Raw genomic sequence first — 61,447 nt, forward strand, 5'->3', positions numbered from 1 at the left:
GAGGAGGGCTTTTTCCCCCAGTGAAGGATCTGATTGTTGGTCTCCTCCCGCCTGGTGTCCAGGGAGCACGCCGGCGGCAGCGGCTCAGGATCAATACACTCAATCGCGGCTGAGAGGGGCAGCGTCAGTCACGCTGTGCCAGACTATTAGAACCAAGTAGGCAGACAGTGAATAACTCCATGCTTCTCTGGGCCCACCTCACACCACAGGGGGGGAAGGGATGAACTTGCCGGCTGGCTGGCTGGAATGTGTGTGTGCCTGTGGATAAGTGTGTGCAGTTGTCACACCTGCTTCCAGTGTAGTTAAAAGAATAGGTCTACCTTTTTTGGAAAATATGCTTCTACGCTTTCTTGGCTAGAGTTAGGGCCCTTGTTTGGTCGGTACGTTCGGACTTTTCAGTTTGATCCGAACCAAAGTTACAGGAGTGAAACCATCCGGACCAAAGAGCCCAAGCTTGTTTCCAAGGTGTTCTCGATCAAATCGAACCATGGTTGATTTGGTACTGTGAAAACCTTTTTTAGATTTTTTCGGACATTCTGACCAATTGCAGGAAGTTCTTTACAGGCCAGGGTCCCGTTATAAGAGTAGCGCAGCGCCTTCGGGGAATATCTCAAAGGGTTCCACAGCAGTAGAATGCTTCATGCAGCTGTCCGACTGGGCAAGTAAAAAATGTATATAAAATAGTTATTAGGGATAAAATAACCTTTTTAACTTCCTAACACTGGCTCAAAGCAGCATTAGTAAAACTACTAATGCCCCCCAAAAATGTTTAATCAAAGCAAATATTTAAATAGCACATCCATTCAGACTCAGATACGAGTGTTTGAAATGATTTATGGAGAACTTATTTGGAAAGCTTTCAGAGGCCCAGATATACGAACGCACGGTTATTGTGCTCGCATAATTATGAACATGTGAAGGGGTTTTAAAATACAACAATTTCCTTTTAAGGACACGGACATCTTGTAAACAGAACAGAAGCTTGAACTAAAAGGGACATAAGGACTTTAAATAAACACTTCCTGGTGTTTTTATTCATATGTGGAGTGAGGATTACTGAATACAAATCTTTACTTTTTGAACCACTATGTGAAGAAACCTATTTTGTCAAAATAGGGCTGCACCCCGTCCTTGTATGACAAAAGCAAACATGCCGGCGCCTCGCCATTTTCACTGACTTTGAAAATAAACAGCGCAAATAACCGTTCCTTTTTACCGTATCCTTCACCTTTTCACAATACTCCCTCGAGATGCTCAAGTCCCGACACTTCAAAATGTTACATTGAAAATCTTTCTTTTTTTCTTCTTCTTCCTCTCAGACAAAAAGGAACGACAAATCACTGTGAGCGTCGGTGCTCTGACGCGATGTCAGGAAACCGTGTACGCACATCTTCATCTCACCTCTCGGAGAAAAAAAACCTTGTGCGCGGAGCAGAGGAGCCCCTCCTCCCCCTGTGGACGACATGATCCTCCGCGGTGGGTGAAACACTCGTTAGGGGGCCGTAAGAAAGGAAGGAGAGGGGAGGACGGTGCTTCTCAGACAGCTGTGTCCCTGACAGACAATGGATGGCCCGGGTCCATCTGGATGCAGCAGCCCTGGACCAACATGATGTATACATCTTCACTAGCCAATGGGCGCCATCAATCCCCGCTTCACCATGGCGACCGGCGGCGGCAGTTAGCCGAGGACCAAAGCCTCTACCTCTCTTTATCTACCAGGCATGTAAATAAATACATCATACGGATATCAACAGATAACAGGTTCCGAAAGGATCACATTTTCACAAATTGAAAAACACAGTAATACAAGGATGTATGTTTCTTTAAAGAAAATTGCGATATGGATTCCAGATCAGATCAGAAAAATCATGCAAAATGGCCCGATACAAATCTGACTTTAAAGTCTTCCCTATTCATTTTTACAAGGGCCATTAACAGACTTCAGACAAAGAAGAGAAGTGAACATATAGGTATGTTAAAGGAGTAGAAATGCCAGCAGTCTAGACAATTTCAAACCACTTAATAAAGACATTTTTGTGAAACCAACTGATAGTAGCCACCCATAATATTTGTTCTGACTCTCACATATATTCGCACGGTGTTTTTTCATCCTTTTAGCAGACGCCGCTTTTGAGTCGAGTGTTTGCAGCATTCCTCTCTAATCTCCATGTTTAAAAAAAATAAAATAAAAGGCAACCTTGTCAGCCTGAGCAGTGGAGATGCGAAGAGGAATTGGAGCAACGGCCTTGCTACAGGACCATTCTGAATATGTTAACAGCGCCGCTTCCCTTGAACTGTCACAACTTGAAAATCCACCGTGTTAAGAGCTTCACATGCAGGCAGCCGGGAATATCTGCCGTGTCCATAGACTTGGCCGCAGAGGCCCCTTAAAAAGCACTTGTTGTAATACACGACCAATTTCCCCGCAGCGAGTGCAGGGGAGTATTAACATCTCCTCAGCCTGGTTCGGTTTTAATGTGATGGAGATGTTATTAGAGCCATCACAGGCCCAAATGAATGGCCGGTGGAAGCGCCACAGCGGGAGAGACGGGGGGAGGGGGGGGGGGACGCATCGACCTTCGCCTTACCAAGGACAAGGACACTTGCGCTCGTAAAAAGGGGTGGTCCAATTGTTCACACCAGCCATGGCTGCACCGAGCCTTGGAGTCAGGCTTACATGTTCATATTACACTCACTTAACCAGCTCGTATGGCACTGAATCCCTTTGATTTGTGAGCTCGAGATGCCACCGACATATTTTCCGGCATTTCCTTCTTGTATGAATACATCAATGAAGGGGCATATTCAATGTGAAAACCGCATCTATAAATAGTCAATCATAAGAGGGGACATCTGCTAAATAGAATACATATCTGATCATTGATAACATTGTAAATTACCAACGCCTATGAAATCAAATCATTTAGTTATATGTGTTCAGAAATGGTAATTAATGTGTGAAATCCATTGTGATTTACTTCACACTTCTACTTGTGTCATAAAAAAAGACTTTTAATATCTCCGCAATCCATTTGATTAATTTTCGCCGTCCTGCATTTGTTAGGCTCCACGTGACGAGAGGTGCGCCCGTCTTTGAACAGTTCCCCCCTGCCTCCCTGCTCCTTTGAAGTATAATTATTTCACTTTAATTAGAAGCGAATCATGCTTAGTAAACACAAAAACACGGGTCTCTTCAGATTAATAGGCCGGGGTAATGCGCGAGGCACGAGGAGTTGCTCTGAATGGGCTTTGGCTGCTCTCCAATTCAGGCATGATTCTCATTGTGCTGCGGCTCCCAGCCTTGACGAACTGACCAGTGATGAGTGGCAGCAGGGGGGGGGGGGGGGGGGGGGGATGAAGATACGGGTCCGTGTCCGACACCGAATTCTATTGTTCCAACACAAAACATGTTGTTCTTTGTTGTCCGGTATTAATAATACATTGGCCACAATCTGTAAGTCAAACACAGCAGAATTAGGCATGAGGCGCCTTTTGTTCAAAACCCAAACTTGAGTAACTTTTCTGTCATTCAAAATTCTTGATTAAAGATACATGATAAGGAATGATTAACCTTTTTTTGTGTGCAGCCTTTTTCTTGCGTTGCACATTCAAATTAGGATGCAGTTAAGGCCTTCAGTGCAATCGACTATGACTTCTGGTGACTAGTTGTTCTCTCGAAAACCGATGTTGAATACACTTACTGTAAGTCGCTTTGGATAAAAGCGTCTGCTAAATGACTGTAATGTAATGTAATGTAATCGGGTGCAATTCCTCAAAATACTTACCAAGAGGAGAAAAGCGTTGCAGGCTTTGCAGTTCAAGTCATCTGAGTAACACATTTAGCCGTACAGTTGGCTGAATCCAAACAGTGGATTATTTCATATCAAACGATCTTTAGATGAATTACGATTGCACAAAACCCAACAAGCATTCCTTAACACATTCAATTATACTATCAAACTGAAAAGATAAAATGCTCTAATATTTACTTGCCAGTTTCAGCTGCTCGGCCTAAAGAGTGTGTGGTGGGGGGGGGGGGGGGGGGGGGGTGTCGCTCTCCCAGCAACTAATTACTTAAGCAGTTGTCAAAGGTTTGAAGCTCGCTCTTGAATTCCAATGAACACCGTCCATGGACAGCGGTGGTTTTGCATATATTATGAATATTTCAGCTTCCCCCAGTAACCTTGGTGTCGTTTGGCAGATAGGGGCTGGCAGAGAGCCATTTAAAAGCTTCTCTGTTGCAGAAGGGAGGAGACAGGGTATTAAGCTTTATCTATACTTGACATTTCCAAGCATTTGTAATTAATTCATATAGAAAATCTTTCCCCTTCTTTCTTTCTAAATGACTGGCTCCAACCGGTCCAAAAGGTAACCGCTATTGTTCCCGTGAAAGGACACCGGACACGAACCAAAGCGGTGAAACTCACGTACGAAAATACACACCGAAAAAAATTCAAGGTAAGAGCTCACGCGCAGCCAGGCCCTGAATACAACCACAGAGGTTCGGGTGTGAGTAAAGATGCATGTGTAAATGTTAATAAGTGTGAAAGCGCAGCCAGATGGATCAAACTATAGTCCGTCTGCGTGTCACAACTCCTGGCAGGGAGCCAAAAACACGTGCACATAAGGAAAAAACACCAGAAGTTTAATATAATAAGTGTTTAAGTGAAGTACAGTACAGTACTCTCTACATTTGAAAAACTCTATATACACCCACGATAAATATATGCACATTGTGTGTTTTTGTTCTGTCCTTCCTTCCCTGCTTCACTGACAAAGATGAATATATTTCTATACTTATTTCTGTTTGGGTTGGTGAACACAAAAGGCGTGCATCAAATTCTTGAACGCGTGTCAGACCTTCAGATTTGCCTGAACAAATTGGCTTTGCAAAGAATATTTGCGCCGTCCACCAGAAACCGCTTTCATCAACCTTAAGATGATAATAGCAGGCATCTGGAAAAGCACGTCTTTAACGTTCCACGATAACTTCTTTATGAAATGCAGAATGAGTTCAATATTTGGATGAATATGGTTCTTTGGTTACTTGCAGAGAGAACGCCCTTGCACACATACCTTGTTTGGTTGGTTGGTTCAGACTTTCTAGTTTGATCCGGACCAAAATTACAGGTGTGAAACCACTTACGTTTGTAACTTTCGTACGTGACTTAAGTTTTGTAACAAACATACTTATTTTAACCCAAACCTAACCCGGTATTTGTTTGAATTCACAACGTTACCCACCTGTTGTCGGTAATCCAGGAGAAATACGTTACCCTCTTTTACGTTAACGTACTTTTTAAGAGACAAATATTGGGACGTTTATCAGACTTCCCACACCTCCCTCTGGAGACACTTCTTTTAACAACTTCAGAGGAATAGAGGTGCAGGTCTTCCATTTTGTCCTCATAATTTTATTCTATCAGCTGTCAGTCATCCGTAAAATACCAGTTGTTTCATCGTTTCTGGGCTGTACTTGTTCTTCCAGATTAATTTTCCCATCTTCCCATTTCAGATATCTTGACTGCTTGGACTACATTGCAAAAAGAGAGAATCTGTGATTAATTCTCTATCAAAATGCTCTCGCTTTGGTGATAAATACCGTATCCTCAGTTGTCCCTGATGGAGGGTTATCTTTTCAGTAGCTCTGATAGAAGCTCAGCCTCTTTCCTGGAGGTGATGTCAATCCACTGAGAGGACCACGCAAGGCTTCAATCTGCGGCTGTGCCTCATCTAAAGCCCAACCCATCCACACACCATTGTGTCCATTTTCTAAAAGAGTGAGGGAGTTAGAGCAGCATGGGGGTAGCGAGTGCATTTGTTTGTATGTGTGTGTGTGTGTGTGTGGAGAGAGTGTGCCTGTCCAGGAGGTTGCCAACTGGCATTAGGGGAATGTGAATCAGTGTAGGGACCACCACGGTGGTATCCAGTGGTGTTGTGAGTGTGCCCCCCCACCCCTGTGTTCTCTTTCACAACCCCCCCCCCCCCTACCCAATCCTTGTCCCTTGTTTCTGCCTCCAGCTTTAGCACTTCCTAGTTTTGTTCTGCCTGAGCGCAGCCCTGCTCTCTCTCCAATTTAGTGAGTGGCAGGGAAGATGCAGTCTGACACCATACTGATTCAGTGAAGTGTGTGTGTGTGTGTGTGTGTGTGTTTGGGGATGTGTGAGCCATTATGTGTGGGTTAATGGTAGAGGGAACAAACTGCAAAGCGTGAGAGAGAGAAATAAAATGAAGATGTAAATAAGGTGTATGCGTGTGAGGGAGAATAGGGCGCATTAGCAGCTGAACAATATCTTGATTTCCCCTCTGTAGTCTTATTAAAATGATCGGCGACTGTCGCTACATAACCTGCGTGTGTCTCTCCTAATTAATAACCCATTCATGCAAGAGAAAAGAAGACAAAAAGGGCCTTTAAAAAAAAAAGGATCAAATCATATCTTTTATCTACTGCGATGCCATATCTCTAAATCCTTTCTTTTCATAGTGAAGACTTGTGTTTGCACAAGGGCTGCTTCCATGTGAAGCCTGTATGAGTAGAAAGCTATAGCGCTCTATAAGAAGGCCAGCTCCCAGTCTTCAGGGTGCCATCCTGTGGCAACATCAGAAGAAATGTCAAAGATTTTGAAGGCTTGGTTAAATACAACTGGATTTCTTTGCCTTAAACCTTCAATGACATTTTTGGCTGTCGGAAAGGTCAGCGTGCAGCTCCTGTGAAATGCTAGCTCTTTTGGGGTGAACTTCAATACAGGATAATAAATCCCTCTCTCTATTTTTTTCCCTCCATACTTCCAGCCCTGGCCTTGCCACAATAGCCCGTCAACAAGTAGAATATACATGGCTTGATGGATATTTTTGATGGATAAGTTAATTTACAGGTGAATTCTCCCAAGGATTTCAGCATTAACATTTCACCCCAATTTACAGTTTGGTATCCTCTTAATAATCATGTTAAAGAATGTGTCAGAATTGACTGGAGGCTCGGGGGAGGATCCTTTTTGTATGCACTTTGGATGAAAATCATACCGAGGCTAATGTATGTGAAAAGATGGTATGCCAGTGAAAACTTCAAAATATGGTCCTTTGATGAAAAAAAAAAAATGTTTACGAAACCACATGTCATGGGCTTCCTCAGCAGATTAGTTGCTCAGTTGTCATGGTGGATGGTTATGCAATACAACCACCCGGTCAGGCAGTAACTTTTTACTACAATTTCAAAAATTCAGTAATTACAATAAGTAATGTCTTTTGCTGGAGGTGAGCAGTGGCGAGTACGGTCTCTAGTGACGTTATTAAAGCTGTCTTATTGTGCTGTGCCATCTCAACTGGCTGACTTAACGTGAGCAAACTGACTTAACGTTAGCAAACTGGCTAAACGTTAGCAAACTGGTTTAACGGCACAAGCCGGTGTTAATTGTAGCGAGCTGGTTGAACGCTAGCAAGCTGATTAAACATTAGAAAGCCCGCCCTCCTGTAATTAAAGTTGCCTTTTTCACAGAATACATTTCAACATGTCACAGAATGAAAAGCACAAGTGCAAATAAAGGCCTCTTGAATAAGTCAGGCCCCTTGTTTTGTGCCTACTAGCTTACTGTCATGCTGTGTTGGCTTACTGGAACACTTGAGTAGGCTAAAAAAGTCAGCATTCATGTTCTTTGTAACACCTGTGTTTTTTTCCTACAGTGGCTGCTGTCAAAAAGACCTATTATGTTGTGTCTTCTGAGCAGACTTGCTAACGATAGCAAGCTAACTTACCAGGTTTGATTAGCAGACTTAGCTAATTATTGGAGGGCGCACGCAGCTTTACTGTGTCTTAATAGCTGTGTGCTAATCACCAGGACTAAGCTAGCTAGAAATTCGTCATTACGTTTACAATAAATTTGTATTTTTCAAGTAACTTGCCCCACACTGCTGTTACATGGCCAGAATTCCATTAGTAATGTGATAACATCTAGACCAGCGGTTCCCAAACTTTTTAGGCCACGCACCCCCTTCTACATCCCGACCGGGTTCACGCACCCCCAATCGCCCACACCTTAAAAAAAAAGCAACAGAGCCTATTTATAGCCGCATAAAAATCCGACCAATAAGAGAACAGTTTGCTCGCGCGTGGCGTTTGTTTCCAAGATTTAGTCCGCTGTTAAATGTTGCAGTGTGAACACAAACCGAACAAAGGGGCAACTGCAACATTGTATCATATTAATCCCTGAATCGGAACAAAGCAAATGAACTACAGGTGTGAAAACGCCCTGAAACACTGCAACAAAGTTTCAATAAATTTCAGTTACACAAGGTGTCACTTTTAAAGAGCAATAAGGATGGCGAGCACACGTCTTCGGCGATTATGTGAGGTAGCCCCTTTCTTGCTATTCTGTAACTGACCAGATACGAAGCCCGTAGTGCGTTTTTTGTAGACCCCAACACATGAATGAGACTGCAGTTGTTTTTGGCTGTTTTGTAACTCCTCCAATTTCGATATAAAAAATGTAAGGGGCTTTTGACTTGCACTGGCATGCTTGGAGTTCAGGTGGCGACGTAAATAAGAGGGCTTCAGACAGCTGTTAGCCAGAACCTCACTGCACACCACGCACTGTGGCTTTGGGCAATCTGCATTGCCAATCCAAGTGAAGCCCAGACCCAGATCATTTTCATCATATTTCCTCTTTTTGTGTTGAGCACATTAACAAGAAAACTAGTCCGTCTGGGGGAAAAAAAGTCTACCGTATTGGAGTAACGCCAGTACAAGAGGAAATCTAACTTATTCACCTTCCACTTCTGCGTGAATAAACACATTATTGGTGAAAGAGCAGCATTGTGGTGCTTTCCGCAAAGATGTAATTAAAATATTGATCATACAGCCAGGCATTGGTTTACAGTCACTTTTCATTAGTTGCAGTTGTTTTCACTGCTGTGACTGCAGTTCCTGAGTCACTTACACTGAAAAAGAACATTACCCCAGTATTGTAAACGACAACCTGCTCTCACAGAAATGACCACAACCTGTTAGCAGCCCATTAAGTGGTGGTTGCACGTCATTTGTTAAAATTACAAGTCAGCAACACAAAAGCAATGCCAATGGAATGTCAATTAGGGTCCTTTGTCGTGGTAGACAAAATTAAATGCATCCACGTGAATCTCCAATGGCCAGAGTTAGTACAGCAGTATCAACAGTGAGAAAGACTACTCACAGTGGGGCAGGATGGGTCAAACAAATACAGGACTTTCAACCAAGTATACCAGTGTCCGAGTCTGGTGTTCAGTCCCTAAATGCAATTAAATTACTATGAAATTAAGTTCTTGATGTAAACCTCACTGATTAGTTTTGTTACCTAAACTAAAGTATACATATTTATTTTAAGCCCATCCATGAAGTTTTTCTTAAACATAACTGCTACCCCGTTATTTGTTGCCTAAACATAATTTTACGTACCTAATTTAAGTCCAACCATGATGTTTTTCCGAAACCCAATGGAGTGGCTTTGTCGCCTAAACCAATTGTACATTTTGTCGCCTATTGACCTAACGTTCGCTTTGTTGCCTGTACCGTTAAATTGATTCCATGGTGCCGTCGAGTAACTTTAACGGAATTCGTGCCACCACGTAAAGCGCTGTCGTGGTCATTTCACATATTTCTGTGAGATCGCGTTGGTAAACAGTCAGCACAGGGCAAACCAGAAGCAGGGTATTACATTGAAACATAATGATGTTACAGTGCTTGAGGATGTCGCATTTGTTGTGCAGTTCACAAGACGTAAATGTGCCACAGATACAAGTAATCAAGCTACAACTTCAGTCATATTTTGTAGCTCAACTGTCCGGCTGTAATTCTACCCCTGGCTTTACCAGAGGATGTTGCACTCCACCATCCACAGTGATGCACAATTACTCCTTCAATATGATGCCACACAAAGACGATTTGGAGAGATGGAGAATCTGATGAAAGGCATTGAACAGGAATTAAATCATGTTTTCCACACCATAGGTTTAGAAAATGGTGCTTGAGACACTGGAGAGCCCAGCGGTGGATTCCAATCTGTGGGCTGAAATTGGAAATGAACAGCGGCGCCGTCTCCATTCTGACAGCCTCGTGTCAATAAAAGTCAGTTTCCCTCCATTGCTTCTCATCGCTGACCACAAAGGGACTTTTGTCAGCTACAGTCAGAGCGCCGGACGGCTAATATTGTGCTAACGTGCAGCAAATGGTGATTGCATTTACGGCCCTCGTACGATTTTAACGATTAATCCGAACACACAATTTAGACAGCAAGCGGCACAAAGAGGAAAACAATGTCTTTAAAACCTCCACCTGTGCCCGTTACTGCCATATTATACAGCAGTGAATTGGTCGTTCTCTGCAGTCAGAGTGAACAGCACTCACCAGCTCCCTGCACTAGGGGAGATCATATAACGTGATTTATGGTTCTGGAGTGAATTATGGAAACACTGACCTTCCCTTTACATCCCATCAAACAGATAACTGGCCAGTAAGTTGCTGTTATGATAGGAGGAGGGAGACGAACACTGTCATGCCTGTTTACATGTTCTGATGTAGGCGAACGGCAAATAGGTACAAGATTCATATCAGACGCTTCCTTTGATATATGAATAAAAGTCAAAAATGTGGCTGTGGTGAAACTCTGTTTTACTTTTATCATGAGCAAACATTTGCAGCAACGCCGCCAGCTCCGGCCTTGGTCTTACAAAATGCCATTAAAGGTGGTATATCACTTTTTTTTTTTTCCAACAGAATGTCATGACAATACCATCTCTGCGATTTTATTTTTTATTTTGAAAAAAGAAGAAAAAAAAACCTTCATGTCCCCCACCTTTGTTTGCACTTCCCATTTGCATATCAAAGAAATCCCATCGGGACCTGCTTTGCATATTTACATCTGATTAGTAACTTTAAATGAACATGTCAAAAATGGTCGAGTTTTCTTTTTTGAATGTGCGAGGACTACCTAGCTTGTATAATTAGTGCCAGCACATGTAACATAGCCAGAAAACAAAACAAGCTGATTTCAAACAACCTTTTATATTGCCTTTCATTAGGCGTACTCAAATATTCCTGTCTCACCTTGGACCTCAAAGCTTGCTAAATGATAACTCCCTTCGAATGATAAAGACAAAAATATGTACTGTATGTTTGTGGTAATATTTCTTTGCAATGACATTAGGTCTTGTAAATCCTATCAGTTCGCTTCTGATGGGAATATTTTTAGATGTACGGAGGAAGAGTTTGAAAAGAGAACGCTCGGGTTCAAGGTCAGTTAGTTCTGTGACAAAAACAATCTGTCTGCTTACCGTCATATAGTTCAAAGTCACAATAGGGTAAAGTGATATTCTGTCTTCCTACCTGACAGCAGAGTATGTCTCAATGCTGACATGTTATTTTCTCTCATTCTAGAGACCAAGAAGTGAGATCTGAAACCAAATTTAAACATTTTATTTTGCCTGTGTTTTGTCACATGCGGGTGGGATAGGAGGGACAGACTCAAGGGCCCGTGCGTTCTTATTTCCACCAAGTTGACATGTTTGACGCCTTGCATGTGTGTGTGTGTGTGTGTGTGTTGCGGCGTGTCGAGAAAATTTAAACCAAACTTTTTCCGTGCTGAAACTTCTGGAAGGATGAGCTCTCCTGCAGGCCACAGCGTGCACACAGGGAGCCTTTTAAAAAAATGAACTAACTATGTGATTATTAATTGGATTCTATTTTGATTCAGTATTCCACGCTGCATATCGTCACGGGTCCTCGGTGGGATTGTGTCTGCGTAGTGGTGTGTTGGGAGGGGGGGGGGGGGGGCAGCAGTCAGTGCCGTTCGGAGCACGGCTTGCTACCCCGCACATCGGCATACCAATGAGTGGGGTTAAGAAGGCACGGCTCCTCGCGGAGACACCGTTCCTTCGGCAGACCCCGATCCGCCGAGTCTCCACGGACCTATTTCCAAAAGCTGCTCCTAATGTGGGCCTGTGTCAATCACCCCCACAGACAGCCCCCCCTCCCCTCTCCTGTCCATATGAAATAGTCATACATTAGGAACCAGGGGAGAGCACCTCTCTGTCTAGGAGTCCTCATGTATTCTAATGCAATTCAAAAGCTATGGGTAGTTAAAGTGAGAGTTTCTGGTCGTTGCGCCCGCTCGCTGGAAGCGCTTCCGTCTCTTTTCGGCTTTCAAAGAGTCAAATTTTTCCCGACATGTGAGCATTTCGGCTGTCTTTTGTCTCCGTTTGTTTGTTTATGAAGAGTCCTACTGTGCCGGGGAAGGAGAGGATTTAACAGAGGAAGCGCCCGTTCTGTCAGCGAGTGGACGGGGGCTCGATATCGGATGTCGCCGTGACATGTTTTACGTGACAACATCATTTGACAGCTCTGACACTCCATAGACAAACACCTTCAAAAGAGTCGACAGTATACCCGCTCCAAAAATATAGGGATGCCTTTCTGCTGCCAAATGTACACCAAGTTGATGGGCTAACGTTTTTTAAATTTGTTTTATTAAACAGAGTTAGGGCTTGGGGTGTGTTTCAAACATCGGGGTTACATTTTGCAGATACGCCTTCAACACACGACTTAATGAGGCTTGACTGACGAGCACAATCTTGGTTGTAGTTGATAAAAAACGTAAAAGGTGTTGGAAAGGAATGGATACAATTACTTTTCCTGTTTTTCATCCTTATCGAGTGTTACAATTTTGTTGTTTGGCAAATTTAAAAGTTGATGCAGGCATTTTTTGTCTTATAGTTGTTATGCAAAAAAAATACAAGCTGAGAACTAACATTACAACAATGACAATTGATCACAATTTGATTGACGGGGCTACTTAAGCAAACAACCCGACAACTGCCACAACATTATTGATTCAAAAACTTTTTTTTTAATCGTGATTCGTGGGCAGTAATCTGTGACGTCACCTTTTTCTGAGCCCCGTCCGTTTAAAATCGTTGAGCAGGCAAACAAAACAATGCATCAAACCTTACCAAAGCTGTTCTAATTTTGGCAAAAAAAACTGAGTTCATGTGGGATTCCATCACTTATAGAAGAAGTTGATTGAAAAATAAAAAGAATTCGGGACCTTCAAACGAGTTGTACCAATTCATCAAGTGGAGGGTCCATTGGATTTTTTAGTAAAGCTATTGTGTGAAACTTCCCACACTCCCCACATCAAACCATTTTCGTACAGTAGTTAATATCTAAAAACGTTTATTGCAGCCTGGAATCTTACCGGTCCTCAACTAACACATTATCCCACAGGCAGGAGTCGGACTGCGGAGCCACGGAGGCAGCCGCCGCTAAGTTCCCCCCGCGACCGAGGATCCAATCTCCTCTGGGGTCAGAGTACATCGGGCTTTCCGCGGCCCGGTCCAATAGCACCATGCTTGGCTGAGTGCAGCCCACGCTGGGCCGGAGGTATAGTGGCAAGTCCACGGGACGTGAGGTAGGATGAGTAAACCACAGGGATCTGAGTGGATTTACTCTCCTGCCAGCATCCTTTTCGGTTGGTAGTGGACCTATTGTGCTGCCTCAATACATTAGAAGCAACGCAGACACAAAGAGGGACTCGGGGAGGGACAGCAAATAAAGGCAGGCAGAGGATGGAGCTTCGAGATGTCGCGTAACAAGGACACTTTTATTCATTCATTTATTTATTGAAAATGGTCTCTCCATCATTTCGCTATAAAATTAACCCCGGGTAGAAAAAAAAGAGCTGAAGGCCATCAGCCTACAAAATGATAAGTTAAGATATAATTTTTGGTTCATGTTTACTGAATACAACTCGTCTCTGCAGTTAATTTGAAAATAATTTGATAACTCAATTAATTGTGAAGAAGTCTGCAAATATAGAGAATGTGGGTTTCTTTTAAATAGATGAATTCAAGATAAATATTAAAGGCTTATACGATGAAGGACATCACTCTGCTCACGTCTAAAACTTAATAGGTGTGTTCACGTTAATTGTTCCGACCTGAAATGAAGTGCTTAAACAATGAAGTAAAGCATCGCATTAGCGCTAGGAGATCTACTGTAGCTACAAATCACTTTGCAAAGTTGTTGCTTTGTGATGCCAAAACCTTAAATACCCACAGAGTGAGAGGAGCTGTGCAGCAGCAGCAGTAATGAACAATTTAAGTCGTTGTTTGTGCCTGTGTGGTATTATTTATAGAGGAGCGTCTGACTTACTCTACCTGTTATCTTGACCTTTATCGTCTCATTCAGAGTTACGCAATTCCTGTTCAATTCAGTGAGTTAGCTGCGACGCGGAGACGTGGTGTCCTTCCTCTGTGACATAAAAGAGTAGAGTAAGACTCTGTTTGTACTCAATGAACCAGTTAAAGTTGGGATACAACGCACTGCTGTCAGTAGATCTAAAGATATGATCTCTTGTATTGTAGCCATTAACAAAGTGACCTGCATGAAAACATCGCTGGTTTGTAAGTTAAAATAAGGCACTGTACAAAAATGATTAGGGGGTCAGAAAAAAGTAAAACTTACGTGCGCACTATTCTTTGTTTGTCATAATATATAATGTGTGAGTATTGTGAAAGTCACCATCTCATTACCATATCCTTAGTGTCCCGTTTAAACCATGCCTCTTCCAAATGTCAACTTTTCATTCGCTTAAAAAACAGCGTTTTCCGCCTCATGACAATGCAAAGAAGCAGTTACGGAGCCGGGAAATAAGCATAATATTTATTTTTTAAACTTTTGAAAAACGTCTTGGATTAAAGTTATGAATTTATCAATTTTCTTGTAATATTACTCCCTTCCTCTGGCACCGTCATTTTTTTTAGATTGTCCAAAAGGTCTTTAAATGCGTTATCATGCCACATGTTCTCACTATGCAGCACAACATTACAATATTATGAATTATATGTATTTATATATCTTACGGTGCACATTTAAAGCATTGCAGCATATCATTCTGAGATATTAGTTTTGAGGGTGATGATATTCTTTCTCCTTTTAAAATCAAACAAAGGGTCCATTAAAGTGCTGTAATAAAGCCAGAGAGGGCCTTGATTTGGTCTTCCCAACCAAAAATCTTTTGCCTTCAGTCCCTATTGCTACTTTAAAGTAAACTCTTTGCAATCGTGCACATTTTCCAGAAATCCAATTCATACACTGGGACCTTGAATCCCACTGGAGTCCTTTCTAAGCTGTACAGTTACTATACTGTTTAGCATGAAGCCCAATGGAGGAATTTATCATTACTGTGCGAAGACTGATGGTATGTGTGCTTTTAAAATTAATGATGGAAGCACTCTGACTTTTAGTCCGTCTAAAATTTTCATTAAATTTCATTATTCAGCTGTCTCTGTGGCCCTGAATTAATAAACTCCAGGTATCACACCATGAATTCATATTACGTTTGAGACGGATAGAGCCAGGTGTGCGGCCCTTTTTTTTTTTCCTTTACAATATCCTAAAAACATACAATTAAAAGTATATATTCGAAGCACCTTCTTCCATGCGGAACTTTGGTTATTGCCTTGATAGATTGTGAGGACGAGTAAAGGCTGCCGCCTTGTAAGAGAGCTTCTTATAAACACACACACACATGCAGGTGCTATATTTACAGATGCTCAAATCAATGGTTCTAACATATATCACTCAATTGGCTGGGAAAACATCTCTATTCACTGACACTGACAAATGAAGAGCACACGGTAAAGATTTTCCTTCAGCGGCTGAAAGCCTGTAATTTCTTGGCGGCTACCAGCAAGCACTTATTTTCTTTTTTACCTGACTTTATTGTATATTTTCCCCGAGTACGCAGATGAGGTAGATGGAGGCGAGTAGAAAGAAAAGGTTATGGTTGAAGCGCCTTAAACTAACACAGCTTAGGCAGGAGTCAGACAAATTAATTCAAGATTTAACTTGTGCCAAATTGTTTCTGGCAGACACCTTGGGCCACTTTGTGAAGAAAAAGACTTGCTGTTTACCGCGTCTTCTTTTTTTATACATAAGACATCCGTATCATTACAAGGTTTTTTCCGCAGTTTCTTTTCATTTCGTAGCGCATTGTGCATAAAAAGCTGCCAGAATTCTAAAAGCATTGCACGGACAAAGTCTGTATATCTTGTCTGCGCGATCACGATTCCCCACACGCAAAAAGCAGATTCTGAATAGCGGATTCCTGCTGTGTGTAGGGTTCATGTTTGTTTACCCTAAGTGAGACGGCACGGAGGTTAAAGCTACCTTTAGGCTTAATAAAGAGCTAAAGCTGGAAGGTGGCGTGAACAGCTGTTAATAGCGCGGCCCTGACGGGTTTTTTTCTTCTACAAACTCATCAAAATGGTATTTTGAAAGCGGCAGCGCATCACTCTTCCTCTGAACCGTTCACCTTAAACTCAGAGCAGAGTAGGATGTGAAGTGTGCAGCGTAACAATGCAGAAGATAAGAAAGAATGTTGTGAACCATATGCTTCTGAGAGAGAAGGTTCTGTTTCTGTGAGGAGGAGGAAGAGGAGGAGGGATGGAAAACCAGGTTCAGCTTGGGTCTGGGCCGTCACTGCTCAGGCCTGGTGAGAGGTAAACTCAGGTAAGAAAAGACCTTTCTCTCCTGTGTCTCCTTGACTTCTTCCATCTCTTTTGTTTTAATAAAGGAAATAATATATTACTGGTGTTTACAAAGAAATAATCCGCATACTGGCTACTGGCTTTTGGTTGTACTTCCATCTGAAGTTGAGTATGAACCAGAGAACCAATGCCAGGTAGCAAATCAGTTACGTTAGCCTACAAGGGCTACGGACACGTAGATCGCTACGCTACCATCTGTAGCGGACTTGTCCGCACGGTCACAACAATTTGGTTGTACACTGTTATAGAGCTGACACATATATTAACTGATGATGACATTTACATCACACGGACCCTCGCGTACACGGAAAGTATAAATTTGTCTTTAGAGAGAAATTAGTTTACCGAATCTCTGTCGCTCTTCTTCTCAGCTCGAGGCTAGCGGTGCGAGGCTACAAGATGTCGCCCGCTAGCACCCGGCTAAACGCTCGATGGTCAAGTTGCATCGTGAGTCATGCAGGCACCAGGTTTCGACAAGGAAGAAGAAAGTGTGGAATAAAAAAAGAGCTCAGCATCGATATTCTTTTTCATACCGTCTATCATGAGTCTAACAATGTCACCGGAGTGCAATTATGAAATAGCGGAGAGCTCTTTTAATTTTAACTTTAACTTTGTCTAACTTTAGGCACAGTCCATCCCACCCCCAATGAATGTTGCGGCAGTTGAAATATAAAAGGATATGTTCAGAGCTGCCAGGAAGATAATGAGTCAATTGTTCATTGTGTTCTTTTTCAATAAAGAAAAGCCTGAAAATGAACCACTGGATTTTATGTGCCACAATAAGTGTTAAATTGGCTACTTCCTCTAATCTGGGAACTAAAGAAATAAATATCAAAATGCTCTTGATGAGGCCCATGTATGTTACAGAGGAGACAAATGGGACTAATTGTGATATAACCTTAAATTGGGGGCATGAAAGTGTCTAAATAATGGCAGCTAATTTGCCTCGTATTGTGCTTTCTTGATGGGCTTCAATTGAATGAGTCAGGATCCTTTCTGGCGTAATGTGAAAGCTGGGGCACTGGTTCACACCATAGACATCCAAGGTCGAGCTACTCCAAATGAAGGGGTGACAGGGGGAGTGGAGAGATTTAAAGTAAGGCAGCTGAGTCAATGGACGGCCGGGGTGCCGATTTGGCACCGTATTCATGTAACCTTGAATTACTGTTTCGTTTTTTTCTGCATTGAGAGCTTTTTCTACGAGCCCGTCTCAAAAATATATCCTTTTTTTTGTCACCCGCATTAATGGCACAATCAGTCAGAGAGAAAAAAATTGCAGTCACGAATTATTCATTGTAATCCTCCATTTGAGGACCCTAATGCCTCTAATTGGGCTTTTATGATTTACAAACTGTGTCTTCCTCTGTCTCTCTCTTTTTTTTTTTCCCTCTGGCGTTTGTTTTTCTTCCTTCCCGCCATGCTGCGGAGTGACATTGAGCCTCTCCCTGTCGGGGTGCTCTCTTGTCTCACTCCAGTGCACATTTTCGCTGTCCCCTCTCCTCCTCCCCTAGACAATGAGCTTTTGACTGAATACATTATCTGAGCTGTTGTTCTGTTTGTTGTTGTTTTAGCATCCAAGAAAAGAGATGAATTATTAATGATGACAGACAAAAAAAGAAAGGGGAGAATCAAAAAAACAAGTATTTTTAGGACTGCTGCTGCGGCTCCATCAAGAGGCTCGCATATGAGAGTGTGAAATGTAGCACTTAATAATACCGCTCATGACTTACAGCGACCATTTGTTGTATGGATCAGGTACCAATAAAATACTTACTGGTTCCTACTGGCACTAAATAAAGAAAATGTTAAAAATAATGTTTTCAATACTCAAGGAAACAAAACAGAAGTTTGGGGAAAATGGTCAACACTTCAAATAAGTGCCTTGTTCTTACTGTGTAATTATAACCTGCACACCTTGTTCTTACTGTGTAATAACAGCCTGCACATCTTTTTATTAAATTGTGTAATTACAGCCAGCACACTTTGATCTTAATGTGTAATTATAGAAAGCACACCTTGTTTTTACTGTGTAATTACAGCCAACACACATCATTCTTATTGTGTAATTACAGGCAGTAAACCTTGTTCTGACTGTGTAATTAATAATACATTTTATTTGCTTCAAATTGCTTCAAGTTTGTTAATCAGAGAAACTACAGTGTGTATTTTGAGTTGTATATTGTGAGCGGACATAAAAGCTGAGCAGGGTTCTCTCGTACTTTTTGTCAGATGTACTCCAAATATTTTTACTGGGGAAACTTTTTTGAATAACTGCAATTCATTGTACTTGATTCATTACTCTAAGGAACAGCACCTACACTCAATCCAACGTACAGGAGCTGGTCGGCTAAATCGCCTGTGCAGTATAATTTGTAGTCCCCTTTAAGTACAATTCTGACCTACTATTCCCCGCTGTTGATTGGCCCCGTCCTACTTTGGGGAACGTAACCCATTCCACTGTGCCTACATTTGAGTACCTGTAGGAACCGGTAAGTATGTTATTGGTACTTGATTGATACCATGAATTACACTGTGAATCACAGGCTGTTTTGTCGTGTGTTACCACAGTAAATTCGAGTTTAGTTGGACCAAGTAGGGGAGAAATTGGGGTGCAGTGCAGCCCCACATCGCTCTTAAAATAAAGCTTGATTGTATCATAAAAAACGTAATCTGCAATAACTTTAATAATCCTGGTCCCGGGTTTATATCTCAATACCCCCAATCAAGGTGGATGCATTTCTCAGGCCCAGTTTAGCGTCACTGATCTGAAGCAGGGATTACTGTGCCCCCTCTTGGTGATGAATCAGCACTGCACCGTCATCCAAAGCTTCATTACAAGCAAAGTTCTCTCGGCGAGATTAAGGCCGCGATCACGAGAGTGATTAGAAGTCAGAGATATATCCGCGAGGGTGGGAGGGATCAGACGGAGAGACAAATGCATTGTTTTGCATTAAAGTGCTCGTTTCTTTCGTTGTATAGCATCAGAGGGCAGAGGGGGGCGTTTGTTTTGATCAAAGCGACGCCCCCTCCCACCCCCCACGGTGACAAATTAACCGCGGCGATTGTGTCAGTTTGTCACCGCGTTGAATCGGGAGACGTCGACCATTCATCACCCCACCCCACACTCCCTTCTCTCAGGATCCGGCCGATAAGGGATGAATGAAGAAAAATGACACCGAGACGAGGCTCGTCCACTATCTATCAGCAGAGCGACCGGGGGGGCCCGTCCGCTCCGCCGTTCAAAAACCATCAAACGCCGCCTCTGCTTCTGTTCCCCCCGCGCGCTCGCGTCGCGTCATGAATCAAACCGACTTGACTTTGTGCGTTGTGTCAACAAATAAACCAACGTTTCGCCGTGTCCTTTAAAGCGTACAAGCAGCTGATTTAACAGGCTTCAGCTGCAGTAGAGAGCCTTGAAACCTGATTGATTTAAACTCAGTTCTGGACGTCCATTTCTTTTCCCCCCACGTTTGTATTTATAGCGCCTCTTTAAGCCCTTCTTCCCTCAACCAGGGGAAGGAGGAGAGAAAAAGAAAAAAAAAAGGGCCTGCCTGTTTGGAGTTTACAGGATCAAAGAAGAGGTAAATATCATTTCCATAACATTTGAACCAGTTAACCAGCAGCACAATGCAGATAAACACTACTGTAAGCGCCTGACAGCGCCAATGAGGCCGGAACTCTGTGATTTGCCGCTCCGGCAAAGAAGAGGGAGGCGAGCGCGAACATGGATGAGGTGAGGGGGGGGGGGGGGCAACTGTGCTCTCCCTGCATCACTTTCCAAGCAGCCCCCTCCCTCCCTCGAGCGGTGGTGGTTTTTTAGGCAACCGTTGCCTCACTTTCGGGTTGGAGGGAGGGGAGGGGAGGGCCCGATGGATGCCGTCCCCAAGGTGAATGGAAAAGAATAGCTGCACCACACTGCCCGGGGGGTGGGGTGGGGGGGTGGGGGGGGTGAGCTGCACCGCTTTGGGTGATTCATCTATTGATTCTTTCTCTACACCGAGCACGGAGGTGCACATGTGAACACACATATATTAGCCGGCCTCGCAGTGCACATGTGCGCCCCCGACGCGCAGCATGCAGACGCGGTGAAGCCCGCCCCGCGGCCTGCTCTCTCGCTGTGTTTTTTTTTGTTGTAATAATCGCATTCCCGACTTCCACCAGCTCGCGGGCAATCTCCCTGCTCCAGATGCACGTGATGGACGGCTAAACTAGAGATGAATGAGGAGATGAAGGAATAAATAAATGATGAAATGCATATTAGCGCCGTTTGTGTGGGACAGCTATTGTGTTATTGATTGTTTTTTTTCAGTGCAAACTAACAGTAAGCGGGCCAATCACGTTGTTATTCTTGTGCTGTACAACACGCGTGGGATTTTTTAATTTTTCCTCATGGATGACGAGAGGAAGAAGAACTTTTATGTTTGTCTGAGATGGGCCTTTGCAAAAAACTTCACCCTCTGAACTTCTCTACGAGCCCGTCAGTTTAGAGCTTTTGTTAAAAGTCGTATTTACCCAGAATTCATTAGGAATGAGTCCTACTTAAGATCGTCAGCAGCCAGACGGCTTCGTGCAACAGATGAGTTCAGAGCGGAGCCGTAGATCCTGGTTCCTTTCCTCTTCTGTTGAAATCAAGTTGCAGCCACAGTGGTGACCTAATGACCTCGACTGTTTGCAGTGAGATGATAAAAAAAAAATAAAAAAAATATCATGCTCACAAAATAATACATTTCAAACGCTTGCATCATTTTCTTTTCACATATGGTACTTCATTTAGAAACACCTTGTTGCCCCAAAAACTATTACAATTGATTATCAACCCAACAACTAATTTACCTTTTTTTGTTTTTAAATTTTAGTATTTATGTTTTTTAAGAAATGTGATGAATTGGGTACAAAGCTGTGAAATTATACTTTTTTTAAATATATATAACAAACAATACTGTTTTATTGTTATCATTTATGATTTATCTACTTATTCATGTTATTTCTATGTTGTAATCTCTTTATATTATTGTATATTTCATTTTATTTCGAGGTCAGAGGTGTGGGCGGTGTAAAGTGATTATACGAGGACATACAAAATACTTTATGTTCATAAATACATACATCTACACACGACGGGAGCTTGAAAGGAACACGATCCCCGTTTTAACGGCGTGTGATGTGGCGTTCAAAGCCGCGGCCTCCTCATCTGCTGCTCTGAACCAGGAAGTGTCCTCCAGGAATTTCTCTCTCCTGAGACAATAAGTGTCTTTTTTTGTGCGGACGTCTGTTTTTCCCCCACTTCAAAGAAAAGGTTCATAGCTGATAACATCTTCGCGGCGCGCGGCAGATCGTAAACGCACACGACAGGAGTAGCATTTCATGTTGCGCCGCATTAAGGCATCCGGCTTTCCTTTTTGTCTGCATGATGGTGAACATCGCCGCTCGGGGTTGAAATTCAACCTTTCACTGCTAAAATAGCATAATGCCAGAGTTGTCACTTACAGTGGATATCATTGCTTTGGGCAGGAAAAAGAGCTCCTCTCCGCCATGTGTTTCTTTTTCCACAGACTTAAAAAAAAAAAAAACGTTAGACATGGCTCTCTCCCTTTGGGGCGGTAATGGCATTCTCCATGACAACGGCAGTGTGACACGGCTGTGCCCTTGAGGGCCAGGCGCCCCCTCTGGGGGGGGGGGGGGGGGGGGGGCGCCGCGGAAACACGACAGGGTCAACGGTCACCTCCCATCATCCACCAGCAACCCGTCCTCTTCCTCTCTCTCCTCAGGTGGAGCGAGGAATGTTAAGAGAGAGAGAGTCTTGAAGCAAGCCCACTCAGTCCAGGCCTGGCAAACGTGGAGCTTTAGCCACGGGCGGTTCTGGCGAGGTCTCTACCTCGCACAGCTCCTTGCCGCTCCTCCAAGGCCAGGGCCGGATCGATACGTAGAGCAGTGCGGATTCTTTTTGGCACCCGAGTATAGCGGTGCAGTGTTGCCCCGGGGTGCGGGTCCGTTGGAGACGCGGCAGTGCGCATGCGGGCAGAGTGGACTGAGTTTATTCAGGAAGGCGTCGAGATGCTCGCCGTTAAACTGATGCTTCCAACATCAGTTGCTGTTGTCGGGTATGCAGGAAACTCACGTGGCCGCGTTCAACATTTATTTTTATTCTGGGGAAAATTGAAATGGACGCGACATGACAGCCTTCAGAAGACTTAAATATTAGAATAATGTTTCATTTCAGCTCATTCATAATCCGCAGTTATTAGAAAACAATATTTGCTGTCATTTCTCTTAAAATGATGCATAATGTGTCACAAAATGTGATGCATCCACCAGAACTCATATGATGAACCTCACAGATGAATATCGTCCATATATATATATATATATATATATATATTGTGAGAAACAATGCTCTCCTGCCACCTGGTGGCTAAAAAAGAAAAGGTTTTACTGCATACTTCATGTCTTTAAGCATAAAACCAAACACCCTGAGGGAGAAACCTAACACAGAATAAACCTTTTAGAATGAGTACATTACTTCTTTTGTTTCACACAAACAAGAGCTTAAAAAAGCTCTCCCTTCGGCGCTGTGTCCGACCTTGGCACGTCTTCAGAGAAAGGAAGTAAAGAAGAAAACAGGACCTCGTCCCTTCAACAACTCGTGTCCTGTACGTTTGGCTTATTTAACAACGGAAAATGTTCAACCTGTGAAACTGGACAACAAGGTGTCTTTCACAAAAACAGAGAAATAATGAAAAACAATCATAGAAACAGAGTCAGATTGCTTGTTGTCATAAAACTGACGCAGTCCGTATCCTTTTTTTTTTCTCCAAATGATCCGGCCGACCTTCTGTTTAAGTTATCTGGAAGTCACACGGTGTCCTCACTCCTGTTCCTCGACCTAAACAAGGACGTCTGTTCAAAAGACGTGTGAGGAAGCCGGTGAGGCACCTGCAAGCAGAGAGACATCCAAAACATGAGACATGTTCACGTCTTTCCTCTATAGGCAGGACTCACAAAGAGCCCCAAGGCAAACAGAACAGACATCAAATGTCCACAAATAAACTTTATGCTTTCAGTGTGTCACGCTGAGAAAGCCTAAACAAAAACATGTATATTCCTTCTCTCTGTTTCTAATGATGTGTGTACTGTGAAGTTTCACTAAGAATGGAAACATGCAACTCAAAATCATTCCCGGGCCGTACTGAGCATTATTATGAGGTTTTTGTTCTTGACGTAAGCGAAACTGTTCCAACTTTGGCAGAAGAGTGTGCGTTCGTGTGGGACCCGGCAGGTCGTCAACAACTATTTTCAGATGATCTCGTTCTCTCGGGAGGCGTTGTTTCAGTGTTGATGGACTCCGGTTTATTTGCATCACATCAAAGTACTAAACTCTAGAGTAGGGCTGCACCCTCGTGGACAAAACAGACTTTGGGATATTTGATTTTTCTGGGATATATATATATATATATTATGAAAAAATGCATCACAAAAATACATTTTCACCAGAAGTACTGGTACAAAGTACCTGCTTTTGGTTAAAGAAAATGTGAGGATACTGAAACGTTAGTGGTGCAGTCCTACTCTAGAGCTACACGACTAAAAACCAGTGGTCAGTGGTACTCACCGTATTGGTATGTGGACCTGGGTGGTGAGGGAAGTGGACCGCTGGGGGCTTGGGGGCCCAAACCTTTCCCGCCGCTCTGGAGAAGGGACCTCTGCACGCCCAACGCCACCGCCTGTGCAAATCTGGATGGGGCCGCACTCATCTTGTCCAGAGGTTTCGGTGCCGCTGCGGCTGAAGGGGGCCGACGGTCTGCACTGAATGCATGGGTCTGCCCGTTGGAGGTAGGACTTGGTGGCTGAGAAGATGGCAGAGAGGAAGCTGTCGTATCTTCTCTCTCTTCCTCATCAAAGAAGATAGGTGGAGGAGGGGGAGGGAAGCAGTCCTCTCCCTGTACCACTTCCTCCTCAGCTTCCGTCTCCTCGGTGTATGGACCACAACGGTCCATGTCTGTACTTACAGACTGTCCGCTGGGACTTTGGCACTCACTGGTAAGTTCTCCGTCACTGCATTCGGCTGGTGTCACCTCAGATGGGACTTCAGGTTCACCCTCTTCCGTCTGCTTTTCAACGGTGTCCCCGACCTCAGGCGAGCCTGGACTCTCCTGGTTGTCTAAGTCATGCGGTGCTGGAGGAGAAGACGGAGTCACCTGAGAAGAGGGTTCTGAACTCTGCGAAGGTGTTTGAGTCTCCGATTCGTCAGGGGACCGTGGATCCTCCTCAGCCTCAGGTGGATTTCTCTCGGCCTCAAGAGAAGCTTCACTCTCAGGGTCGTCTTCTTCCGTTATCTGGTCCGGAGTGGGTTCTGGATCGCGGGACGTCTGTGTCTTCAAGGGATCCACTTTGAACGTGGTCATTACTTTCCTCTGCGCGGGATCCTCCCACTCGTGCTCGGTGGGGAGGTTGGACGTCCGGACGGGTTCAAGTTCGGCACAGAAGAGCCCGTTATCTGAACACCTCTGGGTCACAAAGCAGGAGCCGTTGGAGAACTTTGGGAAGGAGGCAGAGTTCCTCAAACGCTTGACCAGGGTTCCTTTGGAAACCGAGGACGTCAGGACTTTGGCGAGAGCAGAGCGGGCGTCCGATAGGTCCATCCCTCGAAGCGAAGGCAGGGTCCCTTCATGGAGATGAGCGAATGACGGACGCGAGGAGAATGAGGAGGACCAAGGATGTGATGGATGGGGCGACGATGAAGATGAGGGTAGTGATAGATTTACGGAGTCTAGAGTCCCGGGAGAAATAGGAGAGGCTGAATTATTCACATTAAGGGGCATAATTAATGGGAAGTCAACTTTAAGGAATGTCCCTTTAAAGAAATGACTATATTTCAAATGGAAGTTCTGCACAGTAAACAGCAGTATGTATCATTTAGATACGAAACACAGATGAAGTAACACGGACTAGTGAGCTGAAAAGGACTAGTGACTTTTTCACTTTTTTTTAAACACATTTTTTAAAATAAAATAAAATATTGAAGTTAAATTAGTTGTTCCCATTTTTATTGTAATAATAGAAATACTAACTAGATAATGAATAAAACAGGCATATGAAATTGTAAAACGTTACATTGTTCCGTAAAATGTCTAAATGAGTCATTAGAAGAATAAAGATCAAAGAATCATAAATATATGTAAAACATAAATAGGTAGAAAGGAGTTAGCAGAGACAGAAATGTACATGCGACGTAAAAACATGATTTGGGGAGAGAGAACATGTCTCATAATAATAATATAAAATAATAGTATTAATAAAAACAATAATAGCTTCTAGATGCACCACAAGAGTGGATTCATTTACCAAATATTAATATTGTTTTAAAGGCACAGCAATTACAAAATGTAACCCATGGAAAGGAAATCGCACAAAGAAAAGAACAAAAACTTAAGACAAAAGATGAAAGTCACAGAATTTCCACAAATAATTTTTAAAAAAGCAGACAGATGAGCAGAAAAAGCAGACAAAATAAAAAAACAGGACAAATAAATAGCGTTGAAGTGCAGCGGGGAACAGTGACAGACATCCGTAAAAAGCCACTAAGATGGAAAGGAGGAAGAAGAGGCTGACGCAGGAGGACGGAGAGGAGGAATAAGGATGGTGGAAGGAGGAAGGAAAGGAGACAGCAGCCGCCCTCAATCACCCCGTTCAGGTAACACAGAGTCTGTAAGCAGGGAGGAGAGAAAGCTTTAGGGCAGCGCCTTCAGTCCGAAACCCTTTTCCTACAAACACAACTCTAAAACGTTCACAGTTAGGTCTCATGCTGACGATAACAAAAAGAGACAGTTTGGTCAGAATGAAACCGTGGATGAAAATGTGAAAGGGCCCCGTTGAACCTCCCAACATGTCTGTGTAAAGTGTAGGAGGACAAGATCAAGAATGTGATCATCAACTCTTGGCTGGGAGTTGTTTTTCCACGCTAGGATTCAAACCAACTCGGCAGTGTGTTGCTCTATCGCGGCTAAAAGAAAACAGACACCGCTGAGGGCAATTTAGTCCGATAATTACAGCACGAAAAGTTGAGACCTAACTTTTCACTTTCACAGCGCACAATGAAGTGTTTCTCACATAATTACAGATCCCTAATAAGCTAACGGTCATTGTCCGTTAAAGTCGTCAAAAGCACGTCAGTAGAACGGACGGACACGTGCACGGAGAGAGAAGCTGAACACGGATGAAAAAAAAGAAGAGATGGACTAATAGAGGGGAATTAAAGCTCGGACAATAGAGCGCTTTATCTTGGAACAGACTGAAGCCGGCGCGTTCCACGAACGAGGCTCTCCGGGTCACTTTAATTGCCCTGAACGGGGGTTAAATTGTTCCGACTGATAAAAGCGGGCGTTTTCGTGGCGGATTTAACTGCTAAATCGTCCTGTTTGATGGTATTCGCTTTGACATTTTAATCTTGATTTAACTTGACCCCGCGAGGTGCCGGCTGAAGCCGTGCGGATTTGGCAGATACAAGAATTCATCCCACTCTAAAGCCATTTGATTTCCACTGGAATACTGTAAAAGGTCAATTGGGATTACGCTACCAGCATATTTCAAACCGTCTCCTGTTTCAATGATGCTGCCTTTGCGGTCACCGCTACATAGCAAAATAAACAGCGCGCTCACGAGTGGGATCAACAAAGCACGGACTATTATGTGATGACACTGACCTTATATTTATATTATATTTATGGAAGTGAGAAATAAATCTGGTGATCCATATATAAATCTGATCTATCCTCTTAATTGTTTTCTCTCCTATTTATGACTTAAGAACAGGTGAAAAAATGTGTTTTCGTGAGAATCAAGTGTTTGTAGTTGTAATACTAATGTCGGCCACAAGAGGCCACTACCCCAAGTTCTAAATAGGACTAAAATCATTCATTTTTTTCTTCCAGGCGCTTCTCCATGCGCTCTAAACACAAGGGTCATATATTGTGTGTTAGCAAGTTATGTAAATTATGACTCACCTGAAAGAAAACGAAATGTTTTTAGTGCTATTTAGAACTCGGGGTAGAGGCCTCTTGTGGCCAGAATTAGTATTAAAAATACAAACATTTGAAAAAATGATCCTGATTTTGTATAGTGAATTTTTACCTTTAACCTCCGTGTCTGCCTTCAGCTCCTGGTGGGTGTTTGCACTGGGAGGGGGCGGGGCCCTCCTCTTGGTCCTCCTTAAGGTGGATTCTGCAGACCTCTACGGAGAGACAGCGACATTAAATGACATCCTATTTACTTCAGTGTTTCTTCATTGGTTGGAACTACACGAACGAGAAAAAGACCAAGAAGGAGCAGAAGAAGAAGACTTTCCTGCCCACCACCGGACCCACCTGCGATCCTCCGACATGACAGGTGCCGAGGTTGTTTAGGACGCTCTGGGAGGCGCCTATGGGCGGCTGAGGGGCTCGTCTCTTCTTGGGCATGTCTGCCGGCAGGGTGTTAGAAGAGGAAGCCCCGACTCCCGCCTGTGCGTTACGGCCAGGAGAAGCTGGGACGCTCCCTGCTCCTCTCTATGAAGAGGGAGATGCAAATGTTTGGTCACAAACGCTGACAAGACTAGATTCACTTATCTCCCACAAGCAGACGACGCACTGTACCGTTTCGCCATTTTTCTTCCTTCTCCTGAATAAGCTGAGGAATCCTGTGTCGTCCTTCTGTTTCTTCTCCTTCTTTGGCAGGTCTATATAATAAAGACAAAGATCAGTCACGGGTGTGTTAGCAGAGAGAGGGTGGGTAACACTGAGACTGCATGTGCATGGACGTGTTACCTCGTGGTGGAGGTGGTGAGATGACCTCTGTTGGCGTGACAGCTGTTTCAGAAAGAACAAAAAAAAGAAAAGTTTTGCCATTTAAAAACGGGTGTTTTTTAGTGACGATTCTCTCCGACCAATCAGCTGTCTGCAGTGTTTTAACTCTACTTTCTAGTATCAGCACACCGTACCTGCTTCAGGTGACCTGGGTTGGTGCTGGGGGTCAGCCGTGTCTTTGGCAAACACCTCCCTCAGTCCGAGGTCATTCAGGCTCTCGGTCAGGTCCAGCGGCTCTCTGGACTGAGAGTCCCTCAGTAAGACGGTTGTTGCTACTCGAAACTCGCACTTGTCGCACACCACTGGCAGCAGCATCTCAAGGGGCACTCTGGGATTCACTCGCACCACGGCCTTATGGGACTTGTTGTAGTTGATCAACAGACGTACAGACGCCTGCAGAGAGAGGTTCGGTTTTCAACTATGGAGATGAAAGTCTACTTAAAACACGCCACGATAAATATTGATTTCTCTCAAATTGCGTCCGCTGTCTTGGTGCTCTTTACCTCGGGCATGTACGGCCTCCTGATCTTTTCCTCCATCCCTTTGGGCTTCAGCACAATGGTGTCGGCTTCTAGCGAGCCGATGGGAGAGTTGGGTTTGAAGCCGATGTTGTTCTTGTTGGGCGAGAGAACCTCGACGGTGTAGTCGGACGGATTCAGGTGGTAGCTTGCGCAGAGGGTCACCAGTAAGTCCATCACCGGTGTGCTATCAAGAGAAGGAAATGAAAAGAAAACAAGCGGCAATAAATAACTTTTACATTTAAGATCTTCTAATTGTATGGAATTCACATGAAGAATACGCTTGTTAATGTGGCCTACCTTCCATGCACTGTGGCGTTCTTCTCCAGCCCCCCTGGCAGAACCACAGACAGGGAGTGGTCTCTCTCCAACGGGTTCTCCTGTTCATCCATCTCAAAAAAAGGCCTCCCCCAGATCTGATGCTGTGCGCAGTGTCAGGTAGACCTCCTGAAAGGTGAGAGAAACATCATATGACTCCTGGAGAGGTGCAGGAACACCATTACAGTCTGTGGCCTGACTGCTGGTGTCGGTGTGAAATGTCTTACAGCGGCTCTAGAAAGGAGATTTGAAGGCCTGACACACATGTATAAATTAAAATATAGATTATTCACAGAAGGAACGCAACTAGTAACTATTACTCTCATTAACCTGTTAATCTTTTTATTTTATCATTTTATTTTATTTTATTGATTCATTCCTTGGTCAAGGAAACATCAGAAAGTAGTGCAAAAAATGTTTCTTTAGTTTATTATAAAAGAAGAAGAAAATCTTCTTTGCTTTAAAGCTTTTAAGACAATACAATGATAACACTTGTGTCAGATATCAACTTAACTAAAAAGCCTCTTACTCAAACGTGACACGTGACGGTCCAAATCCGCCACTAGTTCCACCTGAAAACGTATTTTAAGTATCGCTGAAACGCGAATCACAGCCGCGAATGTAAAGGTTTGCAACTTTGTTTTTTCCTAAAATGTTACGGAGCAACTTCCTCCGCCTCGCGACTCTCTCTCTGTCTTCACCTTTGACCTCTGTGTGGTTCTTTATCAACAGTTTGATTAAAGCCGACGCCCTCGGTGTTATTTTAAACTAGCTGTTCACCGGAGCGTGCCAACGAAAACAGCTGTGTGTGTGTGTCTGCTCATCAAGGCCAGCGCGTGGGCGCTCGCGCGAGAGGTGGCTGAGTTCCAGCTACACAAAACTCCATGTAACGTTACATATTACCTGACGTAGCCGCGTGTTAAGCAGTGTGATAACAATATTTAAATTTGTAATATGTGACATTTGTCAGGCGTATAGTAAATGCACAGAAGTGGAATAATTAATTAAGATATTTATTTAGTTGTTAATTGTTTATGTATTTACACTGAAGCATAGCCTGTTTTATGTAAATGTATGCACCACATTACTACTAGTATACTAAATACAAGTATAACAGAAAGCTAAATAAATACATTATTTCTTCCAAAAGTACACGACACAAATATAGGATCATTGGTTCCAATGGTAGGAAGAGACACATAATCACCAGTGCTATTTTTCTGATGAACAGCCTGTTCTATAGTTTACATCTATTAGAATAAAAGTCCTCTTCATTGACAAACTGTCTTAACACAAACAGGACTAGACCCATGCAGCCCCTGTCTGTCCTCCGCCATGTCACAAGTAATGCTGAGTTCTAAATAAGCTTACACTGTTTCTCCAGTAAGAGGGATTAGTGCTTTTTTAAAAGCCTCCATGCTCCCTACGTTCAGAAACACTTCACTGATTACATATGCACCCATAGCCATTGGCACTTACCTGTGTCCACAGAGTCTTCCCATTCTCTATTAGCTTTCTCTTCTGTATTATTAAGTGGTTAGAGGAGGCAGGGTTGAGGAACAGAGCGGTTCTGTACCCCCCCACATGTAATCCCTGAGCTACCACACCTACAGGCCCTGCCCATGTCATGTGACATCACTTTGCATGTCTGTGTGTTTGTACTGCGCTGTGTGTGGGTGGGGGTTATTACCCAGGCATGCGCCTGGTAACCTGGTGAACCAGTCTGCAATGTGGAAGCTCTTCCCTAACCGCATCTCTGTTTAAAAGGAGGTATAGCGCTCAATTTGTAAAAAGGCCTCTAATCCTCATAAACTACCGATCCTCTCTGCAGGATCCGGCATCATCATTGCTGATCAACTATCGTCCTTCGTCCTGCACGGCGTGCAGACACAAGAGTGTTGTTGGAAAGTCTCACTCTCCTCTCTTAGCTGATGTCCATGTCAGTCCGCTCAGGGCTCTTAAGGTCTTCTGGGAAATGTAGTAAATCACGTATTGAGTGGAAGTATTTGAGGGAGTGGTGTAGACCCAAAAATAACTCCTTGAGTGCATTAAACCAGTGGTTCCCAACCTGGGGTTCGGGGCCCTCACAAGTGGTCACAATGTCAATGTAATGAGCTAATTTAACATTTTCAGGCCCCCGAATGTATTCAAATAAAACTGCCTGAGAAGTACGGATCATGTAAGTAGACGTTGGAGTATAATTACGTTTTTCTTTACAGCACTTATGTGCACTGTAGGAATAATTACAGGACAGTTATTTACTGATTCAGAGAATCCTGGATGTTGTGTCGATAATATGTGATTAGTTAGACAGGCTTCCTTACAGAAACCATTGGCAAACCCACTAATGAATTACAGACACATGAATGTAAGCCGGGGGGGCAGTACTGCAGCGGTATCATGCAAAGCTCCGGACTCATCTGCATACAGTACGTGAGCAGCGGCAGGCGGTTAAGTGGGAGTCTTTAATGAAAAGAAGCACAGAGAGCACATGTTCACACCCACTGGAGTGTAATCTCATTGTGAAGTCTATCAGTGGAGATTCTACTGGCTGCAGTAAACAGATCACTGTGTGACTGTCGAGGCTGATGAACTTCCTTTGATGAGTAACAGATGAACAGAGAGCCCCGTTAGTCACACCGTCCAGTCTTATCATGTTGTGGAATTGGAAAGGAGGAGGCCCGGACAACCGCTCGGGGGACGGAGATGGATTTAGCCGAGGCCTATAGCATGATTTTCCACCCCGGACCAGCTGCGTGTGACGGCGTGACACCGGGCGAGCTGTATGTTTCCTGTCGAAGGAAATCAAAAATGGCAACAATGTGAATTCATTTCCCCGTGTTGTCCTCTGCTCAACGTCCAATGTTAACATCAAAACTCTATTCTTGAACAGATTCGTGTGAACTCAGGAAGTTTCTAACCCGGCAGTGTACAGAATGTGTACCGCTCCTATCTATGTTCGCTCTGAACACACGAACTCTATCTACAGAATGTCGTTGTTGTTTTTTTTTGCTGTTTTCCAGCTTTACCGTGACACGCGAGGCAAAATTAGGGCGTCAAATGCCAAACGGAATGCCTCATTCTGACGTCCCACTGTTTGAACGAGTCCTCCACATTCGTCACTTTGCCTCTAATGAAACACGCGGCAAAGTCACACGGAGCTGCCAAGAATTTCTGAACATTGTTCACACTGGTGGAATATAACCAGGAAACGCTATAAATATATATAAATATGGCAGCTCTCCATGTGTTTCTTAGCCGTGTTTCATTCATAGACGCATCAAACCTGGGAAAAAGCACCGGAGGCCTCTCACAAAGCTCAATATTGACACGGAAGAAGGTGACTCAGATGAGAAACTGTAAAAATTGAGGAGAGTAAAATTGGAATTTGGCGGCATTTCCTCCTATTCCCTGTGGAAATGACCCCACTGGCTGTAGAAAAATATAAGATAAGATAACCAATAAACTCACTATGCATGAGCAAAACAGGACGTGTAATGTGTGTTTACAGGAGCTGTGGGTAATGGGTAAGTGAAACTGTGAGAGTGTCATGCTACGCTGAGCTGACGGGTGTCTCCACCTCTGCTGACCGTCACCCTGTGACGAATGGAGTTCACCCTCTTTTTAAACCCACCTAATTTGAATCACACATAATGCAATACATTCATAAAACATATAAATAGTTGTCTATATTGCTGGCTGTGTTCCCCATCATGGAGGTCACGCTTTGTCTACCTTTGTGGTTCCTATAAACTACTGTGATTACAGTGGTTTCACAACTTCATTCTCCTATGTCAGGGGTGTCCAAACCTTTTTCAAAGAGGGCCAGATTTGACAATGTGAAAATGCCCAAGGGCCAACAGTCCCTGCTGACATTATTTTAAACAATACAAGTAGCCTATACATACATTGTTATTTAATCATTTTATTTTCAATGACAGCAAATAGCAATGTAACCAAATGTAAGCATTCACGTGTGACCGGACTTTGGACATGCCTGGCCTAAACCTTCGTTGTTTCCTGTGAAGATGGAAGTTTATTTTGAAAAGACAGTATGCATGTAACAAGCGAAAACAGACTCATGTTGCTGGACTTTTGACAGGAAAAACGCACGAAAAGTGAGGAGTAATATTTCGTAAGATATCAATAAAACGGGGATGAATTTATCTCATTGTATAAAGAGAGTGACATGAGAAGATCAATCTCATGTCTGTAAGTTAAATCAGCTATAATCACTATTTTAAAGTGATTAGTGACTCGTCTAAAACATTTAAAAAAGGAATAACTTCAATAGAATCATTCTATACACTGTAGCTTCTTTACATTCTATTAGAATGTAAAGAAGTTACATTCTAATACAATGTAAATAAGTTACAGTGTTGCCTTTTCTTTTCTTCCCACAAGAACGTAATTTTGTCAGGTTGATAAAAAAAATGTCACTTTACTTCCTGACATTATTGTGACCTATGTGGACGTTAGGTTGCCATGTATGGGTGTAATTTTGCCGACCGGCCAGCAGGTGGCGTGAGTTTACAAGAAGAATGCAGAGGGAGTAACTGTCCACTGATGTCTGAACCCTCCAAGTGACGCGCACATGCCAGCTTCATGTGAGCCAAAATCTGTTTAGTCTATAAAGTTTACTTTGTATTGTGTTGCCAGTACAACACATGATATAAATTAAATAATACGTTTTGTTTCCACGGAGGCTAAAAAAAACACATCTTTAAAAAAAGTAGTGTATCTATTTAATTAACCTTAGGCAACTTTTTTAAAAACTAAATAAGAATAGTAATGTTATGGTAAATAAGTTGGATAATAAACTTAAAGAAGTGATGATTTTATGACATCAGCTACCAAAATATAACAAGTATGAACTATGAATTAAATACAATTCATTATGAAGTATTCAACTATCCAAAGATAATAATAACACCAAGGTTTTCATGTAATTGATGATCACGTAACAAGTAACAACAGGTCGCTGTTGCCGTCCCTCGCGTGTGCCTTTGATATTTTCGGGACCATCTTGTGACAGCCACAGCTTTAAGGATATTCACTCCCAGCCTGCGACGCCTAACCAACCGGAAGCGCGGATTGATTTCTCCATGGCACGCAAGGACGGCTAAAAAAGAGAGAAGAAAATCAAAGGAGCGCTTATTAAGTGATAATCCATCAAGGATTTCACAAAAAGGGGGACGAGGGTTTGAAATCTGAAATTGGCAGAGAGGAATATTCTTTCGGATATGGGATCTACCTTCAGGGTCCCCACCTGCTGGGCACCGTAATGGTGGTGAGTATCCAGATCTTTGGAGAAAGGTCTGTCAGACCCGATGATGTAATATTTCATCTTCATTGACACACACCAACAGTTGGGTGGCGATATGTAGGTTAATAGTTCATATAGTATTATGGTTTTAATGCGAATTGAGTGCAAAACGAACGGCGTTTAAGGGGGTTAAATAGTACGTCTTGTCGAGGTGATCTTTGATGTTTCTCCGCTAATTGCGCGCGTGACAGACACACACAGCAGCTGTGTGTCAGGTATATTTAAGAGGTTTTTCCTCCATTAAACATCCAAATCACCCCCCAAAAAATGTAGTATTTACTTTACAGAGGCGACAATCTCGCTGGTGGTGTTTTTAATAGGCTAATTATGGACTGCAAATGTCCCTTAATTGTCCAAACGAAAGAAAATGGAACGACAAATAACCTCCACGACGTGACAAACAAAATGGGCTTCAAATGTACGTGCTGGATGGAGGGAATAGCTCCAGGCCCATGTCTCCTATATTCATAACATGCGAAGCACAAAGGGACATCATTCACAAAGGTTTTACATATTCAACCACTGAGCCAGGTGTAGAATATTTCTATTTTTAGAAAAACCAGTTGCTCACAAGCAAGCAATAGATGCGTCTGGCGAGGACACGCCCAGACTCATTCAAGGGTTCACGGTGGGACTTGTTGAAGCCCAATGCATTTGTAGTTGTTACATATTTCACATTTGATAACATTTTTGACCATAGAGGCGCTCACGTTGCTTCAGTAGGCCTGTCTGATTGTGTTAAAGTATATGGAATATGGGAAGTGAGGCGGAAACGAGTGCAGCACAATAGGAAAGTAGTTCGTTCAAAGTGCTCTTGGTGTTTGATAGGTGCAATTTCAACCACAGTCAAGGACCCAAAATTTGGCCCCCGGACCTCAGTTTGGGTACCGGGGATTGATGGGTAGCATCGACAGCCTCAACCTCGGTCGCTCGCGCTCACCGGTGTCTGTGGGATTTGTTTGTTCCGCTCCTGGGTGTCGCGTGGTGCTGCCGGTGAGCTATCTGGAGGATAGTGTGTGTGTGTGTGTGTGTGTAGGGGGGGAAGAAGAGGAAGACATGACGGCCGCTTCTTAACTCACTTTTGTGGCAAAAACCAACAAGTGTCGTTTTTTTCCCGGAGCCACCAGCAACATGGCGACGGTCTCCTCGGCTCGTTCTGATAATTGAGGTAACGTCCGACACCTGTCGACTCTTTATCCCCGATTTATTTATTTTGAATTAGCATTATAAGCTCCTTAGCTACACACTGTCACGTCGGCCTCTAAATGTAGCCGTTCATTGTTAGTAGCGTTACAAATGTTTGCTACATTTTAGCTCAATGCACCGGAGATGAAAGAAAAGGCTTTACGGTGACGGTAAACCCGCTAATGTGTATGCATATTAAATACATATCGTGGTTAAACACATTTAAAATGTCTCATGGGAATATCGGGTAGGTTTCCATTCGTCTGCCCCCCCCCCCCTCTTCTTCTTCTCAGCACCATGGACAGCAGCGCCCTTTTGACACCATGTCAGCTACAATTGTAGCAGTTCGGATGAAAGGTGGGCAACTCCGGTAGATTTAGAGAGTCTCTCTGGAGAACACTCCGGAGAGACCGTGTTTGTTGTTGTTGTCCCGGTACGCCGAGGCAGGTTTCCACTCCTTGTTTTGTTCTCTAGAGGCAGCTGCTGTGGACAGTGAAACATCTGTCCGTGGAGGAAAGAGAGAGAGAGAGAGAGAGCTTGTGATATGTGGACTTGTTGTCTTAGGACTCTTAAAGGACGGGTTGAGAGAGGCGTCAATATAGAAACTGTTCCAGCTATTAGAAATCAATACTGCGGTAAATTAAAGGTCTGTTAGCAACAATGTCCGTGTGCAAAAACCCCTTGAAATGTCTGAGATTCCTTTGACCACGCTGATAGCCGAGCTCAGAGACACGGGTGTGGATGTTGGGCCTACGGGCTCCATCAGGACTCACAACCCTCCTCCACCGCCACCGCCGCCACCCAGCCGCAGACAAGCTGTCAGGCCACCCATCATACCACTGGGTCCCAGGGCAGTCGTTGAGACACAAGCAGATGTGTTTCCTGAGATGCCCCAATGGGAGAAGCTGCAATTAATTCACAGTTCACGCCTGATGTATTCTTAGAAACACACAAGATTTGCCGGCTACGGTGGCTTTCTAATGAGCCTCCACTCCGGTTTTAATGGATTCTATGATTGGAGTTTTATGAGCCATGTCACACATTTATTGTCTTTTCTCATCAGGAAATTGTTCAAATAAAATGTTCTATCTTGTGTGTTATGGCTGAAAAATACATGGTCGTTTTGAGGAGAAAAAGGCTTGTGATAGTGTTTACAGTTTGTAATAATTACAGTCATCTGTCCATTTATTAGCCAGGAGATGGTTAGCTTGGATTAGCATAAAGACTGGAAACAGGGGTAAACGGCTATCTTGTCTGTAACGTGTTGATTAGTGAGCTTCAGAGGTGTTGGTAGTAGGAGTATTTTTCTCTCCACTGCCATCAGTGGTGAGGCCATATTGGTTAAATGAACTAAAAGCTGACTCCAGACTCTACCCTTGAGCCGCTTGCTACCCTGTTGCGGACTGAATGTCAAAATAGTCTCTGGCGCTTGCCCTGCTTTTTAAAAATGGAAAGAAAAACAGGTTGCAGGGCGCTCTCTGTTCCTCCATTTCCCTTTGGTGAAGGGAAGACTCTCGGAGACGTCACTTTAGAGACTGTCAGAGGGGCAGGCTCCAGGTTTCTGGGCCAGGACAGCGTCCCCGCGAGGAACAAGACCCGCCTTGGAGGCTGATAACGGCTCACGTCTCCAGAGGTTTTTTGGGGGAAGATCTTGTTTGTGTGCCTTCCCACTATTCCCCTCTGGACCGTGATGGGCCTCTGGGCGTGAAGGGTGATGGATGGTTTACAGGGGGGAAATCAATAAATCCTGGAAACTACATTTGTTTCTATTGTGAAAACAGTTCATTCTTTTCTAATTTGACGCCATCAATTAAATAATTACGCCATTAAAGGACAGGCAGACAGACCCAGTTTGTTACATTCTCGTCTCCTCTCTCGCTGCAGCCCCCTGCCCCAGCTGAGCCCCTCGCTGCCCTCTGAAGGAGCAGGATGACAAGATGGCACAGCTGCTTGTACCGCCCGGACCTGACAGCTTCTGCCCCTTCGGCCCCGAGTCGCTGGCCGCCATCGAGAGGCGCATCGCCGAGGAGGAGGCCCGGAGACCGCGGGCGGAGCGCCGCGTCGACAGCGACGACGAAAATGGGCACCGGCCCAACAGCGACCTGGAGGCGGGGAAGTCCCTCCCTTTCATCTACGGGGACACCCCTCCCAGCCTGGTGTCCACCCCTCTGGAGGACCTGGACACCTTCTACAGCAATCAGAAGGTCTGTTACTGACTCACTAAAGTAATCATTTCAAGTCCATCTCGCGGTCGAGCGGGTAACTTTAAGGCATGTTTTTGACTGTTCTGGCTTTGAAGCGTCACCAGTATGTCTACTGATTGAGCTTTCAATTGGAGCGTGACTCAAGCAGTGAATGTGGAACGTTACAGGTCTGTACTTTTTAGCCCGTAACTGCTGAACTTCAGAACAATGTTTTCAAAGGCAGCACACTAATTATTCAAGCAAATTGGCAACGTATTTTAATTTGGTATTTCAGCAGGCGAGAGTCAAAACACCGGTCCAGCAGTAACGTGCTCAGCCAAGTTCAGAGCGGCGGGCCAACAGAGGCGCTATACGCTAACCCGAGCTGCTGCGTCAGTGCCAACATGGACTCATCCAGCTCCATTATAATAACAGCCAGCTTAGTCCTCTGTGCTCTTATGACTCATCACACATGGCAGGACGCATGCAGGTTGACGGGAGCTGCTTATCTCATACGGTGGGCTTTGTCTGATGCCGTTTTTAACACGTCTTTTGTTCTGCCTCTCTTTCAGACCTTCATAGTATTGAATCGCGGGAAGACAATCTTCCGTTTCAACGCCACTCCTGCCTGGTACATCCTAAGCCCCTTCAACCCTCTAAGGAGGGTAGCTATTAGAGTTTTAGTACACTCATATCCTTTCAGAGTTTGCTACGGACACAGCTTGATTTGGATTAAAGGGTTGGTCTGACAAAGGAGGGATTGTAGTGATGAAGAACATTAAATGTCGTGATTGGTTTAGATTCTCTATGCAGACACGCATCCGGCTTTTTTGTACAAGACATTTTAGATCACGGATGTGTTCTTTAATTATTCTTACTGTAGCCGTAATGGACGGGGAAGTGTTCGCTCTGACTTTAATTCATAGCATGCAGAAGATTAATGCTCCATTGTGCTCCTTGACTTTGTCTCCACGATGTTCAGCATGTTGATCATGTTCACCATCCTGACCAACTGTGCTTTCATGACCCTCAGTAACCCCCCGGAGTGGGCCAAGAATGTAGAGTAAGTGTGCGTTTTCTCTTATTATGCTGTGGTTTTACTATGAAATATGCATTTATTTTCCCTTTGAGTCTGATTCAGAAACAGCTGGAGGGATCCTTAATATATCCTTGATATAATATTCATACTGAGTATGGCGTGAAATTGAGTTCGTAGAGCGTTCCAGCTGCATAGTATGAGGAGACATGAGCTTAAACATACCCAACTGCCCCAGAATGCATTGCATCTCTTCAGACCATCCAGTGGCGGACTACTAGATTCTTACACAGATGTTTGCCTTGTCGTGAAAACATGAGAACATACTGGCAAAAAATACAACAATTTTAAACGTGACAAGGAATGTAATTATGCGCACACATGTAGGTGCAAGGCTGTCGAAAATCAATACACACTGCAGCAGATATGAGCGATAATGTAATGACCAAGAAAATGGTTGACTAATGAGAGTAGAATCCAGTACACGGAGACGTTACCCAACGTGGTTATTCCTCTCACCAGGTACACATTCACAGGGATTTACACCTTCGAGTCCCTCATAAAGATCCTGGCCAGGGGCTTCTGCGTGGGCAAGTTCACCTTCCTGCGGGACCCGTGGAACTGGCTGGATTTCAGCGTTATCCTCATGGCGTAAGTATTGTGACAAGCGTCGTTAGCGTCAGCTTAACGTGATCCGGCGTAGATTGAGAGGCCAAACGCTTTTCATGCTATTCGGTCTTACTGAACGTGAGACGGAGTGAAGAGGGGCCTGGTAATCTGCAGCTTAGTTAGGAAGTCACGGCGAGAGATCTCTACTGAACTCTGTCGTAATGGATGTGAGCCCCTAAAATGTCTCGGCCCGTATTTGTCCAACGCCTCGATAACTACAACTGCTTGTCTTGAAACTACTAAATAAAGCCTTCAGCATTAGGTTGCTCTCTGAATGTGTTGTATTATAGGATTTTATGCTTCGGTCAAGGTTTTGGGCGATACAGAGGGGTTTATATCATCCATAGCCTGATTTATACAACATTGTATTATTTAAAAAAAACATGTTGCAAATTGCTTTTTTTATGGCTCTTGACAATATTTTGTAATTTATGGAGTGTTAAAAAGAGACGTCTTAAATTCCCTCTGTAAAAACCTTTGACTACAAACTGAAACAAGAATTTTGAAGCTGGCTTCATCCAACGCTTCGATATCTGTCCTGGCAAAACTAGCCCCGTATTTAATGAGACAATATTTCAAACGTCTCAGAGAGCTTCAGGAAGTTGATCTCCTGTGTGTCGCTGTGTTGTAACTGTGCATTTGATCCTGCAGGTATGTAACAGAGTTTGTACACCTAGGCAATGTTTCAGCTCTGCGCACGTTCAGAGTATTGCGAGCTTTGAAAACTATCTCAGTGATACCAGGTAAGGCTGCCCCGCGCCTGCCTCCAGCACTCCTGCCATTTGTCTTCTGTGCGTGACCGTTTGTCGTTCCCTCCTCTCCCCCCCCCCCCCTTACCCCTCCTCCCTCCCCACGACCCACCTTTTGTCTTTGTCACGCCATGTGTGTATGTGTGTGTGTGTGTGTGGTGCCTGGTTTGTGTGCGCGTGGGCATATGTGCGTGCGTGTCCCACACCTTTTCCCGAATTGCCCCCCCCTCTCCCCCCCCCCCCCCCCCCTTCCCTTACAGATATGTCACAGAGTTTGTGGACCTGGGCAATGTCTCAGCGCTGCGAACCTTCAGGGTTCTGCGAGCCTTGAAAACTATATCAGTCATCCCAGGTGAGAGAGCCATCACGGCCCCGTAGGGTTAATGAAATGCTAACGGCTAACTGGCGTTTCGCTAACATCCAAGCACCCCCCCCCCCCCCCCCCCCTCTCAGCTCATCTCACTGTAGCTAAGCCTGACGACGCCCGTCGCCGTCCCTCATGCTGCCTTCGTCCCAAGGCCAGTAAAAGCTGGAATCCGGATCCAATCTGCAAAGATTGACAGGATTCTGAGCTTTTAGATGCTTCCTTTAAGGCGGAATTCCTTTTGGTTGAAATCTATTCTTGCCTTGGGAGACTTACAAGTAGATTTTGTGCACTATTTGCTTGGTTTCTTTTTCCTATTTTTGCATGAGACATTGCAAAAGCCGATCTTCTGGTGGCAAGCACTCCCGTGCGCGCAGGGTTCCTCCTTACCTTGTTTTTCCCCCGTGCATGTCCTGTTCAATGTTGTGTGTTCTTGGGGAAATTGTGACATGATGAATGGTGGTTTGGGTATTCTAAACACGAACACTATTCACATCACAAACTAACAAGAAGGGGTCACATGTAAACCTTGTCATTGGCCCTCAGTATGAAGTAGACCCTCTAACTCCACAACACACGCTACATATTCTAGCTTCAAACATTTTTGGGCTCTGTTTATGTGGCAGTGCAAAGCGGTGCTAGCACATGTTGCTATTTGTTTTGTGAGGAGCTTTTGAGGTTCCAAAGCAGCAATGTGACTAGTTGAGAGGCTTATGACTCATCGCCACAATCACCCTCCAGCATATTAACCACTTCACTCAACCCTCTTGTGCACAGCGCCATCTCAATATGGATAAAAAGAACGTGTGCGCTTGGATACGTCCTCGTCCACCTTGTGCACACGACGTAGACCTGTGCGCCGGTCTTTGCGACTGCGCTGCAAAAAGAGCTCAATATTAACGCTCTCAGGGGCATTTTAACCAGATACAACAGCACAAATGTATATCATATTACAACACATTGTTTATTAAGGATCACTCTCACATAGAGCTACAGAGGGAATGAGAAACGTAACTTTCTCTCGTGGTTTACCCTCGATCAGCAGTGATCCGTGTCAGCCTGGTTCCTGTATGACAGCAAGCACTTCATACAGGAACCTCCACTGCAGATCCCCCTGGCTGCTTGCTACTGTGAGCTCCTATTAGCAGCTCCTTCTCTACACAAGCCTGTGGCTGTAATTATCACTCTGCCATGTCCCCCTCTCCTCCCGCCCCCTCGCCCTCTCTCCCCGTCCAGGCTTGAAGACCATCGTCGGCGCGCTGATCCAGTCGGTGAAGAAGCTGTCGGACGTCATGATCCTCACCGTCTTCTGCCTCAGCGTCTTCGCCCTCATCGGCCTGCAGCTCTTCATGGGCAACCTGAGGCAGAAGTGCGTGCGCATGCCGTTCGCCGTCAACGCCACCAACGGCAGCAGCAACGCCACCGCCGACGCCGACGCCGCGCTCTTCAACGGCACCCTGCTGGACCTCAGCAGCGCGTTCACGCAGAACGACACGGAGAGCCCCTTCAACTGGACGGAGTACATCAACGACGACAGTAAGCCGAGTGAGGCGGGGTTATCCGGGGTCAACTTAGTTTCCGCCCCCCCAGACGGTCAGAGTCAGATACGGGCTGCTTCCTATGCAGAGACGGGTCCGGGTGGGGGAGGTCAGGCACCGCTGGCCTGCTGCCGTGATAAGGAGTGACAGCAATGGCTGGTGGGAGAATGCAGCAAATGTGGCATAATCCGCCACAACAATAAAAAAACAACAAACTAGACTTTCACCCCCTCGCTACCTTTCGTCATTCTCCCATAACCCATCTGTGTGGCACGAGCGGCCTAAAGCGCCGGAGGAGGGTGAGTCACTGACTGCCAGCTGGAGATATGGAGGAGACCGACCAGCTGAATCCAAGAGCGAGAGACGACAGAGATTATTATAGTCGCGTGGACGTCATGACGTCCGGCGACTTTATTGCGTCAGTGATGTTTGCCTCTAAAACAGGCTGATGTGATTTAGTGACAGTTGAGGAACGACACACACACACACACACACAGAAAACCAACATGACTAATATGTTTGGGTGTTAAAACCACCTCCCTCTTCGTCTCCCAGCCAGTGTACATCATCACACCACCCACAGGCTGCACAGTGTTTCCGTGTCTGTTTCCTCACGTCCTCTGCTTCACCCCCGTGTCCTGGCTCTGACTGACCCGTCCCTCTGTCTCCTCTAGGGAATTACTATTTCCTCCCGGGCCGTCGGGATGCTCTGCTCTGTGGGAACGGCAGTGGCGCTGGGTAAGGCCTCCGCCTGTTTAATTCATACGGCCCATTAGACGCACCGCAGACGCAGTTAGCGTCGACATTAGCATCAACATTATTCGATGTGTTTTGGCAAATGTTGAAAGTCCATCCTCTGCGCTAATGTTGCTGAGCGAAGCTTATTGATTTAAGTTATTTTCTGAGACGGCTGAAAAATACTTATTTCGGTGTAATCGGCAGCTGTAGTGAATTCAAGGCCAGACTTGGCCTAAAGAAGTCTATTGGATTAGAAGCACAAAACAGTCTGGCTGCGTGTAAACTCCTTCAGTTCCTTAGAAGCTTTCAAACCCCTGATTAAGGAAAGTTTGCATCCTAAATGCTCCTTTAAGAAGCAGGACGTCCCAGGATTTCATTTGATCAATTATTCAGTATTTGTCTCGTCGGTCTGATTCAACAGGAAGTTCCATAATAGATGTCTGAGTGCGTTACATAATGTTAAATGTTCTTATATGGCATTGTGTCAAGAGGAACCAGCAGTGTTGTATATGAACATTTAAGAAAAAATCTGCTCTTATCTGTTCCGCACAAAAATAAATGCAAAAACCACAAGTGAAGAGGTAGTGAGGTAGTGGATATGAGTGTTCTGATTCTTCCATGTTAAAATACTCCTCAATGCAACGTGCTGTCCTGACAGGCTCTGTCCAGAGGGCTTCTTGTGTATCAAAGCCGGCCGCAATCCAGACTACGACTACACCAGCTTCGACTCGTTCAGCTGGGCGTTCCTCTCCCTGTTCCGACTCATGACCCAGGACTTCTGGGAGAACCTCTACCAGCAGGTCAGAGGAAGTCGTTTCTCATCGTTAAAGAGACCAGAATTCGTTGTTTGTTTTCTCACACGGAATAAACCAATCTTGTTTTGTCAGTTTAAAACCCAAAGAGATTCAGTTTAATGCAGTACAATGCGTCGACTTGACATCTGCAAAGTCACCAGACAATGGGATGACTGAAACAAACGGAGCACCATACGGTACATTGTTTTTAAAATAAATCTCTGTCCGTCAGACTTTGCGCGCGGCAGGGAAGCCCTACATGCTCTTCTTCGTGCTGGTGATCTTCCTGGGCTCCTTCTACCTGGTCAACCTGATCCTGGCCGTGGTGGCCATGGCTTACGACGAGCAGAACCAGGCGACCATCGAGGAGGCTCTGCAGAAGGAGGAGGAGTTCCAGGCCATGCTGGAGCAGCTGAAGAGACAGCAGGAGGAGGCGCAGGTAGGACATTCGTTCTTTGTCTGTTCAAACTCGTGTCCAATTCGTTAGAGGGATTGATGAGTGATGAATGATGGGGGTCCATGGAGAAGTAGTGATGTTTTAAGCTGCTAAAACACCTAAAATAGTATTTAAGAACATAGACGAGTGGCTGTGAGAATCTGGGGAGACTCTTGGGCTTAAAGTGCCCAGCTGCCAAAAGCAGCACTGCCCCGGGCGACCGAGGGGGATTCACTGTCCAGGACTGACTGACACCCCCCACTGCTGCCCCCTCGGGGGTCAGGGGTGCTTGGTCGACTTTCAGAAGGAACAATTAGCAGCTGGACACTGAGTGCAAGTGAAACGCCGGATAATGGGAATGGAAATAAGCAGTTATTTCAGAAGCTTGTGTTGAGCTCATGTGATGAGGATTGGGGGGGGGGGGGGGGTGAGGAACCCTAAAAAGGTCCGGAACCACTGCTTCCCCACCTCCTACAAAGGATGTTGGTTGTGCTGTAGTCGCCGTGACTGACTCTGAAGTCCTCGTGCTGCAGGGATGAGTTCTAAAATCAGGCATTCAGTCAGCATTATTACACTTCCGGTTCCCTCGTCGCAAAGTCAATGTTTACTTAAATTATAAAAGGGATGTTCTTCACAAAGGCGTTTCATTCATATCACTTTTATCTTTTTTTATTTCTATCTTGCTGAACTTGTGTTTTGCCACAGAGAGCTGTTCTTCTGCAGTAATTCGGCTTTTTGTCCAGGGAACAGTTCTGATGCTAATTAAGGGTTGGCCTTTAAAAACACGTCAAAGCACCAGATTTAACCCGCTAACGTCCCCCAAACATAGCCCCCCAAAAGCATTTCATGAAGACAACACATGAGAGCAGTGCACACGGTAGTCAATCATAAGAGGAAAGATGCATAAAATCTGTGCCTCTCATGTTGTTTCCCTAAGCAGCGTTTTGAACAATGCTGCTTGGCTGCTAAGAGAAGAATTTCCTACTTGTTTTATAACACATAAAGGCTGGAAGCTAACCCAGCATCCACACAGTGCTTCTCTTCCTCTGTGGTTATTATAAATGCAGGAACTCTGTTTTGGTTTTGCATTAAAAACATTCAAGCGTCCATTTTTAGAAGGTGTCTGAGGCTTATTGGGCTCCACATGCTGCTCCTCCTCTCTCCTCCGCGCGAGAGCCTTTGAGACAGGCGCCGGGGTCGCCATGACAACTGTGCTTGTGCTCTGATTGGCTGGCAGGTTGCCGCGGCAGCAGCCACGGAGAGCGGGGAGTACAGCGGGAGAGGGGGCCCCACCTCCGAGTCGTCCTCGGGGATGTCGAAGCTCAGCTCCAAAAGTGCCAAGGAGCGACGCAACAGGCGGAAGAAGAGGAGGCAGAGGGAGGAGGAGGAGGAGAGGGGGGGCCGCGACAAGTTCCACAAGTCTGAGTCCGAAGACAGCATCAAGAGGACCAGCTTCCGCTTCTCCATCGATGCCAGCAGGCTCTCTTATGAGAAGAGATGCTCCTCGCCCAACCAGGTAAACACTGACGAATAAGAGTGTTTCCTGGTAAATGACACACAACACGTGATATCAATGAAAAGGTTAAAGGTTGGGCTGCACCAGCAAGGATCGATTTGATCTAAGATCAGTTCTAAGCAGAGCAAGGTTTAAAATACGCAAATCCAGGTTTAGAATTCAGCAGTGCTCTGTATTCCCTAACAAAACATTATATTGTTTGCTAGCTAGCGAGTCAGTTAGTTAGCCTAATGTTACCCAGGATGAAGCCCTAATTTCTCCTCCTTTGAGAAAAACTTTTTGGCCATATTGTTGTTGCCTTTATGCTGAGCCAGGCTAGCTGTTTCCCCTTGCTTCCAGTCTTTATGCTAAGCTAAGATGGTTGCGGCATGGTAACATAAGAGTGACATCAATCTTTTTCTCCATCAGTCTCTGCTCAGTATCCGCGGATCCCTCTTCTCACCCCGGAGGAACAGCCGCGCCAGCCTGTTCAGCTTCCACGGCCGGGCGCGCGACATGGGCTCCGAGAACGACTTCGCCGACGACGAGCACAGCACCTTCGAGGAGAACGACAGCCGCCGGGGCTCCCTGTTCCTGCCGCGCCGCCTCGAGCGCCGCTGCAGCGCCGTCAGCCAGATCAGCCTCGGGGCGCCGCGGATCGTGCTGCCCGCCAACGGCAAGATGCACTGCGCCGTGGACTGCAATGGCGTGGTGTCTCTGGTCGGTGGGACTTCTGTAACAACCTCCCCTGTAGGTCTCCTGCTGCCTGAGGTGACGCAACTGATAGTTCAATGCTTTATTTTCCCGTTGATCTTCCTTTCTGCTAAATATTGCCAGAATATCTTGGCACAAATGTGTGTTTTTTTTCAGGGTACAACTACAGATACTGAGTTCAAGAAGCGGCGGCCAGGCTTTCGCAAGCCATCCATGGATTATTTAGATGAACCGGTGGGGCGGCAGAGAGCCATGAGCGTGGCCAGTATCCTCACCAACACCATGGAAGGTCAGGATCAGGCCATGTATCGGTGGCATGAGTCTTTCTCGTCTTATTTTCATGCCATGACCTCCTAGTTCTGCAGCAAAGGGGACAGCATGAATGTATAATTAATTAGTCATTATAATTTAGCATGTTCGTCTCTCGTTTTTCCAGAGCTGGAAGAGTCGAGACAGAAATGCCCCCCTTGCTGGTACAGGTTCGCCAACACCTCCCTGATCTGGGACTGCTGCCCCGCGTGGCTGAAAATCAAGGACATCGTCAGCACGGTGGTCATGGACCCGTTTGTGGATCTGGCCATCACAATATGCATCGTTCTCAACACCCTGTTCATGGCCATGGAGCACTACCCCATGACTAAGGAATTCAACAGCGTACTCTCAGTTGGAAACCTGGCAAGTAGCGCGTGCCACGCTTACAAACTCTCTGGTGGACAAGAGCAGAAAAAAAAAAACACGTGAAATTTGAATTTCTCCCTCTTTTGTCTTCAGGTGTTCACCGGCATCTTCACAGCCGAGATGTGCTTCAAGATCATCGCCCTGGATCCCTACTACTACTTCCAGGAGGGCTGGAACATCTTCGACGGCATCATCGTCAGCCTGAGCCTGATGGAGCTCGGCTTGTCCAACGTGGAGGGCCTGTCTGTGCTCCGGTCCTTCAGATTGGTAAGAGTGATACGTCTCGTCACAAAAGCTGCGTCAACGTGATTCATCCGTTTCTTCATCTATTGAATGGAAATCATCTCGAAAGTAATCGCACGGTAGCTTTTAATTTCAATTTTTCATTTTCATAGCTGAGGGTCTTCAAGCTGGCCAAGTCATGGCCCACTCTGAACATGCTGATCAAGATCATCGGGAACTCTGTGGGGGCTTTGGGGAACTTGACCCTGGTGCTGGCCATCATCGTCTTCATCTTCGCCGTGGTCGGCATGCAGCTGTTTGGAAAGAGCTACAAGGAGTGCGTGTGCAAGATTTCCGACGATTGCAAGCTGCCGCGCTGGCACATGCACGACTTCTTCCACTCCTTCCTCATCGTGTTCCGGGTGCTGTGCGGGGAGTGGATCGAGACCATGTGGGACTGCATGGAGGTGGCTGGGCAGTCCATGTGCCTCGTAGTCTTCATGATGGTCATGGTCATTGGAAACCTGGTGGTATGGGGTTTTCCCTCTTTATCTCCTTTCTGTAATCTAATATAAAATAATAAGTTTATGGCAATGGTTTGCTTTAAATTAAAGCCAAGTCGCTCTGTTTACAAGTAATAGGGTCAAGTGTAATTCACTTTGCATCCACTTCTCCCCAGGTCTTGAACCTGTTCCTGGCTCTCCTCCTGAGCTCATTCAGCGCTGACAACCTGGCAGCGACCGACGACGACAGCGAGATGAACAACCTGCAGATCGCTGTGGGCCGGATCCAGCGGGGCATCGCATTCGTCAAATCCACAGTCCGGCAGTTCCTCCAGAGCCTCTGCTTCGGCGGCGGCGGCGGCAAAAAGGGCTCCGGTCTGGCAGAGGACATTAAACCGCTGGACGAACTGCACAGCAACGGCAAGGGCAACTGCATCTCCAACCACACGTCGATGGAGATCACCAAAGACCCCAGTGTGGTGTACATGACAGAGGGCAACGGACGGCCAGGAGGGGGGCTGGTGGTAGGGGTCGGGGTCGGGGTTGGCGGGGACACCGCGGGGAAGTACCCGGTGGATGAGTGCGACTACATGTCATTTATTCACAACCCCAGCCTGACGGTCACGGTGCCCATCGCGGTGGGCGAGTCGGACTTCGAGAACCCGAACACGGAAGATTTTAGCAGCGACTCGTCGGACGTGGAGGGCAGCAAAGAGGTAAGATGGAAGACTCTGGAGAGACGTCTCCGTCAGTCTGTAGGAAATCTCTTGAGTCACACAGCTTTTGTATCTGATTAGCTCCTTTTATATGTGCAATAGCTAACACCCGATGCGAGCCAGTCGATGTCTACATTTGCATAGAGATGGCCTTTCTAGAACAGTTTCCAACAGTCAAGCAGTTTGAAAATAACATACCTGCTGACTCATTTGTACATGCATGATTCATGCTGTGCTGCCGAGGGAATCTTCTGAGTCTTCACTCTGCCTGGCAGCAGAAGAAAGAGCCATGACGAATAATGACTCAGATTTGCCTTTGACCTATGTAGCAGGTTCATTAGTGTATTTGTGTACAATGTTACACGGTTGAGGGACTACTTTGTTACTCACTCCACGCTTCAGGCAAAAGCATAAGATGAAATTAATGATGCAGCAAACCACGATGTAAATAAAGCTAAATACGCTATTGGCACAGACGTTTTTTTTTGTAATTCATCGGCTATTCTAACGAAGCCAATGGCAGGGTTGCTGTTAAGTGTTGCCAGGCTGACAGTGAGCATTGGGACTGTGCTCCCTGGCGATGTCAACCTGCCACTGTGGGTGTGGTGCCGACTCCCGGAGTTTCAAAACCACCCAGGGGACTATTTCTAGCCACGGCACCACATGTTCCACACACGGACGAGGGCTGTCCTCCACCAAAAACAATCTTAGGCGACTTCATAAAGAATCACACAAAAGTTGGAATCTGTGCATCCCTAATAGTAAATAATAATGTATGCATTTCCAGTTACACAATGAACATTTGGTGTGTATTTGTGAGTATAAAAACAGTTTTGCGTCTCTTAAGGAAGATGCTTTCAGGGAGACTGTTGTTCTCAGTGGGAGCAGACTTTGAGGTTGTATGCTGGCTTTCTGGTGTCTTTGACTTACTTTGTTTAACCCCCCGTTTGTTATTGCAGCCGTGTCACAGACGCTCTCAAGGTTTTCATTGAGAGGAGAATTGTAAGACCACTTTATTGTACCATAGCACTAACCATGAGGACTGCCTATGCCATTTACAGACAAACATCTTTTTTCTCATACCTTCAATGGATTGCCCATTTTCGTTCTTTGCCTGGTCTGCCCTCCGTCCCCCTCGCCCCCCTCCCCTACCCCACCCTCTTTGTTTTATACCCCCTCCTACCCCATACAGCAACACACTCAATGCTGTAATCTTTGTCCCATAACCCCCCCCCCCCCCCCCCCCCCTTCATAACTTATCTCCAAGCATCAGGCTGCAGTTACAAACCATTAGGAATGAGCAACACCACCTTTTCCCCATCGATAGATAAACTCATCTAACATGATCTTTGCTTTTGATTTCATTGCTTCATTTTGGGACTTGATTGGCATCCAACACTCCGAGCTTGAGAATGAAGGAAGAGAGGAAGAAGAGAATGAGGAGGGGGAAAAAAGAGAGGGAGAGATGGAAGGAATTTTGCCGAAGTTTGACAAAATTCATTTGTCCGGTTCATAGCCGACGCATACACACATGGAATACTTGTACGTACTTGTTTTCTGTGGCGCTTAAACAATAGTGGAATGATGAAAGATCCTTCACAGAATTCAACGCTGATTTTTGCAGGGTGGCAAAACAGATAACACATGGCAGTGTGAACTGAATCAGACTTGTGAAGACTAAATGAAGGTAACTTCTTCTTGTCTTTTCCGCCTCAAATATGAGATTGAAGAAACACCATCCCAAATTACTTTTAACCCTAACCAGAAGCCGTTTTTTTTTCCGTTCAGTTGTCAAGCGAATTTTAAGCAAACTTTTAAAATATCGCAAAAATTAAAATTTTTATCCACCAGTAAACAAATTAGAGGAAGAAAAAGTTGCCTCGGCCATCTGATCATAACTATCCCATCTATGAGATGGGATTTGTTTTAATTGTTCTTTCATGTCAGCTAATATTAGCCGTGTCTGGAGACAAAGACAATTTAAATATGTATCTGAGAAGAGGCCGACATAGGAAAGCTACATCACAACTAAAGCAAGCGCAAAAATCTTTTGTCGCATTTGAGGAAGTTCTTTCGGAATTTTTCCGTTTTCATACAGCTTTTCTGGTGCAATGCTTCAAAATCTGTGAATGGAAACACGGCTAGAGATGGTACTCGTAAACAATTCTGGTGGATTAGTGTGTGCTTTCCATGCTTGTGTTATCCACTTTCGTTCCACTGCAACTATCTCGTCACCCGACTTGTACAAAGACAGTAAAAGTTTGCGAACAAAATCTGCCAAATAAAAAGTTAGGGTGAGAGTAAAAGCCTCATGTAATCCACGCCCAGAAGAGCTAAAATGGGTGTCTTGCTGAAGGAGAGAAAGAGAAACCGGAGGGGGACACAGCCCCGCCAGAAAGCGATGCACTTGCGAGCAGCATGCTTCCATCATTCCCATGCCGTATTAGCTGGGTCCCACGGCAATCAGAGCTGCTGCACTGTCTAGGATGACATGTTCTTGTACTTCACACGCCAGACAGATCCAACATGAGGCCACATAACACCATGTTTGCCCAAAGAAAAACAGACAGGAAGCCTCACAACACCAAAAAAGTCTCACCATATATGCAGATGATGCTGTAATGTACATATACACAAATATCACTGCATTTTAGGGTTTCAGAGGAGCGTTGCCAGGGTTAAAAATTGAGAGTTAGCAAGGAAGTTGACAACAGCAGCAACACTTGTCCTTCCATGCGTTGCATATTGCTGAGAAGAAGGACAAATATCGTTGACTACCAGACTTAGTCCTGTATGTTTTCTGGGTGCTAATTCAACATGTTTTATATATGGGAACAAAAAAACCAATACGCCAGACCACATGCTGTCTGATAAACAGTGCACAGTACTGGTTTTTGCTGGTAAGCTAATGTGGTTATCCGTCTACTTCAACACAAACAGAAGAAGCTTGTACACTGCTTTCAAGGAATGGAAATAACGTGTTTTCATGTCACTCGGGAAAATGTTCAGCAGTCCTTCTGTTTGGGGGATTCTAGCTTCGAGGGCGGGGAATTGTTATTAGCGGAAGCAATTTTGGAAATGGGATAAATTGTAGACAGATTGATTTGGAGTCATTTTTCAGTGGACATGAAAATACTTCAGCACACGTTCTGCTTGGTACTATTTCAGGCTTGGATTGATAATGCACTGGAATACTGCATGTACTCCTCCTCGAACTGAGGTCACATCAAACGTACCCACAGTGCATTTCCGTAATGCCAACCTCCACATGCCATGTGTTGCCACATAATCTGATTTGAGCCATCAGGCAAAACTAATATCAAAGCCTGTAGGTACATTTGATCGATGCTGCATGTGATGATGATGACAAAACAATGACTTTTAAGAGCCCAACTCTGTGAGCTATTACAGTGCCTAGTCTCCACACTAAGGTGTGTGTATATAGTTGTGGCACTGGAGTACATGTGAATGGAGAATCACAATGATAACCAGCTCAGAAGGTTGGCTCCACCACTGAACCTCTGCGGCGCTGCGATGTAACTTTGTACCCTCGCCTTCTTCCTCGCCCCGCGCAGAAGCTCGATATAGAGCCCTTCCCGCGTCTGATGAGCTCGTCGGAGGGGAGCACGGTGGATATCCGCCCCCCGGGAGACGGGGTGGATTCGGTGGAGATGGAGCCGGAGGAGTCGCTGGAACCAGAGGCCTGCTTCACAGAGGGTGAGAGGGATGCGAGGGTGATGGGCAGGGAGGATGATGGGAAGTGGGACAGAGAATGAGAGAGGTGGGAGTCGGAAACGCTTCACCACCATACTCGCAGCTGAGTGACGGCGAATACAAATGCTCAGCAGGACGGAAAGAAAAGTTGTCTGCGGGATTGTCTCGGTTTGTAATGTAACCTGACATTTAGTCTGACACACCTCCAGTGCCGTTCTGAATGTGAAAGTACCTCCTCAGTCATGAGTCGGGAATACAGAATAGAATATGATTCTTCTGCAGTGGTGTAATGGCACCCAAATGGCAGATTTCAAATGCATTCATTTTGCCAAATTTTAGGACATTTTGTTAGTTTTGCACTGGATTTGAATGAGAAAAGATGTTTTTGGTTTTAATCATCAGTCATATTCATTCTCCCCACCTTTCCCTCCATGCCTGCAGGCTGCGTGAGCAGGTTCCAGTGCTGCCAGATCAATGAGGACGAGGAGCATTTTAAGAGCTGGTGGACACTCAGGAAAACCTGCTTTATCATAGTGGAGCACAACTGGTTTGAATCCTTCATCATATTCATGATCCTGCTGAGCAGTGGAGCACTGGTAAGTGTGTGTTTGCCGTCCTTTGTTACCCAAAATCAAGAATTTTTGATTAAAAACATGACTTGCACTATTAAGTGGTTAGGTATGACACATTACTGCAAGAATCTCAGGCCTGGTCACAGCTAGCTCACACCGCCAGCAGTCTTTACCATCTATTCCTTTGTGTACAGGCGTTCGAGGACGTTTACATCGAGCAGCGGAGGACCATCAAAACCGTGCTGGAGTACGCAGACAAGGTCTTCACTTACATCTTCATCCTGGAGATGCTGTTGAAGTGGGTGGCGTACGGCTTTGTCAAGTATTTCACCAACGCCTGGTGCTGGCTGGACTTCCTCATTGTAGACGTATGTATATCGAGTCCATGTGGAAATGAAGCTTCCAATCTGGCTTTCAAAGACAATTAAGACTTTGAGGAGTAGTTTGACATTTTGGGAAATGGCACATGTGCTTTCTTGGCGCGAGTTAGATGCGAAGACTTAAAACCGCCATCTTGGTTTTTGGCCCAAAGACTCGGAGTTCTTTTTTGCGACCAGTGAAGCAGCCCCCTGCTGGCCATTAGAAAGAATGCAGGTTTCACTTTTCCGACTCTTGCTTTGCAGAACTAGGCTATTTCCTAAAATATCATACTTTCCTTTAGTGCTTATCATACAGATATAAATACCATTGAGTGTGCCCAAGTCCTTGTTCATCGTTGTCATAACTCTTTATCTGAAATTCAGTTTTTGGAGATGCTTCTGTAATTCATTTTTAAAGGCTTTAAATTCTTTATTACCCCTTTAATTGTGTGCATTAATGCCTAATCAACCATCTTGTTCAAACACTCAGCCCTTCACCGTGCAGAGGGACCTTCTTTTTCTCACCTTTCACCCTGCCCGTCTCCGTCATTTTCGTCTCTCAGGTGTCCCTGGTCAGCCTTGTAGCCAATGCTATGGGCTACTCCGAGCTAACCACCATCAAATCTCTGAGGACACTGCGAGCCCTCCGGCCCCTGAGGGCCCTGTCTCGGTTTGAGGGCATGAGGGTAAGGACTCCTTGGAATAACGACGACACGGAACCCACCAAATTCTGAGTGTTTGTGGGCAAGCTGAAAGCCATCATGCCTGTGTTTATTTAAACGACTTTCAGGTTAAGTTGTTGAAACTAGACCAACGTCTTTAGAAAATGCTTTTTACATGCGTCTGTAGAGCGATCTGCGTGTGTTCTGTTTTGGGGTGCTGAAGGAACCTTCTAGAACCTTTGGTGTGTGTTAAGTGGTCTTAGCTTGTAAGGGGGCCTGAATGTATATCTGCATGCTTATTACAACTTCTGTAGAGTTCTCTTTTCCTTGCAATTCAACGCTGTACTTCTTCTCTCCGCATGACTTTCTTCACATTGTGTCAGTGGATTACTGTATATAGCTGTTCTCAGGCATTGTTCTCTGACGTTGCTCGTGTGGTGCCTTTGACCTGTAATTCTTTTCTTTGTTGTGTGTCTTTTTTCATTTACAGTCAAACAAAATGTTGTGACTTCATCCCGCCTCTCTAAGGTTTTTTTCTGTTTTGCTTTTTTACCTATCAAATGTTAACTTTCTCACCTATCCACCTTCTTCTTCTCCGTCACGTTGTTAAATTCTCTTTGTAGCTGGTGTTAAGAGCTTTATGTGTGCAGACAGTACGTGTTAAATGCAGCTTTGGATAATATAGGAGTGCTATTTTTAAATCGACCTTGTGCTTGTGTTCTGCAAACCGTAGCGTTAGCTTTACAGCTCAATCAAATCAGGTGTCCGCATGTGTAATTTAAGAACAGTGAAGTGATTAGATGATTGTAATGGCTACTTATCTCAAATCAAACAGCCCCGTTCTATTTTGGCAAGCAGAGAGTGCTGAGTTTGTCCGTGTGCTCGGGCCTCTCCAGGTTGTGGTGAACGCGCTGCTGGGGGCCATCCCCTCCATCATGAACGTGCTGTTGGTGTGCCTCATCTTCTGGCTCATCTTCAGCATCATGGGCGTCAACCTGTTCGCGGGGAAGTACTACTACTGCGTCAACACCACCACGGACGTCAACTTCCCCATCGACGTTGTCAACAACAAAAGCGAGTGCCTGAACTTGGTCAACGACAGCGCCCGCTGGAAGAACGTCAAGATCAACTTCGACAACGTCGGGGCCGGCTACCTGGCTCTGCTGCAAGTGGTGAGTTTGGTCTCGGTGACGCATGAAAAAGAAAAGTCAAAGTACGGATATGTGTTAAGTATTTACGATGGAACTCTCTGGCTCCAAAGCACCTTATCAACATAATAAAATGATCGAACATGGTACCCTCAAAACCCTGAGTGCTCTAAATGACAGCCAAGCAGCAGAGCTTGACTGCTCACCATCCACCCTGACTCTTCTCTCATCTGCTCTCAGGCTACATTTAAGGGCTGGATGGACATCATGTACGCAGCGGTGGACTCTCGAGACGTAAGTCGTGTGTCACACGAGTTCGACTTAAAACAAACTATGCGAATTACGGAGATAGAGCCAGGATGCTATTAGCTTAGCACTATTTATTGTAAAGAAATAAGATACGTGTTAATCAGTGGGCTTCAGACAGCCAGTAACATGTGTAATCTGTCTTAATGCAGGTGGAGGACCAGCCTGAATACGAAGTGAACTTGTACATGTACCTCTACTTTGTCATCTTCATCATCTTCGGCTCCTTCTTCACCCTCAACCTGTTCATCGGCGTCATCATCGACAACTTCAACCAGCAGAAGAAGAAGATAAGTTGCATATAGCGACAGTCTCTGTCAGATAAAGTAAACCCAGCTCACAGCAGACCCACAGCTGTGTTAAAGCACATAGTGATGATTATCTGCAGCACGGTGAGGACCGAAGATCAATGAGGGCGCATGAGTCACAGAGAAACACCCGGCCTACACACACACACACACACACACACACACACACACACACACACACACAATATGTGCCCTCCATTCAAGCGAGCAATAACAACTAGGATTGGCAACGCCCAAGAGGGGGAGAAGGGGGGGGGGATTGCACTGTGTTTGCATCATGCCGGCGGCTCCGACGTCACGGACCGGCTGAGTATCAGTTGGTGTGTTCAGCAGCCCACGGCGTCACACAGATGGTTGTTCAGTGCTGACACAAGTCCTCCCCTCCAGACATGCAGCACACACTCAGTGAGCAGCACTCAGAGTGATGCGTGCCTCGTGTATCACATCGTGGGGGGGGGGCAGGCATTGCTTTGGTCGATGAGAGCATAGTGACTGGAATGTGGACTTCTTTTGGAGATAAATTAGAAAAGTTATTACTTTTTTAAACACATTTTTCATGCTGTTTCATTTTTTGATGGAAGAGTTTATCATGAGAAAATGTCCCTTCATGCTGAAATGCATCAGCCGGTTTGTCAGCCTGTCGATTGCAAATCAATTTCCCTCAAAGAACAACACAGGAGGTGACTCTTCTGCTGCCTTTGTTCTCTGGAGATCAGCATGTTCCCCTGACCCAGTTTTTCTTGAGGCAGCGCACCTGTTTCCTCTTACTGATTGTGTGATCCAACGCGACATGTTGCCTTCAGACAATCACAACAAACAGGATTTTTTTAAAGGCAGAATCACAAAAGACCCCACATTGCTCCTCAGCAGAGCCGCCGCTCTGTATCTGCCTTCCTCCGTTGCTCACAAGGAGCTCTGCCCTCTCTGTAAATTAGAGTGGACATGTGGCTCTGTGTAGTAATTAGGGCTGCAACTAGTGTTCATTTTGTGAGATATTTATTTTTATTTAGTCTTTATTTAGTGCAGTGTCACATGCCCTCATTTATTCAACCTCACCCAGTTTTGGTCCTATCTTAGGCCGTGGTTACACGACTGTTTTATGATATTTTGTTGTTAAATGAGACAAACTTTAATACCCTCTCTGGTATTTGTTCGGCATATGGCTGCTCTGTTGATCATGTAAAACAAAAAGATATTCCACGATGTGCTTGTAACCACGTTTTGTTGTGCTCCCTTTACTTTGGAGGTCAGGACATCTTCATGACAGAAGAGCAGAAGAAATACTACAACGCCATGAAGAAGCTGGGCTCCAAGAAACCACAAAAACCAATACCTCGGCCAACAGTGAGACAGTCTGGTTCTAAATAAAGGACTACAAGTGCAGGTGTGAAACGACTCCCGTCTCCTGATCCCTTGTCCTCCTCTTCCCTCAGAATGCGTTCCAAGGCTGCGTGTTCGACTGCATCACCAAGCAGGCCTTCGACATCGTGATCATGATCCTCATCTGCCTTAACATGGTGACCATGATGGTGGAGACGGACGACCAGACGCTGGACATGGACAAAATCCTCTACAGGATCAACCTGGTCTTCATCGTGCTCTTCACTGGGGAGTGCGCGCTCAAGATGATCTCTCTGCGTCACTATTACTTCACCATCGGTTGGAATGTATTTGACTTCGTGGTGGTGATCCTGTCCATCGTAGGTAAGGAGATGCTTCAGGTGCCTCGGCCTTTCCAGTGGATTATGGGTAAAATGGTGTGCTGAATTTGATGGTTGTTTTTTTTTGCTTTTGCAGGTATGTTTTTGTCCGAACTGATCGAGAAGTACTTTGTGTCCCCGACGCTGTTCCGAGTGATCCGTCTGGCCCGGATAGGCCGCATCCTCCGCCTCATCAAAGGTGCCAAGGGCATCCGGACGCTCCTCTTTGCCTTGATGATGTCGCTCCCCGCTCTGTTCAACATCGGCCTCCTCCTCTTCCTCGTCATGTTCATCTACGCCATCTTCGGCATGTCCAACTTCGCCTACGTCAAGCACGAGGCGGGGATCGACGACATGTTCAACTTCGAGACGTTCGGGAACAGCATGATCTGCCTGTTCCAGATCACCACGTCGGGCGGGTGGGACGGCCTGCTGGCGCCCATTCTGAACAAGAGGGATCCTGACTGCGACAGCCAGATGGAGCACCCGGGCAACTCCTACAGGGGCAACTGCGGCAACCCGTCGGTGGCCATCTTCTTCTTCGTCAGCTACATCATCATCTGCTTCCTCATCGTGGTCAACATGTACATCGCCGTCATCCTGGAGAACTTCAGCGTGGCCACGGAGGAGAGCGCCGAGCCGCTGAGCGAGGACGACTTCGAGATGTTCTACGAGGTGTGGGAGCGCTTCGACCCCGACGCCACGCAGTTCATGGAGTACAGCAAGCTCTCCGACTTTGCGGACGCCCTGGATCCGCCGCTGCGCATACCCAAGCCCAACATGCTCCATCTCATCTCCATGGACCTGCCGATGGTGAGCGGCGAGCGCATCCACTGCCTCGACATCCTGTTCGCCTTCACCAAGCGGGTGCTGGGCGAGGGCGGCGAAATGGACGTGCTGCGCGGGCAGATGGAGGAGCGCTTCATGGCCTCCAACCCCTCTAAGGTGTCCTACGAACCCATCACCACCACGCTGCGCCGCAAGCAGGAGGACATGGCGGCCGTGATCATCCAGAGAGCCTTCCGCCGCTACATGATCCTCCTGGCCATGAAGAAGGCCTCCACCCTCTACAAGGAGCGGCTGAAGGAGGGCGTCCGCGACCCCGACAAGGACGTGATGGTCATCGGCAAGTTCTCCGAGAACTCCACCTCGGACAAAACGGACATGACGCCCTCCACGGCCTCGCCGCCGTCCTACAACAGCGTGACGAAGTCGGACACGGACAAATACGAGAAAGAGAACACGGACAAAGAAAACAAAGGGAAAGACAAAAAGAAATAGACTTTTTAACAAATCCGAACAAATAAAATAATAATGCATCAGAGACGCGAGGGCAATTTGTTTACAGCTTTCTAAAGGGGGTGGATAGAGACACACTTGTTCAGAGATGAGGAGCGCTATGCCAGGTGAGCCTGAAATGGGAGCGTGCTTATGTCACATGTGAATATGTGGGGGTCTTCTCAGAGACAAAAAGCAGACACTGCCAGAGATGGACTGGACCACGGGGAAGCCTCTCTGCACAAAACGTTTGTGATTTTCCTATTGGTTGTTGTTACTATCTGACACACTTGAGTGTACTGTTAAGTTGTCTGTAGCTAGTGCTGCTGCTACTACTATAAATCCAGTGTCTTGAATTTAACAATCGCTGTATCACAAAACTCTTCTTTTTTTTTTTCTGGTGACGAGGTTTCATTTTTCTTTTTTTACGAGAAAGAATGTTTTATACTTTTCTTTGTGTTGTTATTGTGAGAATGCATCCACTGCTTTCACTGTTGTAGAATCAGGGCAGACGGAGTGCAGCGGTCTACCGAGCTGAGCTGCAACGGACACATGCGTCGCATTCAGTGCCACCACTGATTGTTGGAATCTGTATTGTTTCAACGGAGAACACACGTCTCTGATCACAGAGAAGCTGAATGTATGCAAGGGATGAGACATTTCAAGAAATAGTTTGACATTTTGGGGAATATCCTGCTTTCATAGAATTTAAAAAACATTTTTTTTCGCCTTTTTAAATTCACGAGACATTTTAAGTACGAATTCATTTCTTTTTTTACTTTTTAATTTAAGTTATTGGCTTTTTGTCATGCCTGAAAAGCCCCGCGGGCGCCTAGTGAGCTTGTGAGGTGCGTTACCATTCGTAACTTTGCGCTTTACGCTAAATACGTGATGACATCACTTTTGGCTTGCGCACTACTGCGACCGTAAACTCTGCTTCGGCTCGTTAAATGTCTTTTCAAAATAAACCTCTGCGTTCACAGGAAATGCACAGTTGCCGCTGACCCTTACTGTTAGCCAACGCACGGACACGAAAGCAGAGAAGCCTCTTTTCCCTGAAATGTCCAAAGTATTCCTTTAAATGTGACGCTCATATCTACCCGTCCATCCGTATCGCAGCGTCTCCTCCAACGCATTACCCCCCCCCCCCCCCTATTGTGAAGAAAATATAAAGAAAATCTTTCTCACTGCCCTCAAGCTACAACACCACAATATATATATCCCATATACGCTATCACAAACGTTTGTACGACGTTCATGTTTCAATTGAGGAGCGAGTGGTTTTAATGTAGTGGTTTGTACATAATCTAGCTGTTTGGGCCCACAGTATGCATCACACTTACATTTGATGTAAGAGCACTTTTTACCCCCCCTGCTACGTAACACCTCGTGTGGTCATACATGTAAGTGTGTGTGAGATGTACGTCTATGTGTGAGGGAGAATGTAAGCGTCCATCTCTTTATGTTTGTGTGCAACTGGGGGTCTGCGGGTTGCTTATGCTCCACCGATTATAAATAACATTTATATTGTAGATATAAGTGCATTTTTCCAGTCTTCGGATTTAATTTATTTTCTGCACTGTAACACATGACGATGTATGGTCCCCCATATCTGTAGATAGAAACCATGAAGCAATCGGTAGCCATCTCTCATTGCGCTTGTAGTGTTTTAGTGAACTGCATGCAAGAAGTGACTACTGTCCCGCTCATATGGTCCTGTCATTTCAAAAGCCAAAAGAATAAAGGACATATTTTTTGTAAGCGCCTGTCTTATTTTCTCCGGTTCCTCTCCCCGGCCTTCGCTTTGTTCTGTCGATTTTAAAGGTTCTCCTGTGAGTGATCTGGATCCTCCGTGTGGTTCAAGTACTTGTTACAGTTATGTATCAATTTGCAAAATGTGACTTTTTTTTGTTACTAAAGATGTGGCAACAAAACACGAAATGGAAAAAGATTTTCCAAAATAAAAACCTTGTTTTGGGAAGCGTATTTTGCATGCGGGATGCGTTCATTGTGAGGTGAGAGCTCATGTTGTCATATTACAATACAAGTATGGATGCCGAACATGCCACAAACACTTTATTTTTTATTTATAAGCAGATAAATATGTATTTTATTTTACTATAACTAGTTCTTGGCAGAAACATGGACATAAATAAAAATGTTTTGTGTGGCGGCTGAGGCTTAGTGGGTAGAGTGGGCCGTCCTTTAACCACAAGGTTGGCGGTTCGATCCCCGGCTCCAAAGTCAAAGTGTCCTCAAGAGGGACACCGAGTCCCTCAGGTTGAGCGTCAACGTTTATTCTTGACCTCAGAAATAGTACTGAATGTTTACAAAACTAAATCTTAACTCGAGGTCTCCTTACTAGATTTCTTTCAGATGATAGAATGGAGCTTTCACCAACATCTCCCGTCCTTCATCAGCCGACCTATATCTGCCCATCTATAACCACATGACCAAAGCTGCCAACGGAGCGGCTGATCTTCGTTCGATGATGAAGGCCACACGATGCGACTGAAAGCACAGGAAGAAAAAAAAGTAAGTGGACCTTGAGTTGTATTTGTATTTAGTCAAACAGTGAATGCTCAAGTGCAGTTTTGTGTTTTTTAAAAGCCAGCAAACATAAAGTTCTGAGTTTGATCAGAGGAAATATGTCGGCCATTGCTCGAGGAACAAACTCTTTGTCCTTTTAAAGGAACATTTTAAAGAATATATTCAGCATTAGACATCTTTAGTGTTCACTCAGAACACATCGTAGTCGTGTTTCGTGTCAGCGCGCCAGACAGACACGCGGAGGGAGGAGGAGACG

General features: G+C 45.1%; 2 protein-coding genes across 2 annotated transcripts; one reads left to right on the forward strand and one right to left on the reverse strand.

The window, feature by feature from the left end:
- Positions 1-22,698: 22,698 nt before the first annotated feature.
- Positions 22,699-30,839, reverse strand: LOC142952907 (uncharacterized). The gene is made up of 10 exons (XM_076094932.1): positions 30,728-30,839; positions 29,231-29,377; positions 28,916-29,117; positions 28,547-28,805; positions 28,374-28,415; positions 28,203-28,285; positions 27,936-28,115; positions 27,703-27,802; positions 24,185-25,342; positions 22,699-23,508 (listed from the first exon to the last, which is right to left on the reverse strand). Exons 2-10 carry the CDS (start codon positions 29,320-29,322, stop codon positions 23,477-23,479), a joined length of 2,148 nt encoding a protein of 715 aa, XP_075951047.1. The 5' UTR covers positions 29,323-29,377; positions 30,728-30,839; the 3' UTR covers positions 22,699-23,476.
- Positions 30,840-34,359: 3,520 nt separating this feature from the next.
- On the forward strand, positions 34,360-60,627 carry LOC142952832 (sodium channel protein type 2 subunit alpha-like). Its single transcript, XM_076094809.1, has 27 exons — positions 34,360-34,538; positions 37,644-37,963; positions 38,515-38,633; positions 38,916-39,005; positions 39,501-39,629; positions 40,299-40,390; positions 41,997-42,296; positions 42,973-43,036; positions 43,695-43,836; positions 44,063-44,269; positions 45,504-45,782; positions 46,191-46,532; positions 46,632-46,764; positions 46,912-47,150; positions 47,247-47,420; positions 47,549-47,905; positions 48,055-48,594; positions 52,170-52,311; positions 52,750-52,904; positions 53,075-53,248; positions 53,803-53,925; positions 54,798-55,073; positions 55,290-55,343; positions 55,508-55,645; positions 56,903-57,007; positions 57,097-57,367; positions 57,461-60,627. The coding sequence occupies exons 2-27, from the start codon at positions 37,697-37,699 to the stop codon at positions 58,642-58,644; spliced, it is 6,096 nt and encodes a 2,031-aa protein (XP_075950924.1). The 5' UTR covers positions 34,360-34,538; positions 37,644-37,696; the 3' UTR covers positions 58,645-60,627.
- Positions 60,628-61,447: the final 820 nt, after the last annotated feature.

This window comes from Anarhichas minor, unplaced genomic scaffold (assembly GCF_050575085.1).
Source record: "Anarhichas minor isolate MPS153535 unplaced genomic scaffold, ASM5057508v1 ptg000018l, whole genome shotgun sequence".
Lineage (NCBI taxonomy): Eukaryota > Metazoa > Chordata > Actinopteri > Perciformes > Anarhichadidae > Anarhichas > Anarhichas minor.

Bases quoted from the DNA above. Each gene is read 5' to 3' on its own strand.
- LOC142952832 (XM_076094809.1), top strand. From the start codon at position 37,697: ATGGCACAGCTGCTTGTACCGCCCGGACCTGACAGCTTCTGCCCCTTC. The intron at 39,006-39,500 runs GTAAGTGTGCGT...TCCTCTCACCAG, and splicing joins GAGTGGGCCAAGAATGTAGA to GTACACATTCACAGGGATTT. The intron at 40,391-41,996 runs GTAAGGCTGCCC...CTCCCCGTCCAG, and splicing joins AACTATCTCAGTGATACCAG to GCTTGAAGACCATCGTCGGC.
- LOC142952907 (XM_076094932.1), bottom strand. From the start codon at position 29,322: ATGGATGAACAGGAGAACCCGTTGGAGAGAGACCACTCCCTGTCTGTG. The intron at 25,343-27,702 runs GTAAAAATTCAC...CCGGGACTCTAG, and splicing joins GGCAGACACGGAGGTTAAAG to ACTCCGTAAATCTATCACTA. The intron at 23,509-24,184 runs GTGAGTACCACT...CTCTGCTTGCAG, and splicing joins CAGGTCCACATACCAATACG to GTGCCTCACCGGCTTCCTCA.